The sequence below is a fragment of the Lepidothrix coronata genome, unplaced genomic scaffold (assembly GCF_001604755.1).
Source record: "Lepidothrix coronata isolate B3197 unplaced genomic scaffold, Lepidothrix_coronata-1.0 Scaffold46, whole genome shotgun sequence".
In the NCBI taxonomy this organism is placed as follows: domain Eukaryota; kingdom Metazoa; phylum Chordata; class Aves; order Passeriformes; family Pipridae; genus Lepidothrix; species Lepidothrix coronata.
In genome coordinates, this window is record NW_016690226.1 from 156549 (window position 1) to 228637 (window position 72089).

The window sequence follows — 72089 nt, forward strand, 5'->3', positions numbered from 1 at the left end:
ACATAATTCAAAATGCCATTGCACTGCTCCTCAGTGCCTTGGCATGGTGTTGCCAGCAGTGATGTATGTTACAGAGATCCCTTCCTCAAATTTGATGTCCACTGCTTTCTACTGCTCCACTTCTTACCTAACTTCTTTTATGATTTTATATTTTGCCTTCTTTTTCTCTGCATGCGTTTTCTGAAACTGAATCTGATTTTTGTTACTTAATCCTTTGGTCTACTTCTGTGTCAGCTGGTGCTTGCAACTCTTCCCAGTTATGTATCTTCTCTGAATGTCATTACCATATAATTATTTTCCTTTCCTAACCTGTAAAACCAGGTCTAACACTAATACCTTCTTGACCCCAAAAGGCACTTCCCTTAAACTACATACAGATGAAGGTAGCTAGCCAGATTTTCTTTGAAATGCTGTTTGCTTTTCTTAAAATAAATGGTGTGCTGGGAACTGCAATGATATCATAGCAACTGAATATGATTATGTGGGAGTCTGTACTGAGGGGTATTCCAGAAAGTATATCTATATACGTATGTGTTTATTTGTATAAAAGTGTACATGTGCATGAATATTTGTGTTAATAATGTATTTAGATGCAATTAAAGAGCAAAGACCTTAAAAATAACCTAAGACAATTTTTTTTCTTTCTTTTACAGGCAGTTTTACAATAAAATAAATTAGAAGTAACTCCATGGTGTGGCAGAGAAGTTGATGTAGTGACATTAGTGCTAAAAAAGAGAACATCTGACTGTGCCTCCCAGACTCAGTAAATGAAATAAGCTAAATTTGAATTTTGATACATGAAATCCTAAAAATCCATCAGTCTTTTTATATTTTTAACATGCTCAGCGTTGTTATACTTTGGTTTAACTGTTGTCTGGGATATTTTTTCACAGTGACAGATATATCTGTCCAGCTCATGCGTATTCCGAGAAAACACAGTGTTATAACTTTCAGGACGTGTGCCTGGGAGTGCATGTGCGCATTAATGTTCGCTCAGGCTCATGCATCGCCATGATCTTCTATGCATGCAAACCCATACACTTCTCTTCCCACACGTGCAGGGGGGGTGGCTGTGTGTGTGAACGCGCACATCTTCCTCGGAATAGTTTACAGCAATTTGCAGTCAGAGATCAATAGACGTAGAAATTACTTCCACACTGAAATTAACTGAGATCTACACAGAAGGGGAAGGGACGTTTGGAAGCTATTCTGTAAAAAAAAAAAAAAAAAAAAAAAAGTATTGCGGGAGTATCATTTTTCTGTGCCTGTGGAACATCAGTGGGATGGACTGAAGGAACAAGGGGGAAAGTTGTCCTGTTCGGTGCTGCAGGACATCCCCACACAGGGTTTATGCCTGTGTATAGGAAGAAGGCAGCACGTGCATATATATTTTCCAGTGTGCTGGGGAGAGGGATTTTTAACAGCCATTTTAACATATTTTCCAATTCCCATTTAGCTCGCAGCTCCCACCTACGGTATGTCACCTGTGCATGGCATATACCGCCTGCCATGGCAATACCCCCCTTCCCTATTCTCCCTTCTGTGCCCACCCCACCCCACCCCACGCTTTCTTCACGCATAAATCCCACTCCTGGCCGTGGCTGGGGGCTTTGGCTGCTCCGGTGGGAGTAGGGTTGGGGGCTCCCCACCCGCCCGGTCCCCCTCCTCACCCGGTGCCTTCCAGACACACCCCAGCCCTCCCGCAGCCCGCAGTGTCCCCTCTCCCCTGTCGCCTCTGTACAGTGGGAAAGTCGTTGGGTAATTGGGTCCAGATTGAAGATTTTAATTATTCATGAGGCTGGCAAGGGACTGGGGGGGGGGGGGGGGGAGGTGACGAGTCAGGGAGAGCTGGTGAACAATTCTGGGAAGGGTAGGGAGGGAGGCAGGGAGAGGCAGCGTGTGCATGTGTGATGAGCAATAGCTGTGGACCTTACAGTTGCTGCTAACTGCCCTGGTGTGTGTGTGTGCGCGTGTGCTCGTGTGCGTGTATGTGTGTGTGAGCGAGAGAGAGAGGGAGAGAGAGAGAGGGAGGGAGGGAGGGAGGGAGCGGAGAGGGTGGGGGGGAGAGATAAGAGAGAGAAGAGGAAAAGGAGAGAGGAGAAGGAAGGAAGAAGAAGGAAGGAAGGGGACAATACGATCATGCTGTGCTGTATGAGAAGAACAAAACAGGTAGAGCTGAAGATTTTTATATTTCCTTCTGTGAAGAAATCTCCCAGGCTGTTGGGTGTCCGTGGGGTGCGTGTCTGCCTGAGTGTGTGAGGGGCTGGGGTAGCGGCTGGGGAAGGGGGGAGGAAATTTCAGCTGCTTTCAGCAGACGTCTCTTTTGCAATTCTTTAGCATCTTGCGACTGAAGGTTCTTTTCACACCCTGCAACGTGACTGTTTTGCCTTTCCGGGGCTGGTGATGTGGGGAAGGGGGGTGGCCTACATCCACATTTGGGGAGCTACCAGAATCTCCCCTCAATTCTTCTTATTATTTTTTAATAGGGGGCAGTTATATTGCCTAGGATTTTCTGTCTGTGGTTCTGAGGGTGTGGATTGGGGGGTGGGGGTGCGGCTGGCAGGAAACGTGATGAGATCTGGCTCTACCTTGGAGATAAAGGAAGCAATTCTTCATCTTATGCCAAAAAAGAACGGATGCCCAGCGAGCCTTGATCCCTGGTCAGAATGCTCTCTATTGCTCCTGGCTCTGATGAATGGGAGATGCTTTATGTGCTTGTGTCATGAGGTGGCTCAGAGGACAGGTGTATTAATTTTTTTTTGTTAAAACAATCTGAGCAAGAATTAACCTGAAGGAGTTTGTGGTGGCTTTTTTGGGTTTGTTTGGGGTTTTTTTAAGCCTATGCTATAGTGAAAAATCCAATTAATTAATAACAAAAGCATTAGCCTGAGGAGTGGGAGACTCACCCTCTTTGCAATACCCTTCATAGTACAACCAGTTAGACAACTGTGCACCAGCTGGTAAAGAGACAGAGGACCACGCCTCTGTTAGCTCCGAACTCGGGTGGGATAAGAGAAGCTTGCAGTGTGAACCTGTTGGAAACCAGTTCCTTTTCTTTACCGGTACCGCCTGGCTTTTGCTATAAAGGAATTGGGATGATGAGAAGGTTTGGGTGGTGGCTAGTTTTCAGTGTCAACATATTTATGTGCAAAATGATAATGAAATTAAAAAAAAAAAAAGCTACTTAGATAATTTTCCCCTCGTCCTTTCCCTTTTTTATTTTGTGTGAAAGCCAAAACCTGCTCCTGATTAAGAGAGCCTACTTTAGTTGAACCTCTTGGACTTTCTTGGGAGGATGCTGGATTTATGCAGTTGGAACTTTGAGTCAGGAACTGGCCCTAGATATCTTTGTAAGGTGTTTTTGAAACTTCCACACATTACAGATTTGTAGATAGTGACAAGGAGCTTTGGTCCTTGTTCTGAGGATAAAACTCAGTCTTAGGCACAGCACCCTACTGGTTACTTTCCTTAAATATGCATACATTTCTATGTGTTTTACAATGTAGCACTGCAGTATTCTGGAGCAATAACCTAATATGCTGGTGTGAGTAACTACAGTTACTGTGGAACAGAGCAGTGTTGAAAGAAAATTCAGGTTGAAGTATATTTCTGAATGGAGATGGAGAAGGAGAAAATTTGTAAAATAATGGGGAGGGGCAAGTGGTTGGGATAGAAAGAGACCCTGCGTCACCCTGTATTTTTCCTCATGCAGGTTTTTCAAATGCTTTGCAATTAATGATATGCTCACTAAAATCTGGAGGGAGGTAGTGAAGGCTTGAGGGGGAACACGTTGCAGCCAGCCAGCAGAGCACGTTCTGCTGGCAAATATGGGATGAAAAGAGCAGAGGAGGAGAAGGAAGGCAGACAGGGAGGCAAAGTGACAGAGCAGTGGGCAGAGGTGCACAGCAAATTTTGAAATAAAGTCGGTAGCTCTGGGATTCTTTGGAGTCAGAAAAGAGCTATTGGGGGAGAGGGATAATTTTGCCCGTACCATCATGGGTTGGGCATTAAAGCTCCTGAATTATGTTCCAATGTGTCTGTTCTTTATATCTGTGTGGGTTTGCCCCTGTCGTTTTGTATTCAGTCACATTTAGAAATGCATGGCATGCAGGTATCTTGATCACACACAGTCCTCTCTTCCCACTCCGTACATTAATCCACCGCATGGTACACACCCCTCTGCGCGTGCATGTGCAGCAGTCTCCACTCTCCGACCGCCTGCATCTGTACTACACACACACTCACAGGCACACCGTGCACTCGCACATGCTTTCTGGATCCTTATGCAGCCATACAACCTGAATGTGCCCGCCTGTGCATATTCAGTGGATATTCCTGGGCTCAGAGCCCAGTTGCTGCTCCTGTACCTGAATACACACCACAATTGCCAAACTGGCAATATAGCAGTTCGCCCAGGAAAGCTGATGATACACCAGAGGAAGCTTTAATTTGGAGAAGAAAAAGACCTCGGTTTTCAGCTTATGCTCTTCCTCTGTCCCCACCCAGACCTTTCACAGAGAGAAAGATATGGAATGGGTTCTTCAGCAGAGGCAGGAGTTTCCTTCCCAAAATAAAGACAGCTCTCCTCAAATTATTTTCCAGGGGAAGCCCCTGCTGTCCCGCCTTTCTGGCAGCTAAAGAGCAAAATGTTGAAATTACAGGCTTGGGCGTGGAAGAAATCTCTTCACATTTGTGTCTAGGTGTGCCTGTGTGTGTCTATCCTCCCACCCCTCAGAGACAAATATGTTCACACACTCATACCTTGCAGATATTCTTTCTTGTGGGTGCGATGCCAGTGTGAAGAGCGAAGTATCTGACTGACTGTGCCCACCCATGAGAGATGTAGATAGCTCGGTGTTGTCATTTCTGCCTACAGTTGACTGCAGCTCTGAATGTGAGCCCACAAAATATTCAGCTGAAAGGTAGCACAACCGAGAGCAATATCTGAAAAGCTGAACTTAACCCTTACTGCCAGCAAGAGATGCAGGCAGTAACGTGCAGAGCTGGATAGTGAGATTGGTGGCTAGAAATGCAAGTGTTGCATGCACTGCATACTAGAACAGATGGACGTTATGGGGGTATGTGCTCAGTATTGGATTGCATGAGTGATTAAACAATAACCCGCAAGCAGGTTTCCCACTTGTGGGTGAGATGAGTCTCATTCATCACCAGCCATATACGACGGCTTCCCTCCCATTCGGTCCCTCTCCTCCTCACCCCAGCGCTGGAGAGCCAGCGGCTGCAAAGGTTTAGACCTGCCACACCCATCAAATCAAAGGAGAGAGAGGGGAAAAAAGGCAGTCTGCATTTCTTTCCCCTTCCACACAGCATGAATAAACAGGGCTGTACCTCTAAAAATGCAGTTTAATGCAATTGGAGAAGGCAAAAGCATTAGGGAACTGTTCTAGCAATTACAGCCAGGCGATGAGGTGTCTTATCATTCCAGGAACTGCAGAGGTGTATGAGGAAGAGGAAATGGAGAAAAAGAGAGGGAGGAAGATGCATGCAGGGTTAAGCTTTCTTGCCTCAGGATGTTAAAATGTCTCAGGTCTCATTTAGGATAACTTAATTATGCCACACAATACAGAGGCTTCAAAAGTTGCAAGGTGTGGTCTTACCTTTAAACACCAACATGGAGAGAGGGAAAGGGGTATTTTAAAGGAAAGATGTCCATCCATGCCCCTCCTCCCTCCACTTGCCAGCGTGGTGTAAACCACCACAGACCAGTGATTTCAGGGCAGAGGCACTTCATCTGCACCTGGGGAGAGCCTAGTCGCTGCCCCTGCATTTCTGAGAGACACTGAGTGGTTTCTGTGCTTCTTCCAGTAAACAATTGCTGCATGGAAGTTTAATTACTCTAGGTCTCTACTATTTCTCTTCCTGGGGCAATACCTCTGGGATTTCTACCGAGAAGGGTGTCTCCAGAGAAACACCCCTCCCATCACCCTGCCCTCCTCCACTGCCTTTGCTGACTATTAGAGACATTGATTTCTCCTAGATAGTGTAATGTAACTGTTCTTAATGGCACAGGCAAGCCCTCTCCTAGGGAACTAATTGCAGGCAGATTTTCCAGGGGGAGAGGGACAGTGGTAATGCTTAGTGGGAAAGAAACCTGTCTGTTGATCCAAATTGTCTATCACCACTTGCTCCCAAAAGAAAGTCCCAGTAAAAACAGTCAGGCAGTACCCACTAGTATGCAGAGGTATCTCTTCTGAGAGGGCTGAACTGAATCTTCTGTCTGGATGTGCCAGGCTGGGTACACATATGCAGCCCAAGGAACTGGCAAGTATTGTCTGAGGACTTTTCCTGGGCCAATGCTGAGCTTGTCTGGATTATCTCAAAGCTGTTTCTGCCTCAGGATATGAAAATGAGCTGTAGCTCCAGATGCTGTCCATGCCATGCTGAGAGGGTGGGCACCACTTGGGGATGAGTGATGTGAGGGATTCCTCCTACAGTCATGTTGCTTTGACTGACTAGGAGGAGAAAGTGCAAAGAATTTTCACCTGAAGTCCACTCTTATTTCAGGCTAGCTGTCATGGATTCTGTGATGACATCCCAGGATCTAGTAGCCACTCTGCATGGACATTATATTTCCCTCTCCCCATTTCCTAGAGAGCAGGAATTCCCCACTGCTGACGGCTGCCAGGTTGCAAGACCTTCTTGTGCTAGTGGGAAGGTGGACTGGGCCCATTGCCCATGGCAAGATGAGAGCATACTGATGGTCTTGCATGATGCAAATCAAGGATGTGTATACCTGTTTGGGCTCCCTGGCCTCATTGCTGTGAGGTGTGTGCTCCTCATAATGGCTTTTGTCTGCTCCATATGCTGTCCATGGCAGAGGACATGGGGCATAAGTGGGTTCTGCCTAATCTTTACCGAGCAGGCATGTATATACTGAGGGATTAAGATATTAACAAGTAAAACAGCAGATACATCCTGAAGATTGCTTCTACTTTTGGATGAGATAAAATGAAGCAAAAGCTTCATACCTCTGCGTGGCTGCAGCTGTTGGTGCATCACTGGCTACTGTTTGCTCAGTCCATGCACTGCTGACCCATCACAGCATCACAGCTCAGTCCATGCACATCCTTCCTTCTGCACAACTCTCCTGTTGTCCCCTCTTCCTGTACATAAATGACTTGTGTCTGTTTTGTTGCCTTAGGCTTCCTCCCTATGCAGGGAGGGCTTTATTTGGATTTTAGAATGAACAGTAGCTCTGATGACAGTATCAGGCTAAAGACACCTGAGAATGAGAAATCTTTTGATGGTAGCTCTGTCTTGATGCCTTTTGGAAGTCACTATGTGATTCCCCTGTTTGCTGTAAGTCTGAACAAGTCTCAGGGATAGATTTGGCAGCAATCTGTACCTGTCTGCATCTAAGTTCTGAAGTCTCAGTGTTCAGCTGTAAGGAAACAACCACACACAGAGGAGTGTCAGGCTGGCAAGAAGAGGCTGGTCATCCAGAAAGGCATGGTGGAAGGTACACATACATTGTTGGTAGAAATACCAGAGTATCTTGCTGTGGGAGTACCAGAGCAGGTATCCAGATGAAATACCTTTAACATCTGAAGTCCAAAATCAAAGTCTGGAATCCATCCACATTCATTTAATCTATAATTCCAAGATCCTCCTGAGCACACTAGGAGGTGACATGTAACCTCAGAGGTCTGATGGCCTCATGTGGAGAAGGTGTTTATATTTCCTTAGGACTCTCTCTATCGCCTGCTGAGTGTGTGTGTAAAACTCGATGGCTTTTCATGGTTGCGAGCACCAGAGGCCGGTATACAGGAATTGGTTTAGGGAGAGCTGGTTTCTCTTCCTAGCAGTGCCATTAACCTGCTTTCTAGCTTGATCTAAGCATAGATTCTCTGACTGTAATGGCCGTCTCTGCAAGATGCTTCTTTAATTTGGAAACTAAATAATTAGTGAGTGAGAAAAAAGAAAGGATTCAGAAGCCTTCAGGTGAGAGGTGCTTTAGACAGGCAAATCACTGCTTTATCCATCCTCAGTCACTCCTGCAGTGCTGGGATGTTTATTAGCCCCTTGAGTTCCTTTAACACAAACCACTGATTTTTTTCCCAGACCCAGGCTTTATTACTATGGACCAGAGCCTGAGAGTAGGGCTTTAACTTCATTCTGTACCTGCTATTCACCAGTGTACTAGTTCTTCCCTCACCACCATAATGATCCAACCTTCAATATGTGCATGGGGTGGAGGACTAATGTAACAAAACTAGTGATTTGGTTTTAATATAACAAAAGGAATTTGTATGTTTGGAGTTACACTGATCCTGCTGTCTCCACTGTTATTCATTCTGTCTCCTCTCCCCATCTGTTCTGCTCCTTGCCTTCCCCCTGCTCCCTTGACCATGCAATCCTCCTTCTGCTCTTGCTCTCCTCCAGCTGGGTACCAGCCCTCCATTACACTGTGCTTCTTGGGGACTCCTGCTGGCAGCATCAGCCACTGCCACCCAGGTCTTATTCCCTTCATCCCTCCTGGTATTGGCATCAGAATGGAAGCTGGGTTCATTCTTTGTGCTTCCAGTTGCTTTTGCAGATTTCCCAGTTCTTCTCCACTTGGGCAGCAACTGCAGCTGCTACAAATGAGCACCCATAGAAAGTGGTGTGTCTTCACCTGTCACCTTGCTGTTAGCATAGGTAAAAGGTTGCCCAGCTGCTGGGGAGGGGTATGGCTGCAATAGGAGCAGTGCATGCACTACAAACTACTATCACTATTCCTGTTTTCTTGATGGTTCATACTTCTTCCAGGCTTGTCTCTTGGCTACTAATGCCACTGTTGGGTGGCAGGCTGTGCTCCAGTTGTCTTGTTGGCCCAAGACAGGATGTCCTGAACCTGCTTTCCTCGCACCAGGATCAGTTGATTTTGATGTCTCAAAAGGGAAGCAAGGATGTACTTATATTGTTTTAAATTATGACCAATAAATGTCATTCCCGTTCATTACTCATCTTACATCTGAAGTTTCTTGAATTAATTCCAGCCATAATGACAGTATATCTCTATTTATAGAAAGCCGGGACATCTCACAATATTTAAGCACCCTCTCTAGAGCATAAACCTTTCTGTAAGCAATGGTAATTTGTAAGCTAAAAAGCTCCAAAAGAACCACTCACTTGGTTTGAATAACCCTAAAATTTAGGGGTGCAGTGGAGTGTGTTTACATCTAAACCTAGCTCTGAAGCTACTTTTATTCCACTCTTCTCATAATTTTCTAGGAGTGATGCTGTGCTCTCAGGAACTTCAGGGGGTTTTTTTATGAATTGGGATGATTTCTAATAATTGGTGATGTCCAGAATAATTTACTGTTTCGATTACTCTTACAATTGTTAAGACTATTATCAATTTTCATGCAGTTCATCAGACTATTGAATGGCGTCTAATCCATTTATTTTATTAATAGCATCCAATGACCTTATAAATCTGCAATGTTAAGTACTCAAGGGTGTGTAGGTTGGGCAGCATGTTACTATGCTTTGCTCTTTTGCACCTGATGCCAGTCATTTATATTAATTCAAATTGAAACTAGCAGGACGTAAACCATGATGATTTTGAATTGACCATTGTTCTTCTTGTATCATTCCATCTTCTGTTTGCCCACAGCTTTAGGAGTAAGGCATTCTGTGGTGGATTTATAAATAATCTAACAAAAAAATCATCTAGGTTTGGAAGGGAAGACATAAAGAAACAAGTGACAGTTGCTGATTTGCTGATAGTAAAATCTGCAGCCATTTAGTTCCATATAAGAGTGAAATCCACTGCTGGAAATCACCTGCTGAGCAAATGCAGGGAAGGCATCACCTGCTTGATGTGCCTGAGAAGCATAATGCAGCTAAGAGGCAGTACTGGAAAGATGGGGAACTGAGGCAAAGGGGCTTTTAGAAGCTGGGCCAAAAGTTTACCCTCAGCAGGGAGACTTCATTGTGTTCCTTAGAATTGGGGGCACTTTCTAAGGGTCAATTCTTAGCTTGTTATGTTGGAGTAGTAAGACTGGCAGCTTGCAGCAACCTGGATTGCACAGGCTGAGATGATTCTGTCAGAATGGAGACTTTGCCTGATGAAAGATGAAAAACAGTTGTTTTAACCCTTCCTGCTCTTTGCATTTCCCGTGGAAGACATAGAAGAATTTCAAGCCCTATATAGAGTTTTGAGGATTGACAACTGCAACAGAAAATTGATGTCTGTTAAAAGTGCAGTCAAAAGCATGATGTGGATGCAACCAGTCCCACCTAAAGCACGGCACTGGCAAATGCTCTTTCCCTTGTATCCTAAATTCCAGTCAGAATATCAACTAGAAGAGATTAAATCCTAAGGAAATGACAAATGGACTAAGGAAAAAAATCTCCCCCCAAAATAACTTCAGTTCTTCTTCCATGAAGAACTGAAGCTGATTGAAATCTCCATGAAGCATCAGAAGTTGGATAACTTCCAGAGGACAGTTAGCAAAGTTAATATATGAAACAGTACCTGAAGCTCCCTCTTATATGGTGAAACTAGATATGCAGCAAAAAGAACCATCCATTAGGATACCAGTGTACAAGACGCTGTAGAACACAAAAGAAATGACAAATTTGTGAAAAATTATCCCTAGTGGCTCATAGGAACTTTTAGTAAATCTTCCTTCCTTATGTACTTTGTTTTTTTCCTTTGAGTGGGATGATTCCACAATTCTGGAAGAGATGCCATAAGATAATGTCTTATCTTATGGAATTTCATTACTTTTTAATCAGTGTGTGGCTGTCAAGAGGAGTCTGAAACATATCACAGTGTTTTACCATTGTTCTGAACTGAGAAATAAGCGATTGTTGTGAGTTGAACTACCTTCTTAGAGGTGTCCATCATAAGCTGTAGGACTTTAGAGCTTCCTTCATTTCTGACTGTGGAGGTGCCTAAAGGCCTAAGATAATTACACTTACAACTGTAAAGCCCCCTAACATTAAAAGGCTGCTTACTGGCATGCCTAGATGGTCCTTAATTTTATAAACCATAATCAGCTCAATACAAGGACAAATAAAATATTAATTGGGCCAGAGCAAGAGAGTGAAAGAATATCATCCTGACTCTCTACCTTAGTGTTTATGATACTCATGGAGACAAGGGAAGAGCTTTGGTCGGAGCTTAACATCATGCATTGTCAATAAAGCCAAAGCATTTTATGCCCATTTTCCATATCTCCGGTAACATGATCAGCTGCAAGTTGATGGCTATAACAGTTATTGGAGCCACAAAGGAAGAAGATCAGGATCTATGAAAAGGGCACAACAAGTCAGGATGCACTGATGTAAGATGGTTCTTTCAAATCATCCTAGCTTATTTACAAAGCTGATGGAAGCGATCTCTGAACCATGAGCTTTGAGTGCTTTGAAGACACATGAGGGCTGGATGAGGTGTCAGAAGGCTGAAAATGAGCAGAAGATAAGCAATTTGAGTTCATTCCTGGAGAAAAAATGGTGGAAATAATCAAATAAAGGAGACTATTAGAAGCCAGCACAGATCTGTCAAGAATAGATCATGTCAAACTAATTTAGCTTTCTTCTATAACAAGCCTTGTGGATACAGAGGAAGTAGTTGTCATACCTTGCCATTTGTAAGGATTTTGACATTATCTCACAGGCTTTTATCATAAATGAAGCAAAGAAACGTGTTCCAAAGGAAAACATTACAGCAGGGATGCAGAACTGGTGTAGGTAATCCTACTCAACAAGCAATTCTCACTGATTTCCTGTCGAAACGGAAGACTCTATTGAGCAGGTTGCCACAAGCTTGAGCTGTGGCCTGTTAGTGCTTCACATTTTCATTAAATACATTGTACTTTATATTATAATTTTATTATTGATGACTGTCTAGAGGAAGTGTTTTATAAAATCTGCAGATGGCATAAACCAGGTATGGGATGATGGAAATTGCTGTAATTCAAGACAAGCTTGCTAAACCAGAGAGCTGGTTTGAACAGCATCAGAGTGAATGTAAAGTGCTCTCCATGGGAATGATTATTAAATTGCAGCCAGCAGTCTGTGGGATACCACAAGTCAACTAGGCTGTCCTTCAGGAGGGGAGACAGGGTCTCTAGAGGACCAAAAGTTCAGTGGTAGTCTAGAACAGCATTCTATTGCCAGGAAGGGAAACACCATCTTACCAGGTTGTGCAAATGGGAGTACAGACTGTAAGACACATCTAATAAGCCTTCAGCTTTGATGTGCACATTTAAAACTCAGCTAAAATGTCCTGCCTTAGTCTCTTACTGCACTCTGAGAAAGTGTGGTCCAGTGAGAGAGTGTGCAGACTGGGGTAGTGACAATTGCTTGAGGTCAGGGGAAAGACACTTTGTGAGGAAAGACTGAAATAATTAGGACTGTTTAACCTAAAAGGAATAAGGCTGAGAGAGGTTCAGATGCTAGTCTGAAGAGTGCAAGAAAATAGGAATAATCTCTTGCTTTTCATGATGCATAAAACCAGGAGTAGTGGTCTTTAATGGTATGTCGGAGTGACTCAGACTAGACTTTAGGATGAATCCAAAAGAACTGTGATGCACTGGAATATATTGAGAAAACTATGGCAGCTCCAATCACCGAAAGGCTGTATGAGGCACCTCTGGACCAGAGGATGGACTAAATGGTCCCTTGTGCTCTTTCAACACTATTTTATATGATCAGTATCAAATAGTCACTGAAGCAGTAATTGGACCCAACCTGTCTTCTTGCAGAAGAGTGCTTAACCAATAGGCTAAAAGCAATGTTTACTTTTGTGTGCTCCATCTCTGGCCTCATGCTTATTTAATTCTTCCATGGAAGAAGCCTAAGAGCTTAAGCAGGAATAGATGGGAGTAGCTTGCTCTAAACAGTCTTTTGTAGAAGGAAGGTAAGACTTGAGATTTTTTCAGGTACAGTAGAGAATTGAATCAACATCTCCTGTAATTTAGGGGAACTAGTCTGTCCACTGAGATACTGAATAAATACCTATCTACTGCATGTTGTCAGAGAGGAACTATAGTTGTCTCTTTCAGGGCAGGGATTCAGGACTTGGAATCCAAACTAAAAGATATGCCCCCTATAATTGGAGCAAGATGCCTAAACCCAGACAATTTAGATGTCAGTCTGTCTTCAGCATTTGTTTTAGGCAGGTTCAAAATGCATTTACTTGGTGTATTATGGTACTGAGCTGCCTAGTTTTACCTATATTTTCTAGTTCAGTCTATGTTTCCTGTTAAGTCTGTGGTTTCTGCAAGACATCTCACCTTCTTCCTAGACTTAGCTTTAACGTCCATCTTCTGAACCCAGACATCTGCTGAACTCCATGCTGAGGCTCCCTTTTCATCATCTTCATGAGAGAATTACTACAAGGGATTTATCAGTTGGTGGCTTCTTCTACTTGCCTGACATGAATTGTCTTAAAGCATTTGTGTGGCAGTCACTCAGAAATTCCCAACCGGAGTGCTGTACTCCTACTACCAGTCACCTTCAGTGCTTAATCCCCTCTGCTGCCATTATGATGTGTCCTAGCAGTTGCTGGGAATACAGAATAAAACATACTGAGATATAATATTCACCTTCACTGGATGTATGCCCATGCCACAGAAGAGTTATTGCTGCATGAGAATATAGAAGAACTAAAGCTGATCTGTGGTATCTTCCATTATCACGTGCTGAGCCCACACAGCACTCAGGAAGATATCCTTTGGTTATTCCCAAGCCTTTTTGAAACACAAGAGGGGGAACAAGACACCCTGCCTATATTCGGGATTACCCAACTTCTGGGAGATGAGATAAACTGTAGAAGTCAAAGGCAGTCTTTTCAACTACATCAGATTTTGCTGAGCTTTTTCCTGTTTGGACAAGAATTTTCTTAGTAGGGGTCTTCTTCAAATAGACACTGTGGTTTTTTTAATTTGTTATTTGTCTGTATCTGTTGAGATTAGAGGAATAAAGCTTTGAAAGCACAAAGGGTTTTGCAACCATTTAGTAGGCAACAGTTGTGCCTTTATAACACAAAAAGGAGAATGTTATAATTTCAAATGATGAAATTTCCTATTTCCTTCCTTTTTAGTTTACATTTTTAAAATAGATTAAACACCTTTGTTAAGCATACATTTAGTTTTCAAAGTCAAACACTTAGAATAGAGAGAATTAATTAAAAGGGTTGCCTGTCCATCTTTAATTTCTCTTCTCTCGTGAATAGACATAAAAATGTGATTCTTAATTATAAGATCAAATACTGTTGGGGTTTTGGTTTGGTTTTTTTTTTTTTTTTTTTTTAGTAGGATCCCTGTCTCATTCAGTTCACAGAATGGAACATACTTAGGGACTGAATGAGGTTTTGCCATAAACGAAGCTGTTTTCTATAGGTCTCCTTTTTCATTTACTGCCAGGGTTACATATTGAATTGGTCAGGGGGCTGTTCAAAAACAGAAGAATGGTCTCATATTTTGGTAATTGAATACTGCCCTGAAGAATTAGGCTTTTTCCTGCCTTTTGTCACAAGTTCCTATGTGATATGAAAAGGCCATATAAATGAGGTTTTCCATGGGTGGCCACTAATTGGTGTGTTCTCATTTTCTGGGTTCTCAGTTTGAGCCACCTGAGGTTTGACTTGCAGAAGTGCAGAGCCAGTATTGTGTGAGGGTCTGCTGTCAGCACGCACAGACCTGGGGAAATACTAACCCAAGGCATCACAAATTAGGGACCCAAAATTAGTGGGTGCTCCGGCCAATTTGACCTTAGCCTCTTTGTGTCTGATTTTAGTGTCTGTAAAATAGAGATAATAACCCTGCCTACCTCCCTGGAAGAACATCCATTAAGGCTTATGAAGCACTGAGATATTATGGCAAAATAGCACCTCTGAAAAAGACCATGAGGAAATCAGTATTCTGCATTCAGTGATGGGTTTGAAGGATGTGTGGCAAATAAGGCTCTTTGCTATGCTTGAAATTAGGATAACAGGAAAATACTGAATCGTTACCCACTCAGTGAGCTCTGTCTGTCCTTTGTAATAGCTGGAGTGGGGGAGACTTTCAAGAAAAAAAAGTTAGGACAAAGATTATTAAAAGGCATGTGCTCGAGGAAGTCAAAGTGATGTTGCAGAGATAGTCTCCATTTTACATTTTCTGCTTTTTACTTGTGCCTGTGCATGATGGGTTGCAAAATAATTGGGAAAAAATGGGCCAAATGTGTTATCACTGAAACTAGTACTACACTTTTCACTGGTGTAGGAAGATGTCAGCTTAAATCCTTAACAAATCAAGCATGGAATACTCTTGTTATTACTTCACTTGAATGTGAGGAAAGTGAGACACAGAAGAAAGTGGAATAATCTGCTGAAGTCATCCTGCCTGTTTTCTCTATATAAAACCAATCGCTTTTAAACTAGTATTCATATGCCTTGCATGAATTAATCTAGAAATAACATAAAAAGAATGAGTTTGTTCCTCTCTTCTTTCCCTCCCTTCTCCTTACCTGGAAGAAATAGTTTGAAAAGCTTCATAGTTTGAAAGCATTTATTTCCTTTATTTGCCAGTTGTTTTATATTTGTGTCTGTGGGGTGGGAATTGTATCTGCCTAAAGGACTCCATGGGAGGATCTCCTAAGGAAGGGCTGACATGGAAATTTGAGAAAGCAAGTGGGTCTGTGATGTCACAGGTGCTGTATCCTGAGCTTGTGCTGTTCTCATGAAGTTCAGATTCTTGGTTGCTGCCCTGGAGGATCTTCTGGTGGGGAGGTTGTGCTCGCAACAGATCTGTCTGGGTCGTAAGCTCCACACCAGGATGGGCTTAAAAATAGATCAGGGCCTTCAAACCCGGCTTAACAGGGAGCCTGAGGGGAGGCAAAAACCTTGGTGGTACAATGTCATACACTTTTATTGATGAGAGCCTGCCTGGGGTTTCTCCATAGTCTGAATATGCTGTTGCTTTTGTGGAGGCCACGAATATCCATATTTCTTCTCTTAGATCTCTGATGTGTAAGATGGGACACAATTTTCTGGCCCGGCACAGATCAGGAATTTTTCCCGCTGTGGCTACATATGCTGGCTGCTGATGAAATGATATGTTGCCTCTTAAGCCTATGTGTCCATGAATTATCTCCAGAAGGAAGTTTACCTCTCCCAAGGGTGCACAAAACAGCCTGACTTGCTCAAGGGAGGGTTTTTCTTAGCAGAGACTAAAATGGAAGTACAAAAATCCCAGTACAGAAATTCATGTCTTGGGGAAAAAATAAAGTTATCTGGCCCTCTGTAAGCATGGAAGAAGAGTTGCACCTGTGTCTGTTGTCCTGAGATGTGCCAGGATGGCATGATCATGACACTGTAAACACACCAAATTTAGCCACTAGTTACGGTTTGAAGCCTATGCCCCATAAGCATATTCTGTCTCCTATTTTGAGGACCTTCTGCTGAGATTGCCCTCTGTGGCAGCTTAAGAGACCTTATTCTTGCTCCTCTGGAGTTAAACCTCTGGCTGACTGGACTGAATAAGAATTGATAGTCAAGGCAGAGTGAGCCGAAGATATATATCATGGAGGTGGTATAGGTGGCCAAAAGAGAAGGTCCTGTTGGCAGGTGTGGAGGAAGGACACTATCCCTCCGCCAGTTAAGAATGGAAGTGGAGAGGCTGTCAGTGTAGGCAAGAAAGAGACCTTGTTGCCAAGTGAATGTGTGGTTGTCTCTGTGGGCCAAACCTGATGCATGTTTGCCAAGAGGCAGTGGAAATGGAGGTCTTGTGTTAGCATTTGTGAGATGGTGGAGGTTTTATAGTCCCTACTACTGACAAATCAGATGGGGTTTCAGCATAACCCTGCGGCCATCCTTGCTTCTGGCTTGGCCGCAGAAGAAGTATACGCTGCCACAGCATAGAAGTGAGCAGGGAGGCAGAAAAGGTACTGGACTAGGTCAGGAGATAGTTTTGTTGGAAGTGCCTGTGATCATGTGGCTTCACTGGCTTCTTCTCCCTATAAGAAGAAGAAGCACTGACCACAGCAGATAATGCTGCAACTTGTAAGCATCCACTCCAGAACTGAAGGGGCCTTCCCAGGCTAAGGTCAGCCTTCCCATCTCGCAAAGGGCAGTGAGGGGGCACACTGGCAGGGCTTGCTTACTTCTTTCTCTTCTGTGGTTCTGACCTATCCCTGAAGATGGGAAAATGTGCTCCTTGTTGAGCTGTCTCCTTATATCCATTCAGTTCCATTTCACATATGATTCATGCCTCTCAGCTTCACACAGTATGGTACGATTGGTGCTGATATCCCCAACCTGTAATTTTTCAACTTCTCTCTTGGTTACTTGCCTCTAAGCTCTTCTGCAGCAGACAACAGAGTATGCTGAGTACCTCTGAGAAGTACCATACAGGGCGATTCTGCTGTTTGGAAATCCATTTCCAAAAACTGAGCAGCACAGAAATGCCTGGAGAAGTTAATCGGAATTGGAGATAGACATACTTTTTAAAAAACACAAGTTTCAAGTACTTTGGTGTAAACAGGAGGTCAGTTTGCTGCCAGTGGCAGTGAAATAGTGCTCAGTTACACAGAGCACAGGAAAGAGCTGAACAGGATTTCTGCCATTACTTTGCTCCACTTTTATCAACACCCTGTGCCTCTGCCCTGCAGCACCCCTGCTATTCCAGCTCTGATGTTCCTGGGTAGCCATGGAGTTGCTGAAAACTAGGCAAGGGTATAACTGATCTTTTGAGCAAAGTAATTCTCTGTTCAGGAGCTTTTTTGTACATATTAAATAATTAAATCTTTAGGGGCCTATTCCCTGATGCAGCAGTTGTGCACTCATTAAATTGCCAGATAAGACGTATTTTCTATTAATTTATTTTTTGCTAAGAAAAAAGTTTCATTTTCTACTGATAATCCTGTCTCACCTAAATCAAGGATGGCCAACTTGGGGCTTTTAAGCCAGAGGCAGATACTCAGTGACTGAAATATGGCTCCCACAATGGAATCACAGAATCACAGAATCATTTACATTGCAAAAGACCACCAAGATCATCAAGACCAACCTTTGACCAACCACCACCTTGTCAACTAAACCACAGCACTAAGTGCCATGTCCAGTCATTTCTTGAACACCTCCATGGATGGTGACTCCACCACCTCTCCGGATAGCCCGTTCCCATGCATGACAACCCCTTCTGTGAAGAAATTCCTCCCCATGTCAAACCTGAACCTTCCCTGGTGCAGCTTGAGGCTATGGAGATACGTTGTATTGCTTCCAGCACACTGCTGATGTTAGGACTGCTTTTTTATCAGTATCTCCATGTGGGAAGAAACTCTCAGGGGCTTCTGAGGCCAACAGCTTCCTCCAAGCTCTGAGACTCAGCTGGACACCTGGTCTCACCCAGCCCCACACTGGATGGGCACCCCAGGTTTGCTGTTTTCTGCCTGGGTGTTGCTTGTTGAAAAATCCCTCATCTCACCTGAGGTACTAAGTAGGGATTTGACATCTCCTGGACACTGGAAGTTGTTTTATTTGTTTTCTTTTTTCTTTTTTTTTCTTTTGTAAGATGCATATGAAACCAAGAGGTTTGAGCTTCTGTGATTTAGTTAATTACATTTTAGAAAGTGAAATCTGGTAAAAGTTGAATTATCCCACATTACTAAGAGTGAAAATAGATTTAGGCTTCAGCTGCAACATGAGCTTATATATGTGTGATAAAGACTATGGAGAAACTCTGTTAGAAGAAAGTTATTAAGAATGCTAAATCAAGTATAAAGAGAATTAGCCAACATTGGGAATGTAGTTGCCCATGCAACTTCAGTTTTGTCTCCTCCTGTGAATGCATTTCAGTACACTTCTAATAACAGTAATACATCTTATTTTTCTTTTCAGGGATTCCTACTCACATTCAGGTCACAGAATACACAGTGCTCACTTAATGAGCAGTTATTCAATATTTTGTTTTCTCATAATAAGTCAGCGTGTGACCCCACAACTCTACTTAATAGTATTGAAACTCTGCTGTGGAATCAGAAATACTAATTTTCTCTTGGGCTGTCTTGTGATTCTGAGTACATTCCTAATATTACTTAGTAAATCTTTGCAACAGCCATATGAGACAACTGAGTATTTTCACTCTGTTTTTGCAGATGGTCAGCAGGGATCCCTAGTTTTAAGTCCTGAATTTCAGAAACAGAGGACCTGACTTTTATAAGTGGGTTGTTGTTCTTTTTCAATTGCACATATCTGAAGACATCTCCCATTGCTGTCAGCTGCAGCTCTGAGGGCTCAGCACTGCTCCAAATCAGACTCAAGGTGTCTGAAGTCAGATACTCAGAGATGCAGAACTTGTCACTAGGAATCAACCCACGAAAAGTACGGGCAGAATAACAGAGGAATTCAGCAGCAAAGGTGGGGCAGTGCTGTAGGGCAGCCATCTGTCGGCTGCCCTAACCCTGAGATCCTCTGTTCTCTTTTGCCAAGTCTCTGCCTCCTGCATTTTAACTTTCCAACTTCCAACTGCAAAAACTAGGACCAAGATTTTAGTGTAATCTCTTTATACCCCTGAGTTTCCTAAGCTTCAAATATCCAGATTTCCTACTAATGCTTTAAGTCTTCTGTAAGCTACTTTGTTTTACTTTGCAATCTTGCAACAGATATTTACGAGCCTTGTTCCAAACAGTGGCAGGGTGGTATTAGAAAATTTACAGAACTGTCCTAAGAAGTAAGATTTATATAGGCAGCAGCCTAGCAGGATTTTCAGAGAGCCTTGGTGCCTAATTCGCACTGGTTTCAGCAGGATTAAGGCAAGTAGGCATTTGTCAAGATCCCACCATTCATTCCTTAAAACCTAGCCCTTTAATTCTTCTTTCAATCAACTTTATATAGAACCACTAGAGCTAAAGCATAGGAATGTACACTAAAATGTTAATAATTCATAGTAAAGTTCTGTGAGAGTACAATCTGTAAAGCAGGCATCTTGGGGGAATGTGTTATATTTTCTTCAGGCTTCAAAATAATTGCTTCTGCAACCAAAGCAATATACATGTAGGAACTTTTTTCTCTGCTTTGCACTGGGATCAAAATTTTAGTTACCTGAAAGCCTCAATAGGTGCAATTCTACATGAGTATTCCCAGATAATACTATGGATCATGCAGATCTCAAAACCTTAGTGTCCTCTTTGAGGGAGTACAGAAAGTGTTTGTACATTCGTAACTCAGTCTTCCTGGAAGGGATAAAATGACTCTTGTTGAATTTAATCTGTTTGAAAATATTCTCTATCTAGGGTTCATTTCTGATTTAATTTCGGTAAGGTTTAGTGAATTCGTTATGCAAACTCACTTCAGGCAGTGAATTTCTCGCAAATTACTCACTTACTCCACTATGTTTATATATATATATGTGTGTGAATGTTTGTGACATGCAGTTTGTGACAGTTGTACAATATGATTTCCTCTCTCTGACTGAGAAGGAAGCAAAAGAAAGAATTAGTAAAAAAATAAAAAGAAATAAACCATCACGCTCCTGGGAAAATTTCAGATAGATAATCATTCACTATGATGGAATTTGCATGATTTGTGTCTATTTTCATGACTGAGGGACCAGTTCATCTGAAAAGTAGAGTGTAATTAATTACATAATGTGGCCACAGAAGGTAGGCATTTTGCACACCATAATCTTTGTGTCGTTTGGGCAAACCTACGATTTACTTGACTCCAATGATGTGTCTTATGAAGGACTTAGTATTTTTAATGTTACTGGCTTAATAAATTGGACTGGCAAGAGCCAGCCTTGTCCTGAGGCTTCCTGAAGAAGCAGGAATTATGTCTTCTTACCAAGAAATGGTGCTATAGCTTTTGTGGTGCTAGAAGAAAGCTAGCTGGCTCCTGTAGTATCTGAATTGTTTTCCCTCCATAAACCTGTGTGCTCCCTGTGCCCTTTCTTATGTTCAGCACACTCCTGTTGTCTTGTCTCCCCTTGCTTGTTTTCTCGCTTTCTCTCCTGCACCACAAGGGAGATCTCTCCCAAAGATGTAGAAATAGTAATGGTTGTCAACATTATAAATCCTTATGCATTTGGTTCTTCTTACAGCAGGCACCTCTTCCTTCATCCTGAAGCTCACCATTAGGACAATGGAAACTCTTGGAGAACCTCTGGAGAGTGTTTGACATTCTTCCACTTCATCTTATCTGTCCTAGCTGCTCCAACTTCTTGACATCCTCAGAAAACTCCTAAATATGCTGAATAGCATTTGGGGGAGGCTGCAGGAAATGGAGCAATCAGACTCAGGGCAGTGTTTAAAAATCTGTGTGGATTGCTAACTATCTATAGGACACTTGGCCATTCATAAGTTTCCTAAGCTTTTTTTTTTCCTTTTCTTCCCCCCCCCCCCCCCCAGCGCTTAGCTATTTGCAGCTCCACCTATTTTCATGGCTGCAGCTTTTCCTACTGCCTTTGGGAGTCTGATCCACACATTGATTTATTTTTAGCTGTATTGCTAATTACTATTTTAGTAAGTACAGTGTTTCATTACATTATTCATTAAAGCTGGAGAGACATTTTAGTAATTTCTCAGTAGAACAAATGTAAATTCAGTAACCAAAGTAAGATCTCTGAGTAGGGCTTAAGAGGACTAGGAAGAGTGATCTGACAAAAAAAAAAAGGATGGTATTACAGGTGAGAGCTATTGATATATGAAGGAGTGTTACTAAGAAAGCAGAAACAAGCTGATCTTGGCACAGATAAGATGCAGGGGGCTGGCCAAAACTCTAGGAGGAATTCTTTGGTTTATCAAAGGAATAAACTGCCAGAGAAACCCAGAGAATCATCTTTGGGGGAAATGTCCAAAGACTGGTAAAAAACACTCTTGCAGTGTGGGTTAAAGACGAACAAAAGCAGCCCTGCTGCACTGTACAGGGCGGGCTTAGAGGACCCTGGAGATTTCCAGTTATTTCTTCTTCAGTGTGTGACAAAGCTGCACAATGTGAATTCCTCTTACTAACAGAAGAGAAAACACTGCCCATTTTCTGGTGTTAGATAGTCTGTGCAAACTTCCCAGTACTTTCTGTCTGGCTTTGCATAGGATCCTGAGGGAAGAAGATTCCTCTTCCAGAAACTCATAAGTCCTTCTCAAGATGAAAACTCTATTTTCGTATCACACCTGCAGCAGATCAGAAAAAAAAGTGGAAGGAGCTCTGCACACCTTGCCTGCCCAACCTTGTCCTTATCAGGGGATCCTTTTTCCCTTGACTTCTCTGCCAGGGGGCTGCTGAGTAAATCCCCCACAGCTAGGTCTCTAGGGGTGCCTGGATGTACAGTACAGTCCTGCTACAGATGCACCAGACACAGAGTCATCTAAATTGTGTGCCTGGGGAAAACACATCACAATGTGCAGTGCTTTGAGGATAATGACATGCTTCCTGATTGAGGAATGGAAAAAAGACAGAAAACTTTAGGACCAAGATGTTTAAAGCTTATTGAAGCCTTTTTTTAATAACAACTTTAAGATGGAAATCCCAAGGAGTGAAAAAATTGAAAGAAAAAACCAGCTGTCCTGCAGCAGGAAGATTAGGAGAAGATCTGGGTGACTATTTAAATGTGGCTGTGATATACTAGCCCTTTTAAGTGGGGGATCCAAACACTTGTGGCAGTTTTTCCCTAACACAGCTATTCAACATGTTCCCTTTGGCTGGGGGTCTTTATAGAACTAACTTAACAGGGTCCACAAAGAGCCTTTTGCAGCATGCACTGCAGGCTTGCCTCTCCCCTCTCTCTTTTTCTGTAGGGTTGAATACAGTAAAGGAGCGAAGTAGGAAACAAAATGGCTCAAAGCCACATGTGCATTTCCCATAGCTCAGTGCCAGTCTCTAGAATAAGTGATTAAGCCCTGGGGCTACTGGGTCTGTGTCCAGCTGCCTGTGGCCCCAAAGGATCTTTCCAATCAAAACCATGCCTGTACTCTGGTGACAACACTACCTGAAAGATGGCAGAGGGATATGGCACAACATCATGTCTTTAACACTCTGCCACTCAGGAGTCACAGCTGCAATCACAGGCCTGATTCATCAGTTTTACAGACTGTGGAAAGCACTGAGGTTACAGAAACTGGGCACGTTCTCAGGCGCTCAAGCCCAGGTTCTTGGGTAAAAGAAGCTCTGTCGTGCAGGTCCCCTCTGGAGACCTTTCAGGTTCCAGCAGATATGTAACCTGTCTTTGAGGATGTTCTCATCCTGCACTGACAGGAGGAAATAGATAAGAATACAGCTTAAGTATTTCACAATGCTTTAGTTAGCTACACAGCATGCATTTGAGGCTCTTTCAATGCTATAAATACAAATTCAATTAGGTTCATAGTCCTTCTGGAACTTAACAATGTATCCTCTTGCAAGTTGTGTGGAGCATCAGACCACAGAGGTTTTGTAAAATACATCTCCAGTAAAATGTCATTGAAATCAATGAAATAACACTCCATTTTCATTATCTGACATTGCATTTGGCATTGGACTTCCAATAAGATCTCAGTACAACTGTTTGTTAACATCCATATCTTACTCGCTGCTTGTGGGGAATTCATGACGTGCTGTCATTAGTCTGTCAGCCACCTTGTAGAAGATCTGTGGAGCAAACATCAGCACCAATGGTACCACTGAAGTAAAGGTGGGTGGAGAGAATATCCAGGACAAGACAGAGGAAAAAGTACATTTGGATGCATGAGGGCAGTCTCTGGGTCATCTAAGCCCAGATGGGCATGAAGATCTGCAACACAAATCAATAAACTGAGTTTCTATGAAGATCAGAACCAGCACTCAACACCCTAATTCTCTGCCTCCAGCAGCAAGGCTGACTCCCTGTCCTAGTGAAGCTGGGCCTGATGGTAGCAGGGTCAGGAAATCCCATGGACCAATAAGCAGAGCCAGTAGAGCCAATCCTGGCTGGTAAGGAGAGGCCATACATACCACTGAGACCTGTGGAATCCATCAGAACCAGAAGCTGAGAAGAAGCCAGCTGTCCCAGTGAGGAGATAAGAGTCTATACCAATAGGTAGAAGCCTGTGGTATGGATTCCTGCTCTTTGCAGATACAAGATCCTGGTACACACAGAGTTCAGCTGCAGTGGGGATGTGGGATTGGTCTATCTGGAACAAAAGCTGAACAGGTTATGAGAGAGGATATCTTAGGTGGAGCTGTTTTAGAGCCAGTTTATCAAATTCCATAAACCCACAATATTGTTTACCTGGGTTTTGCTGGGGGCAGCTCTGATGATTTGAAAGATTGTGTGGTGCTACTTGGGGAATGGGGGAGCTGTTGGCTAAAGGTGGTGTATGGGTTTAGGCTCTCTTTCAGGAGATTAGAAAAACAAAAGACGAAGGTCTTACCATGAGGTTAACAGAACAGTAAGAAAGGCAGTACTTACTTTACTGGCCTTGCCAGATCCCAGTCAAGAATCCTGGTTGCTACCTTCTTCAGTTCACCTTGTAATTTCAGGTGGGATATACACCCCAGTCCCTGCTGAAGTTTAACTGCTATATGTCACAGAGGTCCCATGGAGGGAATGGGGTTGGAGCAGGATGCAAACTGCTGCTTCTTGTGCAAGTGATTCTGGAGACCCTGCATAAGCCTGGACTCCGGGGAGTCTCAGCAGCTGTCTGGCCTAGATCTCAGAGAAGCAAGTCAGCAGTAAATTAGCCTCTGTCCCTTGCCTGCAGATAGATCAAAAGCAAATGTGTCCAGCTCTCATGAGAGCAAACACTCTGAGCCACCAGAGGTTAATAACAATTCCCTGAAAATTTTTGTGGAGTCCAAAACTAAGCAAGCAAGGAAAAAAAAAAAAAAAAACAGAGAGTGAGAGAGAAAAGGTGGGGAGGGAGAAAGATTGATAATTCTAGGTTTAATTACCTGCTCATGGTCAGCAGACCATGAGATTCAGAGTCTGAATGTACTACTTCAATATAATCCACATAGCAGCAACCTTCCTTTTCCAAACTGACCCAGACCAACCACATAGTTCGAGCTTAAATAAAATTTCTCTTCAGTCCAGTGACATCCAAGGTTGCATTTCTGTCTAAGCATATCTGCATCAGAAATCACATATTTGAATAGAGTCTTCTAATCGAAGCATAGCTCAAAGGAAATTTTTCACCTGTTCCTTTTGCTTAATTCCTTCAGTGCAAGCTATATTGGGAGTAGATTTATGCTGTTAGCTTGGATACCTTCCTGCTTCCTTTCTAGGCTTTGATCCCTTTATCTGAATGCCTGCTGTCTGGCTCCTTCTGGAGTGACACACGTATTTCCCTCCAAAACGGAGACTGGCACAACTGACAGTACAGTTTGCACCAGAATCCAAGCTCAAGTAAGAGCACAGATGTTGATTGTGCCAAACACCCAAGATCTTCAACACAGTCCACAAAGACCTTGTGCTCTCAGTGCCCTCATACCCCAGAATATGCACACACCCTGTAGCAGGGTCAAGGTAGTAGATGACACCACGATGAACCACCAACTGGACAGAAACAGAGTGACAAACAGAATGGAGAGTTGCAAAGTGGGTGAGGGGAGTATAATGAATTTATTGAGAAGGCACACTGGAAATATCTAAATAGGTGTAGCTTAGATTATCTTCTCAAGTCTCTGTACATCATCCATCCAGCCATCTGCCTGACCATCATTATCTTATTCCATAAAATATAGGGGAAATTTCCAATACATGAGAGGATCTTGCAGAGAAAAGGGTGGAAACTCCACTGTTAGAGGATTTGAAACTGGAGAGCTGAAATCCTGCTAGTTATACCCTGGGGAACAATCCTGCATAGGACTTCAGAGGGATGAATTAACCTTTTCTTTCTCAAGGGTGTTTTAACCACCATCACTATAGTCATCCTGGGAAAAAAAGGAACTCTGTTTGTTTCCTCACCTTGCAGACAGGTTGTGCTGACAGGTGCCATCCTCTAGCCAGGTGTCTTCACACCATTTAACTGGGTTAAAAAAAGCTGTTCTGTGTGTTAAATTGCTTCTTCACTTCACAAGGCGTGAATACCTTTTCTCTCTCTCACGTGTCCATGCTTCACTCCTTCTGGGGAGACAGCTGGTCTTTTTTATGCTCCTTAAATGCTGTCTCTGAGACAAATCAGGTCATGTAGAGCCAGGCCCACAAAAGACACTGAGGTGACTCAATCCTGTCAAATCAATGGGAGTTGGGCGCCTAAACTTCTTTGTGAGTCTGGGCCCAAGTGACCTTGAATAACATCAGTGTGAACATACATTGTGCTCTAGTCAGGAACAGAGCGTGGCCTGAGATGCACCTTAACCCCACAAATAGCACAGGTGATTAGTTGATTCAATGCTAGTTCACCTAAGTAACTGAAGGAAAGATTTCCACACGTACCTTAGTGTAGGTGTCATGAGAAAGGAATGACTTTGGGCTCCTATATCTTTGCATATGGAGAACACAGCTTGTTTGTTTGTTTTCTTAATAGTTGGACATCATTTTTCCCTTGGGTTGTGAAGCGAATTATTGATAACTGTCAGTGGTCCAATGGATGTCCAGGCTCTGTCCAGTATTGATGCTTTCTCTGGTGAAAGATGTGTAAGTCCTACACCTGGGTTCGTAGCACACAGCTTTCAGAATACTGGGAGATAGCAATGTGTATCGAAGGGCTCTGGGATTCAGTGTCACGTTCAAGAGGAGTTCCTAACTAATGACAGAAAAGAGCAGGATACCAGGGTGCTGGCTGATGGTATAGCAGCCTGATCCTAGGATGAACATTAAGGAAGTTGATACATGCTGTGCATTGGAGGGCAGAGAAACACCAGGTAAAGGAGAGCTATAGAGAGGGGCAGAGGAGGCCATATAATATTCAAGGACCTTTTAATGGAACAGCAAATTCTTTTTTGGTCTCTCTATCCCAGCATTCAAAATACAAAACTATATGTTTATTTTTCCAAGGCCAGGCAATGAGGTACACCATGAGAGACAAGTGGAAAAATGTCGATCAAGGACCAAAGCACTCAGTCCCCGCCTTTCTTTGCCTATATGTGGCTGCAAACCACATGGAACATCTGGAAAACACCTAGTTTCTCCATTTCTCCTTTCCTGAAATACCGGCATGTGAGACATTTAAAAGGATCTGGACATTATAGTAACACTTTCTTAATTGTTTGCCATAATCTGACCCCCCTGTAAACTGTGAGTTTGGAGACAAAAGGTGAAAAGGTGGCCAGAGATTACAAATCTTCTTGTGGTCATGGCTCCAGGAAATTTCTACATTTCTGGTACCTAAAAACTAACCTCTGCCCTACCTGTGTCTTAAACATTAATTTCTTATCTCCCACTCTCTCAGCTATGTGATAGCAAGGAAAATCTCACTTACAGGAACAGTCTGCCTGGGAAGGGATGTCCTAGAAACCTGGAGGTGTGGCAGACAAGCAGATGGAGATGGTGAGAGGATCATCCCTCTAGGACTAGAAAAATGCTGTGGGCTGTGTAGATTGAGACATAAAAGCCTAACAGTGTGTTTCATAAAAGCAAAGCTTTGCACAGTGTCTTCAGTGGGTATGTGAAGATGGTCCAAATAAAAAAATGGACATTTGACCATGTGTGTCTTTTTATATATCCATTTAGCTCTGTATCCACTAACCTCAGTGATTTCCAATCCTTCTGCCATTATAGGATCTATGATTTATTTCACATTAAGTGAAACAGAGGACATTTGTTTTGTGTAAAATGGCAATACATTGCATGTACTCTTACAATATTAAGTATTAGTATGAGTTTACTTTACATATAAGTGTGTAAATGAAGGGGGGATGTGATGGAATACTAATATGTGAAACCTATCCTTGCCAGACCTGGTTCCTATCTGGGAACTCTAGATTCCATACAAACACTAGTAATAATAGTCACTTTATTCTAGCCACAATTCTACAACTGAGATGTCATATACGCATGGATGATAGATAAGACAGACAGATTCCTTATTTTCCACTGACATGCTTTTGAATTCATCCTTGCAGGGCTGACTCACCCTTTTAGCCTTCCAAGGAAGACAAATTGCTTTCCAGGAGCTTCGCTGTATACAGGTTATTTTTGAGCGCTTCCTTAATTAAGGTTTATCTGCTGTGCACGTAATCCACAGATAAAAAGGCCTTGGTTTTTCTTTTGTGCGAGCAGAAGTTTTCCCCCGAAAGACCTGTTTCTCACCCAACCCATTGTTGTTATACAACATGACACACATACTGTATGGATACCCTGTCCTACCCCAGAAGTAGCTGCAGGCCAGTAGCCTGAAAAAAAGTCATTTTTCATGACTGGGATGCTTTCCTGCGGAAGGACTGAATAGAAGTGGGATTCCTGAGGACCCAGTTGGCACAAACGATTAGCACATTTCTTTCATCTGTGATCTTGAACTCCACCTCTGCCCTAGTCTCATGTTTCTTATTTTTGTGTCTGAAATTATGCCGAAAGCACCCTGCTGGAAATACATTTTGCAGTTGCAAAACTTGGGATCTGGCAAGGACTCAAACAGATGTCATCTCAACTGGAATAAGAGGACAATGATGTAATTGGAATAGCAGAGGAGCCTTTTAACTCTGTCGTGCTTTAGGTGCAGGTGAGAAGTTTTAGTCTGACCTCTCTTGGCAGAAGTGCTCCCCCATTGCCTGCCAGGTCAAGGGCTGGCTGGCAGGTCACAGCTCTCTTGTGAGCGCTGCTCCCTTGCTGCCCCCATGGCCTCCTGCTAGCAGTGGGAAGGAGATAAGCCTTCACGGGGCTACATAGCCCAGGTAACAGGATAACTCCTCTGAAGTCATAGAGTCGGACATGCAGCAGACCAGAATTCCCAACAGCTGTCCTTGGTTGGTGCAAGAGGTATGTGGGACCTTAAAGCAACAAGGCCAGTGGCAAAAGAGATCTCCCTTCAAGTGGCGAGAGACATCTCCCTTCAGTCAATGGTTTTCATCTTTGTCTAGGGATTAACAATTTTGTCATATTATCTCATGGTTTTGCAGGAATCAGGCATGAAGACTGGAACTTCAGGGTCTTGTAGTTATGTCTAAATTGTCTTTCCAGCCTCCCAATATTGTGTGCTGCTTGAGACTACCCACAGTCCTTAGGGAGAGAGAGTCAAAGCTAGCACATCTAAGTGTTATACAGTGCTATAAAGGAGTACCTACTCTATCTTCACGTTGCTGTGGCTACGGTGTAGTGCCAGGATACTCAAGATCTCCTTAAACTAGCTAGTTCAGGTATTAGGTTAGGTTGCCACAGCAACACAGGACTTACTGCAATCTGCAAACTTGTCTAAGGAACAAGATGGATGACCCTTTGTGAGCTCTGCAGTTGGATAGCTTAAAGGTACTTCCAATTTGTTTCCAACCCCCTTGTGCTGAAGTAGTCTGAAAAGTTTACCCCATATGCTGAATAACACAGTGTTGAGTTAGCTATGCAAGAAAAAATATGAATACATCAATGGTTACAGCATGCTAGGGTCTGCATCGTCTTTGCACATAACCTTCACCTGCTCTCTGACAAGCTGAGACAAACATGAAAGATGACTTTCCTTACAGTGTCACTGAATGCACTTTGGGAAGGGTAGACATAATGCTCAGATGGGCCCCTGTGGTTCGTGCAACAACCATTTTGCCCCCGGGCATTGTCAGGAGCACGAGAACTCCTTGTGCAGAATGCGGCATATTGATCTGTTGCCTGTTCATTCACAGGCTTACACCCACTGCAGAAGCACCTGGTCTCACTCTCAGACTTCCTGCTGTGTACAGACCCTCTGCATCTGTGGGGCAGCTCTTTTCCTTGATGATTTGAGACTGCTCATTCCCTGGCCACCCTACCCACTCCAGGAATGATGGGCACCAGTGTGGGGGGGATCCTGTGCTCACTGGGGACCCAGGGGAGGTAGTGGGTACCACGTCTGGCATGCCAGGGGACAACTGTTTGGTTCACTGGCACAGCTTTGCTCACACGTGTGTGCCTGACCCTACCTTGTGCTGTGGAAATGACCTTTTCCATTCTGTTTCCCGGGGTTGTTGCCAGTGTGGCCAGTCCTCTCTCCTGCTCTCCACAGACATGAGGTTTGCAGTGGTGTATGTGAATGTTGCAGTGGCTTCTTCTCCCTTCTTCCTGCCTCACATTTATTTAATGTACTTATAGGCTGTCCTCTCTCCCTGCTCTTCTGCTCCGGAGCCTTTCCCCAGATGGCACATCTTAGTTGCAGTGGCCAAGGCAGTGGTTCCCTCTTCCCATCCAGAGTAAACCTTCTATCTTTCTCAACCAGCTTGTTTTCTTTGTTTTCTTACTTGAGCCAGTGCTGGAAAACAGGTGCAGACAGCAAACAGGCCAGTGGCTCTGCTTCCAAGTAGGTCTTTTGAATGCTTCCCAATGGGAATATTAATAGAACAGTGTCCTTTTATCAATATGCAGCTGAGATGTTTCTTGCCCAAGGGCTGCTAAATTATTGGGGTGAAGAATGGTATGTCCTGTAGATTCAGTGGAGGTTTATAAGCTGAGCATTATCTCTCTGCAGCAGACCAGCACAAGGCACAGGCTCTGTTTTGGTCCCATTTAAAACTCTAATGCACGATTTAAGTCTAAAAAACATGGGGAATGCCTCTTCTTTGTTACAAGGCTGAATTTCACCCAATAGTCATAGAAATAATAATAGTCTGCTGAAATTGGAAAGACTGATATTAATCTGCCTATTAATCCTTCAGTGAAACCATGAGCGGAGAGCAAAGGCAAAGTGCTTGGAGTGCTTGCAGGCAGGGTGTTTATGAGGAGTATATCCTGTGAATATCTGTGTGTGTCTGACAGCACATAACTGCAGTGGGGAGGGCAGCAATACTGTTCTCTGTTGGCAATCCTGAGCCAAAAAGCTATAAAAGACAAAGCACTTGGTGTCATTAGAGTCACACACCTGTGAAACAAGGTGTCATTAAAAAGAAACACAGAAGGCAAAGGTGGATTTGGAAGGACTGTGAAAATCCCCCTCGGGAGAGTGTTCTGAAAATGATTAGGGGAAGAAATTGGTGTATTTCAAAATGGATGGGAAAACAAATCATGGGAATAGAGACAACCCATCTGGTGCAAGCATTTCCACACAGCCAAGATGCTCTCAGCATTGCTGACAAAGATGATGAGGTGCTTTAAATTCCTTTTACAAACCTCTGGCTGGAGGTTTGGCTGGAGACCTAAGTCTGTCCAGCCTTAGCATGAAATCAGAGACATCTGGCTCCAAACCCATACTAAATTGAAAGGCTGCTTTGAAACTTGTCACAGGTTAGCAGGAGGGGAAGGTGGGACATTCCCAATAAAATCAGTGATACATCTGGAGAAATCTTATCTCCCTTTTTCTCCTCTGCCCTCCTCCCTTGTTCTTCTTCAAAGGTTGAAAAAAATGAGGATGGAGACCAAAAGATCGAGCAAGATGGCATCAAACCAGAAGATAAAGCTCATAAGGCAGCCACCAAAATCCAGGCCAGCTTCCGCGGACACATAACAAGGAAAAAGCTCAAGGGGGAGAAGAAGGGAGATGCCCCAGCATCTGAGACTGATGCTGCCGACAAGAAGGAGGAAGGCCCTGCTGGTGGAGCAGCCGAGAACAAAGAAAGCGAGGCTCCCACTGCCACAGAAGCAGCCGCCGCTGACAGTGCCCAGCTGGAGGAGGGCAGCAAAGACAGCAGCGCGCCAGCAGAGGAGAAAAAAGGGGATGGAACCGCTGACACGGCCTCAGAGCAGCCTGCCCCACAGGCTGCCACTCCTGCTGCATCCTCAGAGGAAAAGCCCACTGCTGCCACTGCCCCCGAAAGGGAAAGTGCCACTAAAGCTTCCACTGATAACTCGCCGTCCTTGAAGGCTGACGAAGCCCAAGACAAAGAGGAGCCTAAACAAGCCGACGTGCCTGCTGCTGACACCACTGCCACCACCACCCCTGCTGCAGAGGATGCTACTGCCAAGGCAACAGCGCAACCCCAAATGGAGACAGTGGAGAGCAGCCAAACCGAAGAGAAGACAGGTGAGTGAATGCCTCATTGGGGAATGGGCCTCTTCAGAAATGGATACCTCCCTTGGTCTGCTGGGGATGCCAAGTTGGCCAGCAAGAGCTGGTGCAGGGATTAGACTGAAGAGTTAACAGGGGTTTTAGGGGTGGTGGGAGATTAATTTTCTTGCTTAACACCCTCTTCCTTGCTTCCTGTCAGCTTTTAGAAATATTGCACCTCCTGTCAAAGTTCCTGTCCCTTTAGATAGAGGTGCCATCCAGGCCTTTTTTTCATGGTGGCAGGAGAGTGTCAGCCAGCTGGGAGACTTGGAGGAACTGGAGAGAGCTCCCCAAACTCTGCATATGCTAAAAATAGTGATGAGCTCAGATGCCTCCAGTGGGGCAGCAAAACAACCCGAGCTGATACCAGCTCACCGGAGGCTTCTAACTTGAGCTGAAAATCTCACAAGACCACATCTCTCTCATACTGCAGGAGGCCATTTAGCCTTGCTGGTGGAATGGTCAAGAAGGAGTCAAAAGAGTCTTTCTTCCATCTGCTTCTGAATGGGTGATATTCTTAGTAGAACCACCTTCTAGTCATTAACATCATTTTATCAGCAATGCTTATGGTTTCATCCACATCAATCCCTCGAGCCTCTCTGCTCAGAGAGGCCCATGACAGCCATGCTTGCATGAAGCTTTTAGACGTGTCAGCTGGTTCAGACTCATATAGTAAGAGGATCAGGTGGGGAAAGGAAAGTAAAGGCCCTGATAGCTCAGTGAGTGAGGACAGAAGAGAGGGTTGAATGCCAAGAGTCACTCTAGGAGGTGTTTTCAACTCTTTCCCCTTAGAAGGAGTGAAAAGTTTCAAGAGGCAAAAGTGGGCATTTTTGACAGAGGTATATTGTTTACAAACCATAAAGAAGAGTTTGTTTTGAATTGTAATACTGAGCTGGGCAGAAAATGAATCAAAGAACTGAGAATATTTTTCTTTTTTGTTCTTTGCTTTCCTTATTTTGTCAAAGAAAAATAACATAAACAACAAAAAGAAAGGTTAGATTGGGTAGACACCGCATGAAAATCAGTTAAGAGGCACTGCCAAGCAAAACTGACATCCACATTTATGAAACACTCAGTTGTACAGGGAATTCTGCATTCATTAGCTTTTTGGGGGAAAATGTAGCATAGCATCTTGATATTCATAAACAGCCTGATGTAAATTTTAGAGAGCCTCAGCATCCAGTCTTGTACTTATTGATGTTTCTTCATAATTTCATTTGGTCCACTACTTCTCCTCCATAAATGACAACTCCCACTCTCTAAGTAGATTTTCAAGCTTCATAGCTAACCCAGGGCTTCCGGCTACTGTATTCCTGCTCAACAAAGTGGAGACATAGGAAAGAACAGATATCCAAAAGGACAGATTAAGTACTGGGAGAGGAACTCATGCAGAACATTTATTATTTAAGGTATGGGCAAGGGGAGCAGCCTTCAAGAATGTGAGTCTAAACTGATTATACACAACTACAAAGAGTTGTTGGTTTTACCTCTGCTCATTTATAAGTTCCTAGAAATAAGCCTTGAAATGCATTGTCCCTGTTGGCTTTTTGGTCTCCAGGTCTCCAGCTCTTTGGTCTTACTTTGTGTGATAAGTTGAGTGGAAACATAAATGTCATGTCATTTGTGAAATATAATTTGGAATGCTGCATGCTGTACTTGTGTTGGTTTTATACTTGCCAAAGGTATAAACATCAATGGCAAAACCAGAACAGAGTGAATCAGTGTTTTGGGGTCGTCTGTACAGAGGATAATGAATGTTAACTACCTTTTATTTAAGCTTAGGGTTGCCTTATTCCTAAACAGGAATGATTCTGCTTTGAGTTAACATTCCATTTTTACTCAGATTAATCTGCTCTAATGGATAGAAGTAGGAAAATTATAGTAGCAGGCTACTTCATTTGCTTAATTTTACCTGTTTTGAGTTGCCACTCATCAAAGAATGGTTTATTTCTATGCAGTGTTCTGAATAATTTACAGATATCTTCCCCATGCGCTTGTTGGCTTTAACATCATTTGAAGTGGCCAACCATTCCTGGCCACATTATTTGAAGTGGCCATTTAAATGTATGATTTAATATGCATTTGCACATGATACTATTACTTATGTAAATATGTATCCAACAGAATAAGTTGGAAAATCTACAATCAAATATATATTTAAAAATGAGTTTTCAGTGGTTGAGTGTTAAAGACCAGTATCTGCATCTACTTATACTTATTCAGTATGCATGCAGTAATACTCAAGCTTAGCAATGTTTGCAGAAAGCAAACAGGAAAGGTATGTGGCCAGAGTCAAGCTGATAGCCTCTTTAAAATGTTAATGAATATAGATTTTTTTCCTGAATTCCTATTCCAGTATGATATCAGTCTTCCAGTCACAAACCCGAACAGCTGGCTAAGTGTCCCCAGAGTCATTCAGGAAAGAAATGCAAAAAGATTAGATAGTCTTCTTGTCCATCTCCCTGAGGATGCAGGGCTGTGCTCTGCAATACACTCTACAGCACAGTGTTCACAATAGTAAGAAGCTGCTACTTCCTTAAAGAATATTCCTCTAAAGAGCATCATCACGTTACAAAAGTACCACAGACAGGAAATATTTCCTTACAGAAAGCCTGTGTTTTCTTTTTTACTATCTTCATCCTATTACTCCCTCTCATCTCTTTAAACCTCTCTGTTTCTCTCTTGGTACTTACTCTTTCCATAGACTTAAAGACATTTGCCGTGTCTTGACCTTTCTCCCAGACATCCCCCAGCAAATGCAGCACTGGTAGTTGCTGGCATGGCTGTGATGGTCATTCATGAAAGAGGGAGGGCTACCAAACTTCTGCCACGCCAGCACTCCTGCAGCCCGGGGACAGATCCTCTTTCAGCTTCATCAGTCCCCTTGGCTTTCAAAGGTCATCTCTTATCATTTCTGTGATCGAAGACTGGCACAGTAGTATGCAGTGTCAGGCTGCCAAAAATAAATCAAATTGGCTCCTAGCCAATGTCATCAGTTGGCTGGTTGCCATGGCATGCTTGGCTGCTACTACCGTGAGGTGTGCCGACCGTGCTACTTCTGTGCAGCGACGTTCACCTGCCTTGAATTTTACTACAGTGGCTGTATTGTGTTATCTGTGAATACCTTCCCCAGTGCAAGCATGAGCAAAAGGCAAGGGCATTTAATTTATATCCAGAAGAAATCTTTGCCTTTGTCTAAGGGCTGGATGAAAAAAAAAGAGAGGAAGCAGGGAGAGGAATAACTAGCCTGATAAAGACAAGCACAGTTTTAAATGCTTAAGATTTAATGTTTCTGAAATGGGGGAGAGATGAAGTGGTTCCTTGTACCAGCGAGTAGTTCCCTTGACAGGGTTCAACTCTCCTTGTTATTCAGTTCCACGTACTCTATCTGTTGGTAATGGCTTAGGAAATGGCTTCAAGCAACTGTCCTGTATCCAGTATTAGTTGGTCTGGAACCACAGGCGTTTCCAGTTGTGTGGTAGGGCAGTTTCTAAGCAATCCTCAATGTACCAAAAAGTATATGGAAAAAACAGATGAATTCCAACCTGGGTAAGGCATGAAAAGAGTCAGTGGGCTTTGTTCAGTGGCAATGAAGGATTGATGCAAGAAGGACAATCTCTTAAACCTCTTCACAGTTTTTGGTGGATGAATAGCATGGCAAAAAGTTGTCTTCTCATCTGAGCTTCCTTGTCTTAAGTTTATAGGTTTTCTTGTTATGACCCAACCTTTGCCTCTTTGTGTTGGTATTATGCTTAGAGAGGCTTGCCTATATGCCAATCTACTCAACAGGATAAAATTCAAATGTGCTAGGGAGGAATTTATACATTGCATATGGATGAGGAAGTGAGACTTATTTTAATCTAGGTTTCATTGGCTTAAATCCAGAGAGTCTCCATCAAAGTTACCAGAAAGAGTCTATGTTAGCGCAGCTTTGAAGTGAGATCAGCATCCAGCATAGCAGACTATGGAAGAAGATAGGCTACTATGTACTTTACAGGGAGGAGAGGAGGTGAATGTCACACAGTGTTCAATTCTCTTTGTACTTTCACAAGTTTTCGAGTTTCACCTCCAAATTTGGCTGGCTCTTACATCAAAAGCACTCTCATTTTGTCAGGTAAGAATACAACAAAGCCCAGGAACGTGAAAGAGTAAATTGTGCCTAAGGAAATAAAAGGATCTTCTTTTGTTGGGAAATGAAGAAGAATGCTTTTTCCTGGTTGATGAAATAGCTTTACAGTGGAGAAGCTTCACAGCTGAAATGAAAATCAGCCAGGTGACAATTGCTTTGCATATAAGCGGACCAGAAGTTCCCCCCGGGGTCCTGTATCCTGCAAGCAAGGAGCACTGGGAGGCACAATCTTCACTTCATTTCCTCAGAGGAGACAAGTCCCTATGGATCCCTTTTCATGTTTTAGAATTGAATCAGTTCTTTGTTTTCAGTTCAGTCACCATATTGGTGAAAGGACAATACTTGTTGCACTTAGGGAGCACTGGCTGTATAAAGACACTGTCTATTGTCTTGTACCAGCTAGAAGGTACAGCCTAAGCAAGAGGATTGCAGTTGTATGACTTGGAATTTCAGTCTTGGCCCATGGGTAGCTGGCATGAGGCAGAACAACCTCTCTGACATTCCTGTTTCATGGAAGCTTATCTCTGCTGCTGCACCTGGCAGCCAAGGAAAGCAATGCAAGTACAGTAGTCTTCCCGTGACTGCCCCAGAGGGAACAAATCTAAGCAAGGATGCCAGCATTTTCTTGTCTGCAGTACTACTCCAGCAACAAAGTAGGAATATAAATACAATTTAGATTACTTGACACATGCCGGAGTATGAAGTGTATGTCTAGTCCTCAGTTGCTCTGAAATTTTTAATCTTTGCATTGTGTCTACATGGGTATAAGCATTGTGTAGGTATTTCACAACCAGGTTTGCATTGGTGCAAATAGCCAGGTGAGGGGCAGGGTCAGAAAAGTGGAATGTCACAATTTTCCTACACACAGCATGCTACAGGTGCAGGATTTCCTCCTCTGTTGCAGTGAAATACTGTCTCTTGCCCCATGTGTGCCTCAGGTCTGCTGCTTCCTAATGAGATGCAGCTTGCCCCATATAGGTGGGAACTGTACTAGTGGGCTAGTGGTAAAGCAGCACTTGACCTCTTTTAATAAAATCTTAGGTGACACTAAGCATATTTACTGATGAAAAGGTGTGGGCTGACTCTGGATAAGGCCTCTTGAGGAAAGAAGGTTAACCACTCTTTTGTACCAAAGACGTAACAGTTCTTTTAGAGCCTCAGTAAGAAATGCACGGACACTCAAGGCTGGTTTACTGGGTTATTTTGAAAAGGGTGCAAATTACAGAAAGGGTGACAGCAGTCTTTCATCCCTTATGATGCTGGGAACTGCAGCTGTTGCAGTATCAGACAAGGCCCTCCTTATTGATCATGGCATGCTGCACAGAGTTCCTGTTCATGGAGAGGGTTGGCCAGCCTCACTATTTTTCGCATCTTTATGGTATTCTTCCAACAGAACAAAGATATCAGCCTTGAGCCTATACAAATCTGAACTTTCTAGATGATATATCAGGGTTTGCACTCTTACACATCTTCACAGGAAGGAGCTCCTATGAGCCATACATACAGATGATATTGTTTAGGGCAGTGCATACTAATGTCATGGTATGTGCTCATGTTGTATGGTAATCACTCATGCTAACATGTGGCTCTCTACAGCCGAGACCAATGGTTAAACTCCACCTAGATTTTGCTCAAAATCACTCTCTCATTACAAGGTTTTTCACGGAGGCTCACTGCATCTGCAGTCAGATCATCTTCAGAAAATGCTCTGAAATCTCTACATGGGAGGAATGCTTTCTGCCATAAATGACAACTAAAATTTCTCCTGAGAAAGGCTCAAATAGCAGACCAGTGAATAATCTAGACAGACAGACAATGAAATTTAGGTGGTGACTGTTTGCTGTATCTGCCAGAAGTGCTCTGCACTACTGCCAGTGTCATCTCTTTACACTAGGATCAAGTAGGCTGAACTTTTCAGATAGATATAAGCTTGCAGAGTATCAGCTGGGATTTACAGCTCCAAGGAGCAGCACTTTAAAAGTAGCAGTACTGACTGTAGTACAGATGGCTGCCAAGTGCAGAGGAAAAGGATTTGGAAAGTTCACCAGGTCGGCACAATCAGATTAGTTAAACATTCCTCAAGAGCTGTGTAATACATGCATTAATACTGGATTATCAAAGCCAGTGCAGTGATCACTTCCAATCTCCATGGAAATTCCATGGACTCTGGCAAGGTGAAGTTGTACTCGGAAGGATCCATGCAAATAACTGGTAGAGAAACATACAAGTTGCCAAGCCAGGTCAGACCTAACATCCATTTATTGTACTTCTCACAGTAGCTAGCAAGAAATACTGCTATGGGCAGATCTGGGGTAAACTGCCTCTCTACTACTAGGGCTCATCACTGTCCTCTACTGTCTAGGATTTGGTTTAACAGGTAAAGCATGATGTGTTCTCTCTTTTGATGCTAATATAACTGCAGCGTTATATCACGTGTATATATATACATATATACACACATATATATATAGTATCTGATTGACTAAGTGTCAGCAGCTTCCCCAAGTCCAACCAACTGTACAATGCCCATAAAGTTCTGTGACAAATTGGCCACCACTGCCTTAAATATCTTTCTGTACTTGTGCCACGTCACAGAAAGAGCAAAAGCTTCTGATAGCCCTACTTTATGTAGTTGATTATTGTATATAGCATCATATAATATGCATTTATGCACAGAGGGCATAGTACCATAGCTCTTGCTGTTCATCTCTTTCATGGAGAAAACAAAAGCAGTGCTTTCAATTGCTTTTTTATATGAAATTACTCCCATGCTTTTTAGGATTTTTGTTGCTTTTCTCTGCACTCCCTTTAAATCTGTGAATCTCCTTTATGAGATGGAGTGACAGATACTGTTCACACTAGTCCAGAAAAGGCTTTACTTCTATACACTTATTTCCAGGAAAGCAATATTTCTTTCTTTTTCCTTCTCATCCCACTTGTTAGGCACAGCAAAATCTTTGCCTTTTGAAGACAGCTACCCAATGAGCACTGATGACTGCAGTGACTTGGGAGTTCTCCTCTTTGTAAAGACACTGCCGAAATATTTTATTCAGCCATATAATGATCTGTGAGACTGGGGAGTGGGCAAAAGAGCCAAGGAAAATGTAAGCAGTGGCAGAAGGCTTACAAGTCAAGCCACTGGCATCAGCTCTGTGGAATAGTTTCCACCTCCAGTTCTGGACCTCCAATAGACCTGTGAAAGACCATATTACAGCTGAATTTGAACAGGTCTCTAGACATAAGTTATTTCTCAACAGTACACTCATGCTGCAAGCTTGACTTAAAGAAGGGCTTCCTTATTCCCTAGCTTTCCTATCTGTTTGTGTTAAATGTCTTTCAGGCAGAAAATAGAGGAGACACTTTAAAATAAGGTGTGTGGGAAACCCAAATGATGGAGAGTACTATTATCATGTGCTTAGCTGTTCTCTGAAGGAGAGTCCAGTCTGGTTTTGTGGGTTACCAGAATTGCGGCTTTCTTCCTAGTTCTGTATTCCCTGCTAAAGGCTCCTTTTACATGTCCTTTAGCTCTAATGGCCTGTACCATGTAAAGAGCCTTAGCTGTATCATCACCAAATGTGAATGTGATCTGTGGAAATGTTTCTATTTTCTTTCTGTGTCCTTAGTTACATCAGTGTCAGCATGGGACACTGGAACAGAACGGAAGATCTCAGCTGAGGTCCTGGCAGTCAGGAGTCCCTGTTGGACACCTGCCCTTTGCAGGGCTGAGAGTAGTCAGGAAAAGAACTATGGAAAGCTGGACAGTGTCCAGAGATGTAAAGGAAAATGTTCTTCCCCTAATGACCGGAAAAGTGAGACTCAATGCTTCATGCAAATAAGTCTTAGATAAAGGTCATAAGGTCCCAATTATCCACTGTTCAAAGAACCACACACTTTCCAGCTTTACCTTGAGGCAACAGCAAATGAGTCCTCTTTTCATTATGAAAGAAAGCAGAAGGTGGAAGACACTATTCAGCCTCTCCATCTTCCTTCAGCAAAACACTGTAATTGGGAATGCTATTAAAGATAACCAGATATTACCTGTAACCTACAGGGGTTAATGAAGAAGAAAATCTCTCTGACATTTGGACAATGCTAAAGTGGTGCAGTGCTACAGAACCATAGCTGACAATGCATTGCATGTACCAGGAAAGGGATAGGAGAGCAGCAGCAAGAGCTGTGACCATTATGAAGAGGATTTCCCAGACTTTGACAAAGCTGTCTTAGCAGCTGTGAAGAAATATTTCAAGGACCTTGATAACCATTTGACTTGATAACCATTTGAAGAGATGGAGGATGGAATAAGGTAGAAGTAATTTAAAGTTGGGGTGGTGGCAAGTACTTTTAAAAAGTACTTTTTAACTGGAGGCATGCATTGATTTGGAAATGACAAAAGCCTCTAAGAGGGAGGTGTGAATGAAAGCTTGTGTAGACTAGTTCCGTAACTAGGCCCGTAACTAGGTCTATAACTCCATAATTTGTAGTTTTCAAATTATTATAAGACTCCATTCCCTTACTGGTTGTGGGCTTAGAAATGAACGGATGTATATTCCAGCTCAGACATCCTGTGTTACCTACTCTACTTATGTAAGGCTAGGATTTCACCTGTGATTTCAGCATCGGTGTCATAAGTAATTCAGGGTAATCTTCAGTCATCAGTGCTGAAACAAGGGATATGCCAAAGGAGACCAAGCTCTGGGATGGAGCCTGCCCCACTGCACTTCAGAAAGATGTGTGAGTTGAAGGAGTCTGTGGTCTTATTCTTAGATCTGCTCACAAATGGTCTCACATATGTTTCTTCCCCTGGAAGGGACTCTGCAATATTGTTATATTGGTCTTCTGCTTTCCCTTGTTGTCAGAAGAGATGAAAATCCCCCACATCAGAGGGTTGCTGTGAGTTTACCTTCAGTAAGGCTGCTGTAATTTATAGGAGCAGCAATTCTGTCTGGCCCTTTGTCTGCATTCTCAGTCCGTTACTCAGTTGGTACACCAGAGATCCAGATGGTGGAAGAAAGTAACTTCTTTATTGCCAAACACTGAGCAGGGAGTGTCACCTAGATCTTGCAACTCTGTGCCACACCTGCTCAATCCTACATCTGTCCCATGGAACAGCTCTTGTGTTTAGCATTGGACATTCAGGGTGCTGCAGGTTTGCAAGAAGTGAGACTGGTGGGTGTTTCAAAGATGCCTCAGTAGTGCAAACAGTTTTGGCGCATGCCTTTAAGCTTATCTTTGGGGTTGAAGGTATGTTGCCACAAAGCCATCCCAACACTGCCGCCATGGCTTTGTCGGGAAGACTTACCAGTGTGGCCAAACATGGTGCCAGGCACAGGGACTGAACTTGACATGGCGCAACCTCTCCCAGACACACCTGAGGCTCACCAGGAAGGCAGGGGGAAGAAATGCACAGCACTGCTGCTGAACAGCAGACTTTGGTCTCAAAAGACACTATCCCAGCACTGTTCACTGCACTCAACAAAGAGACAGAAAGTGAGAAAGAAAACGTGTCTTTTTCCCTCAAGGCAGAAAACGTTCTTCATGGCTGAAGACAAATGACTGTTAGAAAGATGAAGTCACTGATTTTTACATCAGAGAAGGAGAAAATTCCAGACACTCCTAACTAATGTAGCATACAACTACTTCTTGTCCTCATTTCCAGAAAAACACATACACATGGTTCTCCCAAACAGAGGAGTAAAGTCTTGTTGCAGTTCAAATCACAACCACACAGGGCTTCTGAGTCTGCTGGACTGGAATTTTTTTGTGAAACTCTTTTTTTCATTAAAGAACCCTTTAATTTTTCAAATGTAAACATAATATGCCAGTACCAGGAATTATGGGATTTGTAGATTAAAGCAGTAAGAGCAACCTTTATGTGCTTTTAAAGTAGCTAGCATGTCAGGATTGGGTACTCCCTGAATGGGACAGAAGACAAGGTGGGGCCATGCCTTATGCTAGGAAGCTAAAATCCATTGGGCTGCTGGACAAAGTTTTCCCTGATCCCTCCTGCTGGAGCTATTTCACTTTGTATAAATTATTTATTATTTGCTGGAGCCAGGACGTGGAGTTTGGTCTCCCCTATTCCAGATGAGTGCATTCACCACTAGTCTACAGAGTCCATGTTTTCCTCTGGCCCAATGAATATTTAATGATTTATGGAAGTGGAACAGCTCCATCAGGAGAGGAAGAGTAAGAGAGACATGTTCATTCATGTGGATATCTCACAACATCGCTCTGTGACCAGTAGGCAAGACCCAAGCCAAGGACCTTGGCAGCAAATAAAATCAGCTGGAGGACCAGGGGAGACAATATGAGCACGAAACACTGGGGTGCCACTTCCTACGTCTCACAGTGCCGTTTCAGAGCAATTTCAGAGCAGCTCAGGCCTGGTGAGTTCATGTATCGTACAAGGCCCTCTTCTTGTGACTGCAGTTGTCAAAATGATGGTGCCCAAGCCTAAAGTATGGGCTGTTCCACCTTGGCCAAAAACTTAGAAACTCTGCAAGTGGGACCTGTGGTAACTCACAGTCTCTGTGGACCTGTGCAGAGCTAAGCTTCATGGCAGACTTTGGCTAAGCAGTGAGATAGTGAAGGAGCAGCTGCTGCTTGGCCCTACAGCTGAGCCAGGGCTACCTTGGCTGGAAGTGTTAGCAAGGGACAGCCAAAGCAGTGCTGAAATGCCTTTCTATGAGGGAGAGAAGCTGTGTTTTTGTAGAGTAGCTCAGCAAAGGGCCATCTTAGCCGCCTGGATACTTTTTCTGCCATAGAGGGCAGTACTGAGGAGCTTCAACTTTGCTGTTGGCAATCCAGACACACCTGCTGCTCCGCAGAGGTGATGCAAGCTGGCCATGGCACAGCTGGCTCTGCTTGGGGCATTGGGCTGCCTCTCTGTGCCCCTAGGAGGTCTCTCCAGCATTTTCAGCTGTCCCACTGAATGCTCTCGTGTCAAGGCCGAATTCATTAACCGCCTGATTGAGTTGTTATTGTGAAAAGCCAATTAAACCGAGATGGCTACTGTGGGACAGTCACATTGGTTTGCTTGGTGCAGCACTAAGAGAATTCAAAGACTGGGAAGTCCCTCTCAAACTGGGAGAAATGGCTCTAAAAACCGGTTAAAAAAAAAAAAAGGGGGGGCAAATAAAAACCCCAACGAAAACCCCCAAGAGCCCCCAAAAAACAAAACAAAACAAAAAAACCACCACCAGACCACCAAACTTGCCAGATTTGAATTAAAATCAGAATTACTGATGCTAGCTGCTGCCACCTTCACAGGGAAGAGTGGTGCTGGCAATAAGAGCACTCATGAACAGTTTTGCAGGTAGCTCCTTGCTTCCCTCATGCTGTGCAGCTTGGCTCTCTGAAAATGACCAGTGCCAGGCTCAGGGCTGCTCTACACTTCCTTTCCCCTAGAGGTGACCACTTACCGAGCAAGCATCACCACACAGCCCAGCCTCCCATCTGAAGTCAAACTGTGACTTTTTACCTCCCAACCCTTAAGCTTTCTCATGGGTACCCCAAGGGATGAGGCTACAAACTGAGGAGGATCTGGCCTTTGCAGGATGATCTGGTGAAAGTGTCCACCTGCCCATCCAGTTTTGCAGGGCAGGTGCTGTGACCCCTAATCTTTCTGTCTGTGGAGGGCTGTGATTAAACAGTCCCAGACAGGGGATTTCTAGAAGATAGGAGGGTTGTTCTGCACCAGTAATGCCACTTTGTGTTGTCTTGAAGTGGGGATTTCCCCACAAGTGCTCTTAGTTCAAAATGCTTCTCCATGTGTCTGGGCTCTCAAATCTCCTGTTGAAATGAAAAGCAAAGGCTCCCAGGAGCTTCATTGGGTACAGCATGAAGCCTGAACTGCCTTCTAGAAAGCGGTGTCAGTGTTTCAGTGCCCATTCTGCATAAAACACATTTGGGATTCTAAGGGTGTGCACACCAGCTGTGCTTTTGAGAAATATTAGTAATATCTTTGATGCAAAGAGCTGGTGTTGTTGATGTTGCAACTGCTGTAGACAGTTATCAAGAAGATGGCTGTGGAAGGCCTGACAACAGGCACTTAATTAATTTCAGAATCCAGTTTACAGAGCCTTGGTGTATGATGATGGACAGAAACAAACTAATGATCTCTAAATGAAATTTCTCCTTCATTTAAACACAAAATGGGAGGATGGCAAAGGGAAGAAAAAGAGACATTTTATGTCCTCTCCTTGATTGTAATTCCCTGCCTTCAGCTAGATCAATATCATTTCTGCTGGAGATGGAGTCTGCCTCTGGTTTCCATGGCAATGTGGTTGTTGGAGGCTTGCAGGCTCCATGAATCCCCAATTTATCAGTCTTCTAGGCCTTAATAATGGAGACCAGCAGTCAGGCAGCTTATGAATGGCACATGTCTTTTGGGCTGGGGGAAGGGAGGCGGGAGCGTGGTTTGTAGTAGGGGCTGCAGCAATTTCTTTTCCTGCCACCAGCAGCTGAAGGGGGAGGAGTACAAGGGGAGGAGCAGTGCATTAATTCTGGATGCACTGAAGGAATTTCTAGACCATTTTGCTGCAATTACGGAAGATTTCCTCCTGTAGTTTCTTTTCTCTGGACAGCTTTGCCGGGGAAGGGGAGGAGAGCAGCCTCACAGCTGGTCCTGAGTAAGGAGGTAGGAGCTGTAGGTGGAGAACCCAAAGGCTCTATCACTCTGCATGTTTCCTTCCTCTTCTTAACCCTCTTTATTTCAGGATCAGCAGTGCGTGAATGCCAGCAGTCTGCCACAGTTTCAGGTTCATTTTTATCCCCCTACTGATCCTACCACAATTGCCAGGCTGATCAGCAGAGCTGTAATATGGGCAGACCTCTGAGGACCTGATCTGTCTGTCAGACTTCTGTCACTTGCTAGGCTATTCTCTGTGCATCTGCTAGGCCTCTCCAAATCCAAACCTGCATCCCCAAATGCTGTGACTTTCCTTCCCTGAATTAATTACTTTTCTAGGAATGTCCTGGCTGTAGAACAATCGCTATCAGTCACTTCAGTAATGTTCAATTGGCCTGTATCTGTTCAGGGTATTTTCATTTCTTCTTATCTTTTTTCTGATTTTCCCTCTATAATCTCAGAGGGTAGTCGCTCTGAAGAGGCTAAAGAATAAATGAGTGTGTCTTACAAAGACTTTGTTCTTCTGTCCCTTCACATGCTCTCTATTTCTTAACCATCATCCAGAACTTAACCCAGCAAGGGAGAAAAGATGGGTAACTCAAAATAATGCGTTTGCATGAGACGAGGACATCCTGTTTTCCAACACATATGCCAAGAGCAGCTGTCAACTGTTATATTCCACAGCTGGAAGCAATTTAAAACCTCTATTCAAGCTGTTTGAATCACAAGGTATTTAAGGAATTCAAAAGAGCACCCTTTCTGGTCTCCAGGACCTGTGTGAAATCAACATGGGCAGGGGAGGAGAAGAGTAAAGAATATCTTATGGGTGATTTCTTCTTAGGTTTTCCTCGGGTGAAGTAATGAATGTTTTTCTTCTACCTGCCTTCCTGTGATGGCTCGGGGAGTATTGCTGAGATTTCTGCACCTCCAGTTTTGGATTGAAATTAGGACTTCATGGAATTTCATAAATAACAGGCCCAAGGCATCACACCTTTGAAAGTGTGGCTGAGTGCAGAATGGCTGGTTGAGGTGCTGGAAGGAAAAGCCAAGGTGACTCAGCCTCCTGGGTACATCACTGGCTTTTGTGTGACCATAGCCCAGTTCTTCATACTTTGCTTATTCTAAAATGCAAATAAAAGCTTTTTCTTTCTTCACTGGGGTGCCACAAGGAAAAAATACCCCCATGATTGTGAGTTAGGCTATTGTTGAGGTGAACTCCATATAAATACTTACATTGCTGGCTGCCTGTAGCATTCTGGGAAGGTTACAAGGGAGACAGCTCTTGATGTTCACAAAGGTGTGGGTTCATCCTAAATGTATGATCTGGATATTATATACTGTTATATCTTATAGGTCTGATACAAACTTGATATTGTATCTAAAAAGACCAGTACACTACCTTGCTGGAAAGTCAAGCAGTGTATAATGAAGAACTGTGATCCGAGTGTCTGCAGAGGCATCTTTGATTCCGGGTCACCTTTTGTGGGAGATGGAGGGGCTGGTAGCTTGGAATTGCTCCTGGAGGGAGCCTTTCTGGTTCATCAAGGCAGCTGAGCAACTGATTGTGCATCAGATCAGCTCTGACTCCAGCTGATGGCTGGGGACACGCTGCACAAGTCACTTCCCATTTCTCCCCTTCAAGGTCCCTGGCTGTGAAGACCATGGAACATTGGTAGGAGTCTGCTGAGGTCACAGCACCTTTCTGCATGGTAGGAAGCCACTCAATAACAGTGTAAAACATCTGCCTCCAAGGCACTCTCATCTCCAAAGAGCTCTTTTACCTTGCCTTTGGCCACTGTACTACGCAGCCTTGCACTTGCCCACCATTTTCTGGTGCAATAAAACATCCCCACAGAAGCATTGTGACAAATCACACTATTGGCCAGGTGGGAGCACCCTGTCCTCCCCGGAGCTGCCTTTGCTTGTAGCTGTCAGAGTGACTGAGAGTGGCATTGTTAAAGAAGATCTCACTGTCTGAAAACCAAACCACTCTGGTAGACTTCTTCCAACCCTAGCTAGATTGAAATTGCCAAGTTATAGGTACAGTACACGGGAAGTTTGGGACAAAAGTGCTGGTAATAGGCAGCAATAACTGAATAGTCAGCAGTATGACTGTCATTTTTCTCAGCCGCCAGGCCTGGCTGCATCCATGAATGTGGGAAGGAAATGGCAGTGGACGAAGGAAGAAGAGCCACTTCTTTCCCATTCTCCAGTGAGGAAAAATATTTGCAAATGTAGCTGTAACAGAGTTAACACCTCAAATTCACAAGGAACACCCTCCCTTTTCTCTCCCCACCCTCTTCCTCCATCTCTCCCATTTCTCTGGAGACCTCACTGCTCCCTCCTGTCAGCCAGAGTTGGGGAGTTTCCGTGGCAACCCAGCAGCTGGTGTCTAGACACTGTGAAAGATGCTTTGCATTGGAGCTGTGAGCCTGACTCCCCTCAGCACCCGTTCCCCACTGCTGCACACCCTGAGTATCTCTCCCACCACTCCTTCCCTATGCACGTGGATGCCAATGCAGGGTTGGATTTCCATGGTGGTGCTAGAGGAAGAAAGGCACAAGGTGGGATGAGAGGGCGAGGAAATCCCTAAGCCACTGTCTCTTCAGCCTGACAAAGCGCAAAGGCATTTGGGGCGACAGAACTGGGGCTGGCTGTCCTCTGAGGATTCAGCAGGATCAGAAAAGGAGGCAGCTGTCCAAGCTTGGACTGAAGTTATCAGCCATGGGACTTGCAGAAGTTGTTTATTTTTCTCTCTGCTGGAGCAACTGAGCCATTCATACATGGTTCTGAAACAAAGATGAGGTGGTCTAGGAATAGGAGGCTCAAGCTACCGCATATTGTGGCCATATTAACTGTTTTGGTTTAACCTTAACAGTCTGCTTTCCCTGCTTCTTTCCCTGGACCTCCTGCCTGCTACTTGCACCGGGGACATTCCTCTCCATCACGTTTTTGCAGGGTTTGCCAAGTGTATGCAGATCTCACAGGTGCCATGTGCCCACCAGGACCCCCAGGGCTCACAGGAACCAGGTGGTACCCTGGGTCTGTCTGTAGCAAGTGAGAGATTCACCAGAGGTCTGGGAGAAGTCAATCCCCTGGACCAGACACAGTCACTCACCTGAAATATCCAGTTTCTTAATTTCTCATTGTTTTGCTGGGGCAGTGTAAGACTGCCGGTTTTCAGAAGCAGTGAGTGGGGAGGGCGTAGGATTTTAGCACTGCATATGACGCATCGTAGGGCTGACTGCAATGGGCTAACATGGATCAGGAAGAGAATTGTGTAAGCAACAGCTCTGAACCTGAAGTGTGTCTTGTTTCAGCAGTCTCAGACCTACCATCGTCTGCCTGGAATAGGCTTCTGGCTGGCTAGAAGGACAGATGGATTGGGACAGATGAATCAAGCTGTGAAGCCTGGATCCAAATCTGGATCCAAATGTCATTAAAACTAGGAGAGGCTTAGGTCAGGGATTTTTAAATGGAGCCTTCCAGTGCTCCTTACCCTCCAAAAAAAAAAAGTCTCTAAACAGAGTCATCTCTGGGGCAGATGAGATCTCCTTAAAACAGGGCAGGAAGACCCAGATTAGTATTTGGAAGCAAAGTGAAGACCGGATGAGGAACAGATTTTCAGATCCATCTCTGCCTAAGCTGTAGTTGGCAAAGGACAGAGAAAGGAGGGAGCATGAAAAACGCTAGAGAAAGAGCAGTGTCTGCATAGATCTGGGCAGTACTTTAGCATGAATGCACAAGAGAGTTCTAGCTGCACAATCAATATCAGCAATAATTATGCAAACAGAGAGAGAGAGCAGCAAAAGCAAAATCCCTGCATCTGTATTAGAATCCCAGAGTGTTGTGCAATTTCTCTTCTCTTGGCGTTGGCTGTGGTAATTTAAAGATCTGCAGTGGAACAGAGACAAAAAGGAAAACAAAACCCAAGCCACCAGCCACAAAAGAAATGATCATCAGAGAGCTTGCTGCTACTATGGTCATAAGCTGATGACTGCTCTGATTTAATTAATCTTGGCAAGTCAGACAGGAGCTGGGCAGGTCCCAAGAGACAGTGTTTTACCCGGAAATCCACTCAACCTAATTTCACTAATGTAGGGCAGTGGAGGGACTTGGAGGGGAGCCTGCACACTCAGCCATTAGAGCACAGCGTAGGCAAAGGCAGCTGGAAGTACCACCATCCAGCAAAACTGCTGCTTGCGTGCCTGCTTCAGCTTTACAGCAACCAGAGCTGCATATGTTCCAGGCGTTTGCTCCCCAGCAGGGCTCACAGACATGACTCTCACCCTTTCCAGGAAATAAATGGAGTGCTGAGGAGCAGGAACTCTCTAAGACCCTATTTCAGGAAGGATCCATAGTTCATTCCATATTATTACCCTTCCATGGGTAAGACTGTTCCCTAGCAGGTGCCACCTGGAGCTGTAGGTATGAAGCATCTCTCTGACACAGGCCCTACAGCCAGGAAGCAAACACATATCAGCCTGTCCCACCATGCTGTTTTATCCCTTAAACAATTCTGCAGTCACAGCTTAAGGTTTATCTGAGGCTGCCCAAAATGTTTCTCAACTTGGCTGATCCATCCAGTGTGCTAGGTGGAAGTGAGATTGGTGGCAGCTCAGCTCACAGATGCTTGCCTCTTTGGCAAAATTATCCCATGCTATAGGATGATTTGGACTGCAGCGTAGCCTTCCAAAGACTGAAAAAAGCAAACTAAAATCTCAAAATTGTGTCAACGGGGGTGGGACCACAGGACTGGAATAACCAGGAACAGTGCAAGTAATGACTGTGCATTAAGACAACTGTAAGGGTGATGATTGCAAGCACAAACTAGGTGGGGTTTGTTGATGGTTTGGGTTTTTGGGTTTTTTTAGCTTTTTGACCTAACCATTCTTGCTTTATCCTTCAGGACTGAATTTCTTTTTGGCCCCTCCTCAGGCTGGTTTTGCTTTATATTACAGCTCTGCCTCCCCTCCTGTTCTTTTTCATCCATGCGTGCACATCTTGAGTTCTCATTTTGTGAGTTTGGGTCTTTCCCTTTTGCTCTGTGGCTGGAATGCTCTAGGACAAATGTGGATGTCTCCACCTTCACTTGTTACAGATGTAGATGTTCCCAGGCTGCAACTCCTCTTGTCCTAAAGTTGGTATCTAAACAGGACAGGTTAATAGAGTCCTAGAAATGTGATGTTTATTTCCACTAATTAGAAGAGAAGGAGAGAGTAAGATCAGCTAGAGATGTCTCTGTGTACGTCTGCAGTTAGGTGAGATGTCTATCCCCTTTGACCTCAATTTTCTCATTTCATGGTCTCACCATGAGCATATTGATGCTGCCCAAATCCAGACTCACCTGAAGAAATAACTGACTGCTGTTTTGTCCCCTGCTTGTTTTGTCCCTTGCGAGGACACGGGGGACTCTGATCTTGCAGAAGGAGATCTCACAATGCTGGCATGTTCAGAAGGGAGGCAGCTTTAGATAGGTGGAAGTTTGGCTTCCCAGGATGAAATGCTTTTGTTTCTCTAGCAGGGGACAGCTTGAATTCTCATCTGCTTTTTTTTGTCAACAAAGTGCAAAGTGAATGTACAACACCAAGGCTGTGCAGTTCTGTCTGTATAATGGTATCTGTCCACTACAAACCCACAGGTGCAACAGCTTGGAGTTCAAAAAACTGGATGATAAAGACTAGTACTGGATAAAAAGCAAAGTAAATAATATTCTCTCTGATGTATAGAATCCCCAGGATAGCTATCTACTAATCTCCCCAGGGATACCTTGCCCTCCTTTGCTGGGACACTGAAAACTAGGCTGGAGAAAACCCCAGAGAACAACACTGCAGAAATTGCCTGCATCAAACAAACTGGTGAGTCAGATAAACTGTCTCACTGCTTGTCGTGAATCAAAAACTGCTATTAACTTGGCCTGATGTCAGTGGGTTTGTGATGCATTGCTCCCATTGCACAGAGCGAATCCTCTTCTTCTTACTGACGTGGTTTAGCAGTGCCACAGCTTGAAATTTATTTTTTTTTGTGCTGAATTCTTTATCCTTCATGATATTGCTTCTTGCTAAATTTCATTACTATATAATAACACCAGGTTGCTTCTTTTCCCCCATCCCAGAAATCAATGAAATGCTGCTAAAGATGCTAGGAAATAAGACATAGCTTAGCAGGGTACAGTAGTACATAGAGTATTTTCCCTTATTGCTTCAACACCATGCAAGAAAAAAGAGGGAGAGCGATTCACTGAATTTTGTATGATAAGTCTTATTCAAAAAGCTAGACTTATACTTGTGATATCCACAGTCCATCATTTGGTTTGTATGATTCCTCTCTCTTGAATTGAATATGTGGTGAAGTGACTTTAAATTGTTCCTGCTGCTCCATGGCCTCAGAGTCAGTCCAGGCTCTTTCATCCACAGCAGAAATCAGTGCAGTTTCTGGGCTGCTTCAGCAGAGTGTCATCTGCCTACCGCTGTCTGCTCCCCAAAGAAGAGTAATGGAGACAGTGAGGCACCTTTGTGCAGTTCCTCTGCCAGCTAGGGATCTCTAGGCGCCACGGGCACTCCCTGGAAATCAGATTTGCCACCGTGGTGAGTTAACAGGGAACAAAACATGGCAGGAAACTGTGTTTAAACCTGCCTGCTTATCAAGCAAGAACAGCACGGAAACACTGTGATCTACCCCACAGCACCGAGGTTGCCAGCTCCCCCACTTTGAGTGTGACCAGATTTTCTGCCCATCCCTCCAGGACAACTGTCAAGAGCTTACTAGTGTAGGAGCTGGACCCCACTTTCAGCTGCTGATGCAACAGGGGCATCTGTGTGGCTTAGCGGTTCGTATGTCTTGGCCAAGACACTCGGCAGCACAGCAGGTGTGCAGGACCTCCCAGTGTCTGTCTGTCCCTGTGCTCGCTGCGTTACGGGCCCGTCTGTTGTGCTGTGCTAAAGGAGGCTGTGGGACTGCTGGCTAAAACCTGTGCATATTTTCAGTAGGAAGATACAAAAAGTTTTAAACACAATGAAATACAGTGTCAGGGCTTGTGTTCCTGAAGCCACATTACCTATTCTTTGCTGCTCTTTCGCTTATCTTGCACATGTTGAAAAAAACCCAGAAATTTTACTTTACTAGGATCTGTCTGTCAGGGCTTTATAAGAAACTAGGCTTTGCTGCTGGCTAACAATAGTCTTTTGGCTCAAATTTAAGGGTAGATGGTTGTGCATTGGGACTCTACTCAGCTTCATAATTCAACGTCTCCTCTATGAATGTCTTGGAGAAGAGCAGGATTAAAAGGACTCCCCTCCCTCCCAGGGATCAAGTCTTTCAGGAAAATTAACAAAATTAAAAATTAACCCAAGCTGGCCTACTTTGCCTTACAGTGATACTTGCATCCTATTTTAATCAGTAGCCTATTTTGTCTTTGATCTGGGGTGGTAGCTGTACCAGATGCAGATGGAGTCCCTGAATAGGATTTTGTTTAGCTGTTCAGTATCAAGGGAAGGAAAGTCCACAGATGTTTTTGCTGACAGCGGTTTTGCAGGTGCAGTGGTTCAGGCCATTGGGATGTTCCCACAGAATTTTTTACCTTTTGGAAAATCAACAGTCATAATTTACTAAGATAAAAATTATATGAAGGTACAGAAGTAGAGTCTTTAATGAAGATGATTCAGGGTGGGAAGTTACACACATCTCAGAGGTGATTCATAAGGAAGTGGCGCCTAGGAACATATTGAAAAGCTAGGCTAAGAGCAGAGGGGGAGTGGGAAGCAGAAATGCACCTACTGCTAGTATTGGAAGCAAATACAAGTCTGCCATCTGATGGCATCAAATGGACCAGGCCAATATGCACGAATGGTGTCAGTAAGGAAAGTTTCACATACCAATTAGCATTCTTGCTGAAGCTAAACATGAGTATGAGGATGCTAATCCTCACAAACTAAACACTGGCAAGTGCACATCTGTATTGTTAATCTGGCAGCACAGACCATGCTGTGATTTTTGCATACGCCAACCAGCTTTGCCCCAGGCCGGTCCCAGACACAGCCACCCCATTCTGGAGGATAAGAGAGTTTTGCATTATGGACATAAGCTGTGTGGTGCCAGCTGGCCTCGGGGCCGGGGAGCAGTCCCTGGCCCATTTCATTTGCTGGTACTTTGTAATCTGATATCTCATCAGAGAAGCCAGGAACTATCCAGGGACCCCATAGTCCTCTCTGAATTACCACTGGAGATACAGTGATGCTACAGAGGTATGTCGAGTGCCATCAATTCAGGTTTGTGTCATACCAATGACATGTGGTCTGTCCCACACCACCCAACCCATCAGCACTGATTTCTTTTCCCTGTTCTTTATGCCAAGTGTGGAGTGATGCTGTTTGCTTGAGCTCTCCATGGGCTGTGTGTATGTGTGTGTGGGAGGGGGAGTCACTGAGAAATGGGGAGAAATGGTGATGCAGCAGACTAGCCACTCCAGTGCACTAAGACCCTTGTGCTTTATTCTGCCTTACAGCCCTGCAGCCCTGGGTCAACCATCACTTTGTCCTGTAAAAGCAATCCACACAGTGCACGGACTGTTTCTCAAAGAGGCCAGAGAACACATTAGTGTACCCTGATCTGAACATAGTGAGAGCTGGTCAGTAGAAACTCAGGCAATTAAATCTCTCGTGCTGCAGTGAAGGAGACAGTGTCTCAGGCTAAATGAACCCAGCAGTGAGATCACTCCAGCTTGAGGGGCACTCCTTTCGTTTGCCTTGTTCCTCTCGGCTGCCTCTGCCTTCCCCTGGGTTCTGATCCTCTGTCTAGTTCTTTGTGGGATTGTTCCTAGCATTAGTTTTATCTTCTCATGTGAATGGTGTGCCAGATCAAGGTGTCTGATTGACAGGCAGCTCAGCCTCCAGTTACACTCACTGCTTCCCCCAGGGCAGCTTTGCTTTTGAAAGGAGAACTTGGAAAAGTGGAGAGATGTGGCAACCTCCTGGATGAAGGCTCCAATTCTTGAAGGCTAGAGACATTTCTCTAGATCCTCGTTCAGTGTGACAGAAGTCTGAGTTACAGGTTACAAAATTTTTCCCTCTGGGTCTTGCAGGCTTCAAGTGTTTATAGAGTTTATTCTTTGTGACCTCTTTAAGTCTTGGCTGTAATTAAGGGACAACAATTCAGCAGTAGTTGGTGCAGTTAGTGGGTTCCATAAAAAGGTGTGTGATCCAGTTGGTAAGCCAAGAGCCTAATAAGTGCATCTGATGACATGAACAGTGGTTGCCTGGCACATCAGCAGCAAGCAAGGCAGCTCCTTCCAGTTGCACATGCTTTTTGGCTGAAGGTGTTTTGTGAGAGCTACACACTTGCCTGCTGTGCTGGACCCTGGTATGTTCTTTCTGTGCTGCAGAAATGCCAGGGACTTTGAGACCTGGGTCACTTTGGGGAGAGAGAAGCCTGAAGCCATGCAGTCCATTATGCAGTGGCTATGTGCACATGCAGGATGCTCTAGATCATGACTGACTAACCCTGGACCATCTCTTTCCCCACTAGATGCTGTAGAAGAAACCAAACCTACTGAAAGTGCCCAGCAGGAAGAGGTGAAAGAAGAAGAGAGCAAGGCGGACCAAGAAAATGCCTGAACATTAAGAAATGACTCCCCATTGCCCCTCCCTCCCTCCCCCTATCCTCTATCCTTCCTTCCCACCCCAATCTTGATCTCCCCCCTTCCTGCTCACATCTGTGAGCCTGTCTGTCCCTCTCCCACTCCCACTTAAACCCTTTTTCTCTCTGTGTGGCAAACATTTAAAGAAAAAAAAAAAAAGCAGGAAAAATCCCAGTCAAACAGTGTGGCTTAAACATTTCTTTGTTTCTTGGTGTTGTTATGGCGAGTTTTTGGTAATGATGATCCAATCATTTTGGGAAAATTCTTGCACTGTATCAGAGTTCTTTGACCTGGCGCGTGCGTGTGTCTGTCTGCCCACTGCGAGCGCGCTCTCTCTCTCTCTCTCTCCCTCTCCTCTCTCTCTCTTCTCCAAGTGTGTGTGTGTGCAATGTTACGTTCATCCGAGGAGTCCAGACTTACTGAGTGAGTTAAAACAAAAGAGGGAAAAAAAATTCTTTTCTTCCTTTTTCAATGTGATGGAATGAACGAAAGAAAAAAAAAAAAACAAAGACCCAACACTACAAACAAATGAAGGAAAAAGAATACTAAACCCCAGTTTGTTTTCAGAACTAAAACAACAACAACTAAAAAATGTGCCAATTAGCGTAATGCTTGGCTCCAGGCTCCTTTTTCAAACTGAAAATAATTCTAATAAATGAGAATAATGATCATTAATACCACCGTGTCGCATTTCTATGCTGCTGTACATCCTGCTGGCCTGTGGTCTCTGGTTGGCCACTTCTTGCGTGGTCCAGCTGTGCTTCTTGGCCACCAGTCAGTGACCGACTGCTCTCCCTGGCACTGCTGAGGGGATTTTTAAGGGGAGCAGGCTTGGATTTTGAGCGAGATGTTAGCACTGACTAACATAAATAACGAAAGTCGCAAAATCAGTTTTTAGGAAAGAACATGATAAGTGGCTCTCTAGGAGACCTCTAGGCCCTGATTTGGAACACTATGGTGACCTTGGAGAGATGAGCCTGCAAAGGGACCTGCTTTGATCCATGCTGAAGGTCTGACCCCTGCCAAGGGGTGCACCAAGGGCCATGAGGGAACAGGGTCCTGGGGCCTGAGCTTCCCCCGGCAGCAGGATAATGGTCACCCCTTTGGGCTAGAGTTGGAAAAGGCACTGCATAGCATAGTGTGGCCTTCCAAAAGTGTTCTATTTGGCAAAATAAATTGGGCCAATGCATTGAATAAATAGGCACATGGGCAGGATGAGGTCTGGTGGTGTAAGAGCCAGTCAACAGCACTTTGAGAAATACCTATTCCTGCTCCCTGGTGAACTCCAGGATGGTTCACTCAGCTCTAACAAAGAAGTTTTTAGCTGTCATTTATGGCCAGGGCAGAGCACCACGTCCTAAATCTCCACCACTGCTTTCCACAGGGTGTGTGATGTTCCCTGGTGCATGTCTGCCTGTCCCAGTGGAGGACTGACAGATGCCAAACCCTAAGCCTGCACAGCCATCTGGGTCTGCTGCTCTGTTTATGAGTTGTGAGAGTGAACAGTTAAAATATATTTAGTAATAACTGGACTTTCATAAAAGCCCACTTATTGGCTATTATTGCTCTGTCACTGCCCTGATTATGATCATGTGCTTTCCCACCAGCTCTTGCATGATTTCCTGGCTGCATTGGCAGTGACAGCCAGCGTACCCTGCAGTGTTACTCTGTGATGCTGCAGGGCCATGATTAAATTGCCCTCACAGCAGTAACACCAAAAAGATGGTTATGCTGACAGCTCCAATGTCCCTTGGTGGCTGATGCCTCTTGGAGTGGCAGGTCCATGGCCTTCAGAGGGCTGGCTGGCCCTCCCTGCCCTACTCGTTTGTTCTCCTCCATCTCTTTTTTGGAAACAGGGAGAAAAGATGAACAGTGTCTCCTCAGAAATGATCGCTTTGAACGTAGCCTGCTCACTGCAAGTGCCATCAAAACACGTCAGGATTCATTTAGATGTGCTTCCTGGCATTGTGTAGAAACAAGAGAGAGAGAGAGACTGGGAATATTTTTTAAAAGAGAGGGAAAGAGAGAGTGGGAGAGAGATTGGACAGAGAGTTTTAAAAACAGGGATTAGAGAGAGGAGGGGGGGGGGAAAGATTTCTGAGTGGATAGATGGATGATAGGGAGAGAGAGGGGAGTATAGCTAGAGAAAGAAAGATTAGAGTGAAAAAGATGAGAGAGAGACAGGAAGAAATTAGATAATATGGAGCAATAGATGATTGATAGAGATAGTGAAACGTAGCTAGCTAAAGTAGATTAGACAGACTAAATAAGTAGAAAGATGGGCTGACTGACAGATAGGTATTGTGTCATACTTCATAAATGATATATATGCTAATATTCCCATGTCATGATGGGTGGTAAACCCTGAGACACCTTCCAGCCTGACCTCAATTCAGCAAATGTAGCGCAGACATCAGGCATTGCTTGGACCGTATGTCAGGTCTCACCACCCCGCCCGTTTTCTGCTGCAGCAGCAGCAGGGGTGTGGATGGTGTCTGGGGAGGGAGAGCGCTCTGACGGACACGGGGGGCTGAGGCATAGGGAGGAGAGGTGTAGAGTATGTTTGCTGTTCGTAGCACACAAGGTGCCCAGCCCAGCTCAGACATTGCAGAAACCCCGTGTCTCTAGCACTGAGTTGAGAGAACTGAGGTTCAGCTCTCAGGATTTGTGGGAGAGGTGTTTGGGAGGAGGCAGGAAGGAGAGAGCACAGTTTTTGTTTGGCCTTATTTCCTGTCATGACCATTTACGACAGTTTTCTTAAGGACTGTCTTGCCTGTTTCCTCAAAGACCATGTGGTCTCCCTGCTCTTCTGACTTCAGATGCCAAATTTTTCATTTTGCCTCCAGTTTGCTATTACTATTTTTAACTTTATAAGGAAATGAAAACTGCCTCTCATGTCTTCCTGGACATAGGCCTTCCTCCCTCCTCAAAAAATTAAAAAACTTTCTCTCCCCAGGGATGTTTTATCTTTGTATTTCGCATGTTGCCTCCCCCTTGGCTGATGGTTGGGGCATCGCGCGTGTTTTGTCACCGTTCGTAAGAACATACTTTGCCATGTTGCTTAGAGAACAAAGGGTTGGGTTTTGTGTTTTGGTTTTTCCCCTCCCACAAAGAAAATGGGGTATGTGGTTACCAACTGCAAACCGAAATAATTTAAATACTAATTCCTCTCCCTTGGTTCCAGTCTAAAATTTCTAGCTGTAACCAAGCACCCCCTATCTTTCTTATTGTACCGTGTCCTGATCCTGCCAGAGAGTCAGGGCAAAGAGAGCGTGAGAGAGAACACAGAGACAAACCCTGCCTTGAGCAGGCAGTGGTTTAATGTGTAATACACAAGATTTGTATAGGAAGCTGGGCTGTCTTCAGGGTACAGGAAGAGAGCAGAGAAAAGCATTTGGATTTCCTTGAGTTGCCTCCTCAGTCAGATTTTCAAAAGCTAAAACGAAACAGCATAAAGGATGTAGCATGGGATGGAAACTGGAAAGAGAACAAGGGTATTTGAGGAACGATTTTTCTAGCAAAATATCAAACGAGCTGAGAGCATCAGAAGAGGCAGGAGGTCCCAGAAGTAAAGAGTGGAGCAAAGAGTAATCAGCAGCGTAGCTGAAGCTTTTCTACTAGTCCTGATGTGACAACCAACAGTAATTCCCCAGGGAATATATATCTCATTCTCTCTCCCTGAAGAGAATATAGCTTTGCCTGGAGGTGTCTGTGGTTGTTATTTTATGTATGGAAAGGGAAGGGCATGTCAGAGTGACTCACACTGGGAATATTGTGCCTGACCTCACCGTGCAGTGCTGTGGAAATTCAGGGTCCAAGAGGGGCTTTTTCCATGCCTCTGTAGTAAGACACGCTAGTGACCCACAGCTAATACTGAATGCTCGTACCAGCTGTAGGCCAGCTCTTGACATTTCACTACATTTCACTAGACTAAGCCTTGGAAAAGTGAAAAAAATTTCAACATAACCCCCACCTCCCGTCAATGCAGTAGATCGTTCGCATGGATTTGGTCTGCTTTGCAATGCTTGTGGCATCCTGACTATCTGCACTGATAGCATATAAAACCCCACAACCCTTGCAGTAGTTGCATCAGCCAAGGAGCTTCCCAATGAGCCACATTCCAAAGGGAGGGGAAGGGCATTCTGCTAAGATCCCTTCAGACCCAGTGTTTTCCAACCCTAAACCCTAATGCAGCCCCATGAGAGGCCTTAGCTAGAAGTAACTCACCTGTGGTGACCACATAAACACCGTAGCTTGGGAAATGTGTTACTCTAGGTGAAAGAAATGGCCATGACTGAAAGAGAGGGATTTAGAAAAAAAAAGGAAAGAAGAAAAAAAGGAAGAGGGAGTTCATAGCAAACTCCCCATGAGAGTTATTTCTTTTTTCTTGTGGTCTCCAAACAGCAAACTAGCACTTGAGACTTTTTGTCTGGTATTTGTCATAGATGTTTTTGGAAGGAAATGGAGTGGCTGTGGTTTGCAGAGGTGGAGGGAAGGGTTTGAATGAATGTTTTTGTGGTCCCTCTTGGCTAAGAAGTCTGCTCGGTGGTCACCTGCAGCTCAGCGATGCCAGAAGTGGCGTTGGGGGTCCTCTTCCAGGCCTGTGCTCAGATTCCCTGCTTTTCCGCATTGCCACATTAGCACTTTCACTGGATATTTAGAGCACCTCAGGACTGGTTCTCCTCTCGCTCACACCGGGGTAACTCAGGAGTCGCTCCACTGGAACCAGTGGTGTTAATCTGGTGTGAAAATAGTGCGAGAGGAGGATTCAACTCCTCGGGGGGTAATTTCCAGGTCCCCGAGGGGGAAAAAAAATCAATGGGAGTTACATGTCTAACTGCCACTTGTGCCTGTGAAAGTCTGCCCCTTATCTACCTATATGTATATAGGGTACAGTTTTCAGAATAACCTAAGTGACATGGGCACTTGAGAGCACACATTTCACTGGCTTTCAAAGAGATGCAAGTTCCTAAGGCCCAGATGCTGAAGGATGTCCAAACTCCTCTCTGCAGTGCATTTGGGGGTCTCAGGCCTGAAATTCTCCAGTCATTTCCCAAAGTGGAGCTGAAGATCATGAGTCATTTAGGTGGTTCTGAAAGCGCTACCCTCTATCCATTTTTCAGGGTGTTGATCTCAGGTCATGTGCGAGCCTGCATTCTTACCTACAATGCTTTATTACTACATTCCTCTGTTGAGCAATATTTGAAAGAAGAGGTGAAGGTTGAGATTTGCAGAACAGGCTAGTGACCCCAGTGGCTCACGTCTGGAGTGCCCAACTTGAGAGACACCTCACTGGGGTTCAAGCCACAGGTCCCCTGTATGCTCTGAACATCAAGATTCATGTATTACACACCCAGAACCACTGGCCACTTCCAAAAAATAAATCCCAGCCTGAGACCTAGACTACTCTCACAAAAGAAAATCCCAGGTGAACCGTTCACTCAATAGCTTGGTTTTTCTGCTCATGCCTGTTCCCAATGAATAAAACACATCCCTGTGCATCACCTAAGCCCTATTTTGAGGAGTTACACTGGCATACAGCTGAAGTAACACAGTAGTAAATCGGGGCCTGAAGAAGGTGGCTACAGCCTAGAGAATATCAAGAACTGTGACGTGTCTGGAAGCTAATAAGAGCAGAACTTGACGATTAGAGCGGCCCATTTCCGATGCTCTTGTGTGAGGATCTGGAAAGAGTCTCTCACTCATTGTACTTGTGCATTATGAATGTGTCCATCTGCAGAGATCTAATGTACACATATGTCCTGAATATTGTCCTAAGGTTGCAAGCTTCAAAAATGAGCAGAAAACATTCCCGAGAAGTGAGAATAATACAGATGTCTGTATTTGAAAAATTGGTTCAAATAAAGTCTCTCACTTATAGATATGTGTAGTTGCGTGCAATTATTTGCTCCTGGAACAGAAATTTCTCTCTTGTGTAGGATTTCAGTGCTTTTACAAAAAAATCTCATTCTGGTCTCCCTTGACCTTCTCAGTCAAGTCCTACTACTGTGGAAAGAAATGCCTTCTACTTATTCTGTCTGGGTAAAAAGCTATGTTAAAATGAAATGGTGAGGTAAAAGGCTTGGTATGTTTTTACTCTGCTCAATATCCATTGAGGTAGAGGATATAGGCCTGATGGAAGTTGTGGTCTCCTGTGCAAATTTCTGAGTATTTATGTAAAATGACACAGATATCCCCACAGAGGCTCTTGACCCCAGAAAGACTGGCCTGTAGCTGGCTGGGTAGTGCCTAAAAACCAGGCTGAACCAAGAAAAGCTTTTATTTGGCACCATGGAGCTGCAAAATGTCCACAACCATATCTGGGCCTGGGATGTTCCAACTCAGGGAATTTGCTTGGGTGTAGAAATGGGAATGTGGGTCACTATCCAGTAATGTTTAAGAAAAAATGAGTACAAAATGGAATAATTTATTTTTTATTTTATTTTTAGACAACTTCAAAATCACAGAATTGTTAGGGTTGGAAGGGACCTCTGGGGATCATCTAGTCCACCCTGCCTGCCAAGGCAGGGTCAACTATAGCAGCTGACACAGGATCTCGTCCAGGAGGGTTTTGAATGTCTCCAGACAGGGAGACTCCACGACCTCCCTGGGCTCTCTGTTCCAGTGCTCTGCCACTCTCAATGTAAAGAAGTGAGGCAACCTTGTGCAAGCGTAAGGTATCAAATTCCTCATCGCATTTAAATCTTCAGTAGTTGACTGGGAAACTCCAGAAATTTTTGATATAGAAATATATATTTCAACACCTAAGAAGTCCCACCAAGTTTTTTCCTCAGTATCAGCTTTGTGCCAAGTGTAATGAAATATGAACAGAGCAGCAATTGCTTCCCAAGCTGTGCTATGCTGCTGACTTAATGTTGTGCTGTATCTGTCAGCAGCTCAAGAGCAGAGCTGAAATCAAGCATTTTGATCACATCCATTCATCCCAGGAAGCTTTGCAGCCACTATTTAGAAATCACTTGCAACTCATCTCTGAAATACAGCAGCTGGCTTAGCAAGGGCACAGGAAAATTCATGATGAGGCTCCAAGGAACTGCCTGGGAAACAGAGCAGACCTCAGCACCTCACATGGGTTCTGGACAAAGTGCCAATTTACAAATGACACAATTAGATGTCTGTATTCTTGCATGTAATCATCAGTTGCCTCATGGCTTCTCCAAAAAAGGCGTGGATTCCATCTTGTGTGCAAACAAATATTTAGCATTCAAAATCAAGTGGTTTCAATTAGCCTCATCACTAGATTGCAGAGCTCAACCCTGGCAGATTGACTTTGCTTCTGTGGGGCAAAACACCTGTAAAGGGGCAGTCAAGGACCTCTCTCCAAGTAAATGGTTGTCTTGAGGTAGCAAGGCTGTCTTGCACTCTTTTATCTGCTACACAGAGGAGAGGCAGGGCAAGAGGCTGAACACTTGTCCCATGGGACGTATGTCAGCTGAAACACTCAGCCTAATGTAAATCTCCACCAGAGACTTTCTAACCAGGCACACAAAGCTCGTTTTGCATGATTTCCAGTGTCACACTCCTGCCACTGTGAGATAGAAATAAACTTTCTGTTTGAATTGTAGAAAATGACACATGACTCACCTTGCGTGTTCAACCACCCCAGCTGCCTCTGCCAAGGTGAACTCCCTTCAGATATCTTCCCACATTCATGGACCACACCGACAGCCTTTCCCCAGCTTATGAGGTATGCGCAAGCGACATGTTTCCTGTTCCTGTAGTGATCCCCTGTCATAGGAGAGAGACTGGGCTGGGGAACACTTCCTCTCCTTGGGGAAACTGCAACAGAAACTTCTGGTTTTTCTGGTTTTTGAGAATGCCAACAGCTTCATGGCAAACTTGCCACCTTCACTGCTCTACTGAGGTCACAGGCAAAAGACCAGTGTTTCTCAGTCACTCAAATTTCTAAGTCTGCTTTCCTTTACCCAGCAGGAAACATGAAGCACTCTGTTACATTTACAATCTCCTAATCTGCCACACTTTGCCCTGTTTTACCATTGAATGCAGAGCTGGCATCCAGTCTGACAGAAAAATGCTCCCTTGTTGAAGATGATCAGAAAAAAAACAAAAGAGAATTTATGCACTTCGGTACCTAAGATCACTTTTTTTTAATTAAAAATGAAACAATTTTTCTCTATGTAGGGCCATTTTTCTATATTAAAGAGGAAATAATTTTCAACTAGCTTTGCATGGAATGGTGAACATGAACAATAAGAGAGACAAGGAAGTAACAGCCCAATTCTCTCAGAGGAACACCACTGACTCTGTAGCTGAGAGGCAGGGTTTGCAGAGATGTGGTAGCTTGTACAAGACAGACTGCCATAGCTGCAGAAACAGGCTTGGGGTACTTGAGCCTCTGCAAATGCACCAGCCTACAACTCAGTGTACAAGCTGGGTACAGGGAGAAAGGCACTGCTTAATTTAATTATGGTAGTTGATTAAGCAAGTTATGAGTAAAATGTAATTATCACTTCAGGAACAGTGGGTGGATGCTAAGCCAAGAGAAAGACAAGGTTCATTTCTGTGGTGCAAGAGAGGAGTGGTACAGGTCATCGCTGGCTGGATAACAAGGAAGGGTTAATTGGGGTGAACTGAAAACTGTTCGTGAGGTCTCTCTCTGTTTTTTTTGTCTTGAGACAGTCATGTTCTGAAGGGTTTTGTGGCTATCCTCAGGACCCTGACCCAGAGAGGGTAAAACAGTTTCTCTCATTGGAGGAGAGGTCTAATGGAGAGGGTTCTGTATTCCCCCTCTACACTGGGTTTGTCTATTCTTGGCCATTTAGTCAGCCTGCAGCTTAAGTTTCAATGAGCCTCAGTCAATCCCTGTCTGTGCAGCAGCTCATTTCTAAGTGTGGAGATGATTTCACTGTGGGTGCTGTGGGGCAAAGTCTTCTTCATTGTGTTTGCCCACGGCCTCAGCCTTTCCTTCTTGGGTCTCTTTCATTTTGAGGCAGACCTGAGCAATTTAGGAAAAGCACAGTGAAAGCTAAGAAACTGCCACATTTAGTGGTGGCCTAAGGGGGTGCTGGTGTCTAACAGGGGAGACACTGGTGCCTTTGGATGTGGAGGACTGATGTTCCTGGAAACCATGGAGAAGACATCTATGAGGAGCAGCCCTGTGAGTGATGACAGGTCACCTTCTCTAAAAGTCACTTAAAGACCAAAAGTCAGTTCCTGGTTAAATGCCAGCACCCGGCGAAGGGGTGAGCAGTTTCTGTGCACTGGCACTTTGGCTTCCTTGACCTCACCATTTCCCAGGGGCAAAGAGAGAGGAGACCTACACAGCTGTGGACTGTCTCCCTCGGGCTCCTCTCTGGGCATGACAGCCAAGCCTGGTGCCAGACACCCCACATGGCATGTCTGGGAGTTGGGGCTGGAAGAACAGGGTGCAATGCAAGGTGCGTGGTCTTGAAAAACCTTGCATGCTGACTGGTCTCTAGAAAAAAGTCAAACACGCCAAGGGCATCACCAACCCATCTCACATCCAAGGGAAGGGTTCAGCTCGCTAGCTCCCATGTAGCACCAGTGCCTGGACTGTGGCAGGATGCTGGTGGCTGGGAAGGGCTGGCTCTGCCTGCCCATGGCAGGACAGCCATGCTGCTGGACTGTTGGCACTTCTGCATCCCAGCCCCGTGCTGGCGGAGAGACCATTAATAAGACTTTCCAGCCTGTCACTTCCATGCTGAATCCTTTGAAAGCTGCACTCCTCTGGGCCCATTAGAGGGAGGAACTGTCTCTGTTGAAACATATGGGGCTGTCAGGCTCTGTCTGTTGCTCTGAAAGCTGCCGCCGCTCTGGCTGTTAGCTGACGGGGGTGGGTAGCAGCCGTCTTGAGGAGGCTGTGATGAGGATGGGGGCTTGGTAAGGGGCTGGGGGAAGATGGCAGGTGAGCTGGGAGGGAGGCTGGTAAACAGTGTGCTGGTAGTGTACTGGTAGCTGATGGGCTGCTGTAGGACACTGGGATGCTGGTCAGCTCAAAGGGAATCTGGCATGTTATGGGCTTGATAGGGGGAAGAGGACAACTGGAGTAAGCTGAGTGATGAATATCAGGTAGGCATGTAGGGGTAGGCTGAGGCGGCAGGAGATAGGCTGACAGCAGAGTTATTTGGGCTTGTCTGGGGAAGGAGAGGATGGCAGCAGTGCTGGGTGACTCAATGGGGACACTGGAAAAGGGAGACTTTGGAAAGCATCATGCAGTCACATGGTGCTGGAGTTTCTTATTAACCAGCACACCCGCCCCTTAGCTCCATTTGTAGAGACTGAAGAGGATTTAATGGAGTCACTTGACTTTTTGCTCTGAAATATTCATAGGTTTTAGCAGTCCATTTCATGCTCACCTCCTTCTCCATTAGCGAGCATCGAAGAGGGACTGGGTGGAAAGTAGGCTGCTGTGGTGCCGGGGAGACAGATAAAGGGACCTGTGCCTCTGACCAGGGACCACTGGGAAGCAACCCGCCCCTGGGCTGCTCCCTGTCCCTCTCAGTAGGTCTGCAAAATGACTTGAAATGAGCCCTGGGCAGCATGCACAAGGTGGTGATTAATACAGTGGGAAAGGAAGGAAACCAATTAAGTAGACAGTGCTGTGTGGAGCTGCTGCCCCCAACCCTGTCACACAGATAAACCCTTGTCTGTCTCCCTGCCCATCTTCATAATTTGCAAGGCCAGGAGCTCTGTAAGAATTGCACAGGCTGACAAAAATGCCTGGAGGCAATTAGTTTCCTCTTTGCCTTAGCACTAATGCTGTGCTAGGATACAGGGAAAGTCCAGAGCTTCAGTGAGGCAGTACAGAAGCATGTTGGATTTTGGATGCCCTGTCTGCAGTACTTGACACAGCAAGGATTCGGCTGGGAAGTGTGAAGGAAGGGTGTAATAAATAGTGCCATTTCACTCTGCTGTATGAAATGTCCCAGAAGATCAGGGCAGGCGGGATATCGGAACATTTTCCAAACCTGTTGGATTCCTGTCAAATGAGACCTCTAATAGTCTAACTAACTGATATGGCCCCACCGAAGTCTAGAATGAAATAAGATTCTAGTGAAAGTTGTCCCTGCCCAGGGCAAGGGAGTTGGAACTAGATAATCTTTAAAATCTCTTCCATCCCAAGCCATTCTATGATTCAGTGATTTTGGAGGTGGAGAGAAATATAAGTGTCTCTGCTCCAGAGTCAAACCTTTTGTGTGTCTGTGTAGCAGTCACATGCCTAAAGCTTGTAGCTGAAAGTCCTAAATAAATTTTTATCAAAGACTCCATGGACAAGAGTAAGGCCTGGATAATGCCCTATGAGAACAGTCTGGTCTTCCACCAGTGATAGATATCACAGCAAAAAGTACAAGAGATCACAGAATCACAGAATATGCCAAGTTGGAAGGGATCCACAAGGATCATCAAGTCCAACTCCTGGCCCTGCACAGGTCCAATCCCCAAGAATCATACTACGTGCCTGAGAGTATCATCCAAACACTTCTTGAACTCTGTCAGGCTTGGTGCTGTGACCACTTCCCTGGGGATCCTGTTCCAGTGCCGAACCACCCTCTGAGTGAAGAACCTCTTTCTAATCTCTGGATTTTGAAAAATAATTCTCCACCTTCTGGGCATGAGTTTCTCAACAAGGGGCTCTCAAGTTCACTTGGCTTCTCTCTGCATTGTTACTCTGATGAACAAGAAGAGCAAAATCTTCATGCTAGTGAGTTGTTCATTCTGGATGACAGAAATTGAAAGCAGGATTAGGAGTGCACAAATTGCTGTGGTTCCTCCCTGCTGGATTAAAAACCAAAGCAAAGTCACAGATGCAACAGCACCTATTTATTCTTACTCTCAAAACACTTATCAGGCTGCTTCCCCTTCCCTCCCATGCACACAAACACACACACACACGCATGCTCACGTGTGTCCTGGGAATTAGATGTTTATGCAAGTATTTACAGGATGTTCCACATCTCTCTGAAATGATAATCAGCATGCCCAGAATAAGCTTAATTACTAAGCATTCATCATACGCCCACAGGATCTTTCTCAGCAGCTCCATGCAGCATCTCTATGAATGAGTCTGCATGTTTTTCCTCCACTGCCAAACATGGCTCACGATCAAGAGCCTGAGCCCTTACATCTGAGCTGCTGCGTTGTCTGGTTATTTATTTATTTCCAGGAAGGAAGAGACAAGTTTGTAAAGCAGCGGCAGTACATGAGCAGACACAGAGAGTGTCTCAGGGTGAGACTTGGCTGCCTCTGACTTTTTGCAGCACTCCGTGCAGGATAGAGAAATGAATGATCCTAGTTTTAAACAAGCCAGATCAGAGGTTTAAACATAGTCTGGTAATTAACTCTCTCTGTAGAAAAGGCACAAATCAAGAATCTAAGGACCAAGAAGTGTGAAACTATGAAGTTTCACATGGGTTGCACCCTGGCACACCCAGGTGCTTAGCAGATGGACACTTCCTGGTTTAGCTGAGGCAGTCAGAGAACTCACTGCTGAGGAAAGAAAAGAAAGCACTTTCTGAGGAGGCAAAGTGCATTGCTTCTAAGAAAGAGCACCATTCATAGCTGAACATAACTTTTCTGAAGGATCTTCTGGACTGAGACTGTGCACATCTGCAAAGATCATGGTCATGTTTTCACTTTCAGCCAGCAGACTTTATATCAGCCCCACAGCAAACAATCCCTCATGTAACCTCTCAGATGATTGCACAGAAGTGCTAAGCACATGTGGAAGAAAGATTCGGGCTTCCTCTTATCATTCTGTAGTTACCATCTGTTAGCATGACAAGGTCTGGACTCTTCAACTGTAGCTGACTTCCTTTCCTTACTGCTTTTTTGTGGAGCCTGGGGACCCCAGAACTCAGAACTAGGGGTTGGCAGAACCTGTCTCTACTGTGCTTGCTATCACATGCCAAGAAGTCTCCATTTAAAATACAGATCCTGGTGTCAAATATGCCCTGAAACAGAGACATAATCAAACAAGCATTTTGATCTGAAACAGTGGGGAAGATCCCAAATACAGGTTCACTTCTCCATCTAGGCATTTTTACACAAAGGAGGTGTGAACCTTCTTCTCTGTTCATACAGGAAAATTCTAAAATGGCCAGAAAACATTTTGCCAAATCCTCCACATGCCAATTTATTAGCTAAGACCCTTTTTATAAACAGATTTTGTTCACACAGGCACTTGGCTGTTGATTGCCATCACAAGTAAATAAGGTGCTCCATGAGCATTTGGGTTCCCAAGTAGCTGGTCAACTCTAGCTATTCAAGTTTGTTGTTAGCAATGCCAAGACTTAAAGACTGTCTTACACTGCTGGTGAAGCCTCTAGACCTCAGAAATCTGCCATCCTTATCATCACAGCATTTCTATCACACTGCACTCAGGAACTGTCAGTACTCTTATCAGTATTATCCTCACAACCCCTGGAGCACCATGCAAAGGATGATTATGACAACACAGGGCTGTGAAGGCTTAGACCCTCCAGACATTTTGCAATATCTACCTCCTGATTGGGCAGCAGGACTTTGATGCTTGCCCAGGGGCATGGGAAGAGGCTGTGGCAGAGCACACAACTGAGCTCCTCTCAGGATTTTGGGCAGATCAGATCAGTAACTACTCTGCTCCAAAGTATTTATTCTGCAGGGAATGGGATGGTAATATAACATACCTTTAAGCCTTGTTAAAAATACATGCCATGAAGACAGCTGTCTTCTCAGGCTAAAATTGTCTCCAGGGATGATCTCTGGGGAATGCCTGTGTAAGCAAAACACCCATCAGGGAAAAGGCTTCTTGGGGCCCTCTCTGTAGGTGAATGCTCTGCTAAGTGAAATGCCTTGGGAGAGCACGTACCCACTCGACGTGCTGCTGCCTCTGTCTTTCCCCAAATAGCGCATCCTGTGCTTGTGGTTCTGAATACGCTTGTTGTAGTCAGAGAAAAGTCTGCACATGTATGTTAAGAATTTCTTTTAGTTCATCTATATTAAGCTTGTGAAACCAAATTTTAAACTAGAAGCACCTTTTTAGCTCACTCAGCTGCTCTGCGCCAGCTGAGCTGTGCACAGAGCCATGGCACTGCACGTGAGCACAGTCAGTCACCCCTTACACTTCTGTTAATATCCAGGTTTAAATGCTACTGTCATTCAACCGGCAGTACAGTGATGGCCACCTGCACTGGGCAGCCTTTGTCATATGGTGACTAAGTAGCTGGTGCGATAGGAAAAGAAAATGAGGATTTTAGGAGGTCTTGACATAAGGAAGGCAAAGCACTACTGAATAAGTGACTGGGGGTGGACAGCAGCAACCCATAGCACTGCAGGTTTTGGAGATGGGGCAGCCAGAGAACCTTGCAGCCTGCATGGCAGCCACAGCAAAGCATCCCTGTGCTGCTCAAAACAGATCAGCCCTGCTTTCTGATGCTGCTGAGGTTGCTGGAGGAGAAAATTAGATTTGCCTTTTGTTCAGCCAGCCTCACGGAATGCCTTGCTCAGTGGCTGGATGAAAAGCAGAACCTGCTCACGGTGCATGCATTTGGGTGTTGGCTCAGTTGAGAGAGACCCCGAGAGCTGTACCTTCTCCTTTCACAGCTGGCTCTGTGCCTCATGCTGGGGTAGAGGCGCTGCGTCCCCACCACAGAGACATCAGCCTCCCTCAACAACTATCTCTGCTGCCCTACTTGTGATGCAGAAAGCCATAAATGATGGCAGAGATCCTTGGGACCTGTGCTTTGCTAAACATGGCTCAAGACCCATGATGCATGTGTGTGCTTCCTTAGGTGACTGCAGATGCCTCCCAGATATGCTCTGCCCTTGTCCCATTTTCATCCCACCAGGGAATACCATGGCACATCCTGACGACAGGCAGCTAAAGAAGGGGGCAGAGTGCCCTCCTTTCCTCACACTAACCATACTGTATTCTGGCTGGTCATCTCAAAGGCAGCTCCTGTAACATTTTCTCTCTGAAAGGCAGTGAAGCTTGAGCAGTATTCACATTTATATTCCCATAAAATATTTTTTCCATAAAACACTTTTTTCATAAACGGTGGGACAGATTGGAATCTGACACGTTCAGCTGTCGGTGGATGAAGGGAAGAGCAGAAGTGACAGGAAATTTTTAGGAGAACTATATTAAACTCTGTGTAGGATTTTGATTTAGTAGTAACAGTAACATGAAATTTGAGCTGATATTCCATTATCCTGTTTGCAGTGCACTCTAATAGCATCTCCATTCATGAAACGGTTCAGCTCCTGTCCTTTAGTGTTGATCTATTTGTTTTGCTCTAGAGCAGGTTCCAAACACATTGAATTTGCCTTCCTGCATACAACACCTTTCCAGGCTGCCAGCCTTATATTTGCGTGTTGGATCCTGAAAATGGATCCTCCCAACAGTATGTTATTTAATATGGGTGACCCTCTGCAAAAGTCTTTGTGAACACTTGGTCAGATGTATTTCTTCTCCCATCTTCTGGAGTAGTGGAGTGCAATGTGAGCAGATAGGCAACTGAAAAGAGAGAAAATACAAAAAACTGGGCTAGGAAAGGGCGGGGGCTGAGGAGGGAAACTCATTTTCTATTTCCATCTGAACAGGTCCTAGTGACCCATTACAAGTGCGTGACTTGCCTGGTTTTGCAGAAATCACTGTATGCAGTCTCACTGGAGGGTTGCAATGCCTCTCTCCCACTAAGCCTGTCTTGAACTGGAAATCTTTTGTTCCTTTTGGCTCTGCACTCGCAGAGTCAGGCTGTACAGCCAGCACCCAGGCAACTGTGAAGCATCTACCAGTGCACAAGCATAGGTGCCATGTTTTTCTTGCCCGTATTCCTGAAATTTTCATCCCTTCTTGTTGGAATTTATAATAATGGGTCTCACTCTTTACTGATATTTTCTTAGGACGTCTGCAAGGTGAATGCAAAGTACTACCAAATCCCAAGGGTATAATTTTTCCCCTACTGATGGCATTATAGATAAATCATGCTTTACAGTGAGTTCAGCCCGATTTGTCTCCCTTCTCTACTCCTTTCCTATCAGATACTGAAATGCCTCAACCTCCTTCCCTTGTCTCCCAGCTCTTGCAAGACGTGCAGCTTCTTGCAGACAGCCTCTTTCTACACCACTGTTGAGTTACTAAGCAGCGAGATAAAAGGTTCTCACCTTCATAAATAATCAATGTGGGCCAAATGGCTTGTGCTTGCTCAACAAACTCATGCATAAGAAACAGAAATGGAAGAGACAAACACTAACCCTGCAAGGAAATTAACCACCTAACACCAATAAAGGTGGAAAAGAGATTCGAATAACAGAGAAGCAAGAGAATAAGAGTAGAAAACAGGGGAGCTGAGCACCCATCAAAAACTTCTTTCATCTGTCCATGAAGTGTCTGGAGACTGGTTTTGATTTAGCTAATTTTCTCATTACAAGGAATTTAGTAGAGCAGCCTGGTACCTGCCAGCACGCTGCAGCTCCTAAGTGAGACTCAGCCACCGCCAATGCCTCTGACAGGTTTGCCCACAGTCATTTGCTGGCATTGGAGGGATGCAGATGTGCAACCAGCATCAGAGGGACCAGTGAGCCTAGCATCAGGAGTCCTGTTGCAAACACAGGGTGTGCACAGAACACTTGCAGACCAGGCAGTCTTTCTTGGGGGCTGCTGAACAAAGGGCAGTTCAGCTAAATGGGCTGTCCCACAAAATAAATTTCTAGGGTAAGATTGCCATTATGGAACAGCATGACTTCAAGCCTCCAGAGCAGATGCCACATATTATACCTGTCCTTTGCCTCTGTGGCATCTGTCAAACACAGAGTCCCACCACTATATGACACAGGTGAATCCCTTCTGTTTGATAGATTCTATGTCTGATAACTCTGCCATGGGAGAGGAGCTCACTAGCAGACACATTGGTGTTGGCATATCAATGCTGATTTTCACCCATGGGTATCTGGCCCTTAAAGAAGGTGTCTGTGCCTAGAACCAAAACTGCACAGTAATCACAGTCGTCTTTTCAGATGACAGAGCTGTTGTTGAGCATAAATAGTGTCATTTTGCTGTTTCTCTTGGGATTATCCACAGACAATTGTAATGAGCACAGATGTTAAACCCCCCCCCCCAGTCATGCCTGATTCATCACCGAGTAACCTCTCGCACCAAGGTAGTGCAATCCTTTTAAAGTGAAGCTTAATCCAGTGCAATGAGTCAGATCTGGCACAGTTAGCTCAGGAAGTGTCAATAAGGACTTCAGGCAGGTACTAGTCTACCTCTGGTATGAATCCCTACTGTTTGTAAGCATTGGACAGAAACTGCTGCCACAGTGAGAGTCCCAGGCTGTAGACTTCATACTCCCTAAATTACTGCATTGCTTTGATTGCCTGCTTGCACAGCATGACAGCTCAGGCCTGGCTGTCAAGCTTTGTTCCTCAGTCACAGCTGACCCTGAAGTAGGCACGAGGTACAGAAGGATGCACAGAGCAGTGAACAGGTTCCCTCCCCATGACATGCATCTTTTCCCACCCTTGACAAACTTACATCTCTTAGGGCAAGAGGGTACAAGACTAAAACACAATCACATGTCACAGACACAAAGCAGGAGAATGCAGTGGCATTGCCAGTGTTTTGGAGATAACAGAATTCTGCAATTCATTAATTTAAATTTCCCAAACGAGGAAGGGGAATATTCCCTCTGGTGTACAAGCAAAATCCATAGTACACAGCCTCCCTCCTCATG

General features: G+C 44.4%; 1 protein-coding gene across 1 annotated transcript; it reads left to right on the top strand.

The window, feature by feature from the left end:
* The first annotated feature begins 1843 nt into the window (after positions 1–1843).
* GAP43 (growth associated protein 43) lies at positions 1844–60258 on the top strand. Its single transcript, XM_017814866.1, has 3 exons — positions 1844–2169; positions 31335–31962; positions 54267–60258. Exons 1-3 carry the CDS (start codon positions 2140–2142, stop codon positions 54353–54355), a joined length of 747 nt encoding a protein of 248 aa, XP_017670355.1. The 5' UTR covers positions 1844–2139; the 3' UTR covers positions 54356–60258.
* Positions 60259–72089: the final 11831 nt, after the last annotated feature.

Coding starts and splice junctions, on each gene's coding strand:
- GAP43 (XM_017814866.1), top strand. CDS start 2,140: ATGCTGTGCTGTATGAGAAGAACAAAACAG. Junction 2,170..31,334: donor GTATGAGAAGAACAAAACAG/GTAGAGCTGAAG, acceptor TCTTCTTCAAAG/GTTGAAAAAAATGAGGATGG. Junction 31,963..54,266: donor CCAAACCGAAGAGAAGACAG/GTGAGTGAATGC, acceptor TTTCCCCACTAG/ATGCTGTAGAAGAAACCAAA.